The following is a 66288-nucleotide window of genomic DNA, read 5'->3' as shown; positions in this document are numbered from 1 at the left end:
AATCCTCCTCTTTTTTTTTTTCTGAGGAAGACTGGCCCTGAGCTAACATCCGTGCCCATCTTCCTCTACCTTATACAGGACTCTGCCACAGCATGGCTAGACAAGCAGTGCGTCGGTGCGCGTCCGGGATGCGAACCAGCGAACCTCGGGCCCCCTCAGTGGAGCACGTGCACTTAACTGCTTGCACCACCAGACCAGCCCCCTATTTATTTTCTTAATGATGATTTTTTGATGAGAAGTTTTTAAGTTTGAAGACCAATTTATCAGATTTTTCTTTTATGGTTATTCCTTTCTATGTCCTGTCCAACCCTCTGCCTACCCTGAAGTTGAAGGATTCTCCTTTGTTTTCTTCTAAAAGCTTTATGTTTTAGCCTTTATGTTTAGGTTTATGAAATTAATTTATTTTTGTAGTTTATTTTTTTCCTAAATAATGGGAAAGATGGCTACTTTTGAAAGCACTTCTTCCCTTAGGCTTTATTCCCAACAACTGCAAACTCAAATTGCAAAAAAAAAACACTTAATTTTCCCTTCTCAACTTTGTTTTAGAGACACCCTGATGTACTCTATAAGAATTTTGATCAGTTGAACGTAATTTAGTGATCTGATAGAAAATATTTTGTGCTGAATTTGTAGATTAATATTTTTATGTCCCTTGTTTACTTGTATTTAAACATCAATATTCTTTAGCTTCCTATCTTTATCCAGTGGTCCATTATGCATATGTTAAAATATATAACCAAAAATATAGACTATTTAAAACTATAAACTAGTCAAAACCTCCACAGTGGCATCAGTGTTCAGCAACCACAGTGATCTCTCCTTCCTCTGACTTCATAGCACTCATTGCCTTTTCCATTTATTTGGAATTCTATATTGTTCTTATATTGTTATTGGATTAATATATTTGATATCTTAAATTCTCTTTAGAAGAAGCAGAGTATAAATGGTAAATACATTTTTAGGACATTCATTATTGAACTTTTCATGTGTATATGGACTTCTTCCCCAGAGATTCTGATTTAGGAACTATTATTCAAAGCTCCACAGGTAAATTTGATAAGCCACGTTTAGATATCATTGAGGAGGGGAGGGAGGGTGAATTTAGGCAAGCAATGTAATTGTTATATAAGGAACCATGATTCAAATCTTGCAGACTTGATTCATTCAATCAACAACAAATATGAAGCAACTACTATGCCCCAAGTATTGTTACAGATGCTGGGAACACAGCCAGAAACGGGAGAGACGAGATTTCTGCTCACCATGGAGTTTGTACTCCAGTGTGTGATGGTTAATTTTATGTGTCAACCTGAAGGGTGTTTTGGATGAGATTAACATATAAATCAGTGAATTCTGAGTAAGTAGATTACCTTTATAATGTGGGTGGGAGCAAGGGGGAATTCTCCAACAGATTGCTTTCAGACTGGAACTGCACATTGGCTCTTCTGGGTCTCTGCCTGGTGGACTTTGGACTGGACCTATGACATCAGTTCTCCTGGGTCTCCAGCCTACTGGCCCACACTGCAGATTTTGTACTCACCAGGCTTCATAATCATATGAGCCAACTGCTTAAAATAAATTTCTTTATATAAATAAATAAAATATCTTATCTATAAAAATATATTTATATAAATGAACACACATACACACACATATATTCTATTAGTTCTATTTTTCTGGAGAACCCAGACTAATACATAGTAGTAGAGACAGGCAGAGAAGAAAAGCAACATATTTTTAGGTGGTGATATGAAGTATGAAGACAACAAAACAGGGTAATATAATAAAGGATGGGGATTGAAGGGAACAGTTGGAGACACCTTAAATCAGTGGTTCTCAAAGTGTGGCCCCTGGGTCAGCTGCATCACCTAGGAACCAGACAGAAATTCAAATTCTCAGGCACCACCCCAGACCAGTAAATGAGAAATTATGGGGATGGGGCAAACTGTTTTAACAGGCCCTCTAGGTGTTTCTGATGCAAGCAAAAGTTTAAAAACTACTGCCTTAGATAATAATCAGCAAAAGCCTCTCTGAGAAACTGATATTTGGCCTGAAGCCTGAATGACAAGAAAGAAGCAATCTTGTAAAGAGCCAAGAAAAGATTTCCCAGACAGAAGGAACAGCAATTACAAAGGCAGAAATAAGCAGAAGACCAGTGTTTGGAGCATAGTAATCAGGAGTTTTGACTCAAGAGGAAGAAGAGATTGAAAAATTTGGCAGGGACTAAAAATAGTACCTTCTCCATAAGGTGGTTTTGAGGATCCATTGAGAAAATTCCTGTTAAAGTGCTTAGGACACTGTGATACATGTAAGTGCCTAAGAAGTGTTAACTATCATTGCCCTAATGTAACAAATGAGTAATAGAAGCTCAGAGAGGTTAACTGAGCTCCTCAGATGTATATCTAGCAAGTGGTAAAGTTGAGATTAGAACCAAAGTTTATCTAAAGCCCACCCACTTTCCACCATACCACACTTCTCACAAAAAGATAAATAAAATAGCCACAAACATGGGATTTTTTTTTAAAGTATCCACTTATTTATAGATGTAGGATCATCTATAAATATTTCGATTGGATTGAACATTGCAACATATCACTCAAGTTGATGATTCCATTGTACATTTTGAGGATGACACCGTACCAGATGGTCATTTTTATATGTTCCAGTATGAAAAATGGATTGTCTTCTAAGAAAATACAATATACTATTATGTGGAAAAATAAATATGTTTACATAGACATAAAACATTAACAGGGCTTTTCTTTGGTAAGGAAATTATGGATAATTTGCACAATAACAGTACTAAAGCCTTACATTGAGAACTCATTATATGCCAGGCATTTTCTCACTTAGTATTTTTGTTTTATTACTTATATATTCTCTATTTGACTAAATTTTCCAAGTTTTCTACAAGGAACTTTTTTTTTTTTTTAGTGAGAAAAAGTTACTGACTTTTGGGTAAGGTTAGAGGGACAAACACATGAATCAACCTTTGCTTCCTTTGGAAATCCCACTAAAATGACCATAAAGAGATGTCATTAAAAGGCCCAAACACACAAGAATACAGAGAATAAGAGAGTATGATCAGCATAAAAATATTTGAAGATAGAAAGCATATGGAAAAGTGGTAAAAGACTTATCAGACCTAAGAAAACAAATTCCCAAACTAGCAGTAGGTAAATGCCAAGCACTAAGCTGATTACGATGCAAAATCTCCAAAATGCCAAGGAATTTGAAGTACCAGATATCTCTGGAAGTGAGAGTGGGTGAAGGTAGAGCTAAAACAAAGAACACTGGTTGAAAGTCCATTTAAGATGCAGTAAACCTCTCTTACTCTGTATGACTGCTTCTCTAGAACCCCAGCAAAATATCTGAGATTTATCATCTAGAAAAGGGAAAACAGAGGTCTCTATACTGCAGTCCATCCAGCACAGTTAAGAGCCTGACTACTGTACCTGGTTTTGCTCTTTCATAGTTCCCTGTACTTTTCCTTGAGAGCACTTACCACCATCACACATAATAGTTAAGCAATTATTTAAGTGTTGCTCCACTACACTGTTAGCCCCATGAGGGCAAAAATGTGTTTATTTCGCCACTATATTTCCAGTGCCTACCACAGTCAATGGAATAAAATGAGTAAGCAGTGGATATCTGTTGAGTGAGTGAACAAATACATATTAACCTAGAAATTATGACCTCCATTTTTAAGTTGGGATTATTGCATTTTTAATCACTATTGAACAATTATCCCCACAGTCTTCAAGAGAAAACTGATCCAACATAGGTCATTTAAAATTTTTGGCATTTTGGGCCGCCCCATGGCTTGGCGGTTACGTGCACGCGCTCGGCTGCTGGCGGCCCGGGTTCGGATCCCGGGTGCGCACCGACGCACCACTTCTCCGGCCATGCTGAGGCCGCGTCCCACATGCAGCAACTAGAAGGATGTGCAGCTATGGCATACAACTATCTACTGGGGCTTTGGGGGAAAAATAAATAAATAAAAAATTAAAAAATAAAAAATAAATAAAAATAAAACTTTTGGCATTTTATAAATAGTTTTTGTTTTGTTTTGTTTGAGGAAGATTGGCCCTAAAGTAACATCTGTTGCCAGATGACTACTTTTTTTTTTTCTCTTACTTCCTCTTTTTTTTTTTCTCCCCAAAGCCCCCAGTACATAGTTGTATATCCTAGTTGTAGGTCCTTCTAGTTCTTCTATGTGGGACACCGCCTCAGCATGGCTTGATGAGCGGTGAGTAGGTCAGCACCCAGGATCCAAACCCGCAAACCCTGGGCTGCCAAAGCAGAACGCGCAAACTTAACTGCTGCACCACCGGGCTGGCCCCTATAAATAGTTTAAAAGAGGAGATATTGAAACCAACGTTCCTTCAAAGTTGTACTCCTTCTCTATCTCTAATATTTTCACTTTTTCAGTAATCCATATTTGGTCCATGACAGACGAAGTGAGTCCAAAGGACATTTTACTGTGAAATCTAGAGCTACATCATTAACAAGGTTTCATTGATCAGAAGATTGTCCAAAGGCCACTTTGAACAAAGGCCCACATTTTTCACTTTTGGCCATTATGGAATAACAGGGACCAAATCTACAGCTAGGAAACTCAACAAGAATATGAAACAACTATTTTTCAGATACTGGACAACAGGTAGCATAGGATTATGATACTTAAAAGAAGGAAAACAAATGAGGTGAACCCAATGATCCCCTCAGCTTTCTGGCTGGAGGCACATTACATACCATGGTACCAGAGCGGGACCTCAAGCAGAGCATATGGTCTCACTGAGTTGAGGAGACAGCGATCAGAGTTTAGTGAGGCTAAGGCAGCTATAAGTTGTGGTGCAGAGTTCTAGAGGGGAGGGAGCTAGGAAAAAAAGCTCCAGAAATCCACTTGGGGTCCTAAGCTGCACATGTGAAGAGAGCAACTCCATAAAACCCAGGCAAAGACAGATCAGGGTGCTGTAAGATGAATGAATCACACAGCTCAAGGAGGTAAGGAGACATTCATATTTCAAATAGCCAGAGTAGAGTTCTTCTTGATCATCTAGGGAAGGAGTCAACAAACATTTTCTGTAAATGACCAGATAATGAATATTTTAGGCTTTGCAGACCGTACAGTCTTTATCTCAACTATTTTCAACTCTGCTGTTGTAGCATGAAAACAGCCATAGACGATAAATAAACAAATGATTGTGGCTGTGTTCCATTAAAACTTTGTTTATGAAAACAGTTCATGGGCTGGATTGGGCCTGCAGACTATAGTTTTCTGACCCCTTAACTGAGGCATTTAAGGGACCACAAAAGAGTCATACCTCATTAGTGGGGCTAAACTATCCTTAGAGTAAAGGCTACTTTCAACCTGTTCTAACAAAGCTTTAGAAAACAGGTCACAAAATGATCAAGCTGATCCATAAATAACAACTTCCTGCAAAAACAAAGCCCAACACTTTTTAAAGAAAAAAAACCAAAATTCAGATATTCACTATCATGATGTCCACCATTAGATAAAAAATTACTAGACATGCCAAGAAGCAGGAGAAAGTGACACATAAGCAGAAGAAAACTCAATTAATAGAAACAGACCCTAAAATGACAGAGATGATGGAATTAGCAGACATGACTTTAAATACACCAACAAGGAAAAATGGTTATGTCAGAGTGGTGAAATTATTATGTATGAGTTTTTCTTATTTTTCTAAACATATGTATAAATCAAATTTTTAAATGTTAGTATATTATGTATCTCTAAGTAATGTAATATTGTTTAGCATATTTTTAAATGTTATATAAATATATAATATTCTTTTCTCATTTAACATTATGTTTGTTTGATTATTCCAAGTAGATATGTGTAGTTCTAGTTTGTTTATTTTCCCTTCTGCATAACTTTCCATTATAAAAACATGAATATCTATTTTTATGATGATGGACTTTTAAGTTATTTCCAAGAATAGAGAATTGATAAACACCAAATTTAGGTTACTGATTACCTATTAGGGGAGGGAGAAAGGAAGGAGGATGCGACTAGGATAGCTATATAGAGCTAAACAGTGTGGTAGTGCTTCATTTCTCAAGCTGAGAGGTGTGGATGTTCACCATATTGTTCTTTATATTTTGTTTATCTTAAATATTGCAAATACATTTTAAAAGTAAATCATTACAGAAATAATAGTACAGATTTAGATTCCAATAGTACAGATAGGAATATTAGTGTTATTTCCAAGGCTCTTTATGATCGCTCCATCTTCTAATTTCAAAATACATTTGTAAAACAATTTGAGATTAAAAGGGTGAAAGAGCTGTTCAGCACATATGTGATTTCTCTCCATATGTGTCTTCTGAGGTAGTGTCCAGTTTCCCAACAAACTAAATTTGCTGTTCCGCCTCAGACAGATTCCTTCTCCTTATCATAAAATTTGCTATTTGTTAAGCCCACATTTATAATTTTATTTATTTATTTATTTTTTTCCCCCAAAGCCCCAGTAGATAGTTGTATGTCATAGCTGCACATCCTTCTAGCTGCTGTATGTGGGACACGGCCTCAGCATGGCTGGACAAGCGGTGCGTCGGTGTGCGCCCGGGATTCGAACCTGGACCGCCAGCAGCGGAGTGCGAGCACCTAACAGCCAAGCCACAGGCCGGCCCTGTTAAGCTCACATTTAGTTATAGTAGTTATTATTCTGTCTCTTCAGTGTTTATCCTTTGCCTCAATATTAAACACTGAAATTGTGTAATTGAGTAATATTTGTTTTACTCCTTTCCTCATATTATTTTTATCCTTCTCATAAAACTGTAATTATCTTCATACAGTCATGCACCCCGTGACGACATTTCGGTCAATGACGGACTGCATATATGATGGTGGTTGCCTAAGATTAGTACCATATAGCCTAGGTGTGTAGGTGCTATACCATCTAGGTTTATGTAACTACACTCTGATGTTTGCACAACGACAAATCACCTAGTGACGCATTTCTCAGAACATATCTCCATCGTTAGCAATGCATGACTCTGTATGCTTCAAGAGAAATACATTTCATGGAGCAACCCCTTATGTGCAAGGTTCTTTGTATACTACTATTTCCTGTACAGACTTCTCCGATTGTTTATAGAAGAACCATTACTACCTTCTTTCTAACATAATAGCTCTTGACCTGTAACCTCAAATAACACAAAGTTATTATATAAATTAGTCACTCATCAGGTTGGGAGTGGTGGTGCTGGAATTGGAGAGAGGCAGGAGTGGAGGAGGGAGGATTACCAAGGGGCACCAGAAAATTTTGGGAGGTGATGGATATACTTATTATCATGATGGGGGTGATGATTCCGTGGGTGTACACATATGTCAAAACTCACTAAATTTTACACTTTAAAAAAACCAATAAACACATTAGTCACTTATGAGTCATGAATATATTTCCTACAAATTATACTATAGAAAAAATGCAGAAGGAGAGCGAGCTACATTTAAAAAAAATAAGAAATAAAAAGTGATACTTAACATTTTCTCCTACAAAAAAATATCATTAAAAAAAATCTTAGATCTTGTATTTTCACCATAGGACATTATCTATGATGGCTTCTTTCCAGTAATGGTTAAGAGAACAGGCTTCAGAGTTAAGCCTCCAGGATCTGAATCCCTGCTCTGCCATTCACCAGCTGTGTAATCTTGTACAAGTTATTTACCCTCTTTGAGCCTCAGTCTCCTCGTCTATAAAATGGAGATAATAATAGTATTTATTTCTTGGGCTGAGAAGGGGATAACATGTAAAACTCTTAGCACCAGCCTAACAAAGCTCATAAACACAATGCTTAGCTCAATACCTATTAATTACTTATTATTTTGACAAATACTTCAGTGTCTTGGTGGAAATCACCTTGGTCTAGTGTTCAAAAGAAAATAGTTAATGAGGAAATAATTAAAACGTGAAATAATTGTTTGGGGGTCTGCTGTTTCTCACAAATCATGCTAGTTTATAATGATATCATAAGACTGTCACATTTGAATGATAACTTAGTTGATTTTTATTCCCAGCATTTAATATCATCCTGAAACTCTTATTAACTTATTATCTCTTACATTAACTAAATTTTTACGTTAGCTGACATTTGTTTGCTTGATGAAAAGAAAGCTTAGACATGGTCTGAAGTCTTCAAGTGCTTGGGATATGGCTACCTTTCCCCTTCCCACCTAAGTCTGAAGCAAAAAGGAAAGACGCTTACATGAAAAGAAAATATTTTAGTCTCAAATAACACCTTATGAATCTTTAGTTTCAACATATTGTATGGGATTATGTAATTAGATCATTAAAAAGTTCTTTTCTCTTTTCAAACTAGCAGAGACATAGACCTTTACTTCCTTTCATCTTTATGTTTGCTTTACAGCATCATTTTTCTCCCATATTTCCTGGTTCAAGACTTGTCATCTTTGATTCTTGTCCCCTCCCTGCAACTTATCAATTTCACTTCTTTATGTCTGTTCATTCTGTTCCTTCCTGTCTGTTCTCAATACTGCTACCTATTACCTTTCCTTCCCATACTGCCAGTTCCACTGTCTTCATTTTATATATTTCCAGGGAAAGACATCTCTGAGAAATCTCCAGTGACTCCCTACTGCTTGTCAAGTCCAAACACCTTAGCCTGGTTATTTCTTACCAAGGATTTCTAGGACTCCACACATCTCCCATTACCCTCTTCAAGCTGCCTACGGTCCAGCCAATCTGCACTGCTCTACTTACTATTTCCAGTTTCCGCCCTCTCATTTCCTCCACTCTAAGTTACTCTCTTTGTTTGACATGTTTATTTCCTTTTTTTAAAACAGTTTTATTTATTTATTCATTATTATTATTTTTTGTGTGTGAGGAAGATCAGCCCTGAGCTAACATCCATGCTAATCCTCCTCTTTTTCCTGAGGAAGACCGGCTCCGAGCTAACATCTATTGCCAATCCTCCTCCTTCCCCCCGCCCCGCCAAAGCCCCAGTAGATAGTTGTATGTCATAGCTGCACATCCTTCTAGTTGCTGCATGTGGGACGTGGCCTCAGCATGGCTAGACAAGCGGTGCATTGGTGCGTGCCCGGGATCTGAACCCGGGCTGCCAGTAGCTGAGCGCAAGCACTTAACCACTAAGCCACGGGGCTGGCCCCGACATGTTTATTTCCTTTTTGTCAGCCTCCCCATTTCTCGGATGAAGAAACTGACACTCAGCTTAAGTGACTATGACAGCACCTGTGGTGGAATATGAATCCAAGTTTCTCTAACTCAGACTCTTTACTCCTAAATACTTCATGTGCATCTCTTAAAAACAAGGATATTCTCTCATACAACCACAGTACAATGATCAAACTCTGGAAATTTAACACTGATGTAGTACCATTATATATTACACCTGCCATATTCAAATTTCATCAATTGTCCTTTATAGTGATTTTCCCCAATCCAGAATCCCAACCAGGATCAAGCCTTGCCTTTAATTCTCATATTTCCTCAATCTTCTTTAACCTAGAATAGTTCCTTAGCCTTGCTTTGTTTTCAAGACATTGATAGTTTTTTTTGTTGTTGTTGTTGTTTTATGAGGAAGATCAATCCTCCTCTTTTGCTGAGGAAGACTGGCCTGGACTGGCCTGGGCTAACATCTGTGCCCATCTTCCTCTACTTTATATGGGATGCCGCCACAGCATGGCATGACAAGCGTCAGTGAGCGCCTGGGATCCGAACCGGCGAACCCCGGGCTGCATAGCGGAGCGCACGCACTTAACTGCTTGTGCCACCAGGCCGGCCCCAAGACATTGGTAGTTTTTAAAGAGTACAGGCTAGTTGTAAAATTCCTCTCATTGTGGGTTTTTCTGAGTGTTACCTCATGATTAGATTCAGGTTATGGATTTTTAGCAGGAACACTACGTAAGTGAAGTTGTGTATTTCTTACTTCACATCATGAGGCACACAATGACAACTGTCTCATTACTGGCAATATTTGACCTTGATCACTTGGATAAGCTGGTGTCTGGCCCACTCAAAAGTTACCATTTTTTCCCTTTGTGATCAATTAGCAATCTTTGGGGACATATTCTGAGACTGTATAAATAACCTTTTCCCATCAAACTTTCACTCAGTGGTTTTAACAGTCATTGATGTTTAATGACACAATTATCACGATGATAGTGTTACCCTGGCCCCTGACCCCATTAAGACATTAACCACAACTCCGCTCAGAACAAGTCTAATGTATTGTCTTTGGCTTGCAGGAGACCACAAAGAAAGGCAGAAGATGGCTGAACAAAACCAGTCAAAATCAGTTGAAGGCAACATGGCAGTCTGACTTGACCTGACATAGACCCTGCAGCTCATTATACACTCGTAATACACTCCCATATTATAGAACACACCCACCGACGCCATGACAGTTTGCAATTGCAAGACATAACCAAACAAGGAAAGAAAAGAGGTGGCACCCTTGCTCCCCAGAAAAGCCTGCCTATTTCCCCAAATAACTATGAATATTCTCCCCTTCATTACCTAGACCCCTTATAACAGCTGCTTAATCACCCCAGGAGCTGAGAATTTGATCTGTGAACATAGTTCCCACTTCTCCATTCGGTGGCCATTGACTAAAGCTTGTGCTGTTGAACGCTCAGCTTGTTTCATTTCACATCCATGACACCAAACAGAAAAGAACCTCCAAGGAAGAAAAGGGCTGATTGTGGGTTTGAGGCCCACTGGCCCTGGGCTCTTCCTCAGGTCCCCTTTGATTATGGGTTCAAGTCCCACTGGAGGCAAGCAAAATTGGTAACAGAATTTGACTTTGATCACTTGGATAAGGTGGTGTCTGACCCACTGTAAAGTTACCATTTTTCCCTTTGTGATCAATAAGCAATCTGAGGGGACATTTTCTAAGACTGTGTAAATAAGCTTTCCCCATCAAACTTTCACTCAGTGGTTTTAACATTCATTGATGTTTAATGACACAATTGTTGCTATATTAGGTCACTATGATAGTTGCAAAATGGTGATTTTTCTAACTGTTGTTCCTTCTACATTTATATAAATACATGGCATTCTGCTGGAAGAAACAACTTTCCCTTCTTCCCTTATTTTACTTTTTAATCAGAAAAAAAAAAAGCTGAAAAAAAAAAATCGGCTATCATTCTAAGTGGAGTGTGGTTGGTTCCCATTCCCTTTCAGGGTGCTGAGCTTAGCTTCTCCGTGACCCGGACCTTCACTCCTCTGCCTACAGAGCTCTCAGCCTCGTGGGTGATAGGCACACGCCATAGACGGTGGACTATCACCACACAAATTCAAAGCCCACGTACTAATTTGTTGTGCAGTTGGTAGTTCCAGATACTCTAAAACGACACCCCAGTCTTGACAGCTTGGGAGGAAAATGCTTTTGTCTCCATCTTTACCCTATCTTTATGCTTCATCTGTGGATCACAAAAACATTTACTCCAATGTTTCCCAAACTAAATGTGCTTAAGAATCATCTGAAAGCTGGAGAGGGTGTTGTTTCAAGTCTGCATTGCTGAGGTCCCTGCCCCAAGGTTCCGATTTAGTAGATCTAGGTTAGGGCCCAAGAATCAGCGCTCCAGGTGGTCTGTGGATCAAACTCGGAGAAGCATCATCCTCCAAACTAATGGAGGCAAATCTCCCTTCCTCGAGGAAAAGTAGGCGCCACTGGCAACTGCTAAGGTGCCCGCTCGGGAAAGCCTGGGTAAAACAAAAGAGGGCGTTCATCCTTCCTCGCCCCACTGGCCTTCAGAAACATACATCCGGTAGACGCCACTCCGGAGCGGGGACACAGGTGCCGGGGGAAGACGGCGGCGCAGAGACAGCCGCACGATCCTCGCTTGGGGCAAGGCCGGCTGGGCGGCCCTCGCGCGCAAGGAGGGGGACCGGGTGGGGGACGGCTCCGCCCCTGGCCGCGCCGACCCTTGGCCGGGGAGCCCCACCCCTCCTCCTCCTCTACCCGCACCCCGCCGCCCTCCGGCCGGGTGCTTAGTCACGGTGAGGCTGCCCTCGCCGCGGGCCGGCGCCCCCTCCCTCCCGGGGACCCGCCCCCGGGCCTCCCCCGCTCGGCGCGCACTTCCGCGTGCATGGCCGGGCTGCCGCGGGCCCTGAGCGCGAGCGCGGGGACGAGCTGGCGGCGGGCGGCGAGCGCCTTCCCCGGCTTTCCGTTGCCTCAGCGCCGGCCCGCCCGCGCCCTCCTCCGCGCCATGGCGTGCAGGCAGGAGCCGCAGCCGCAGCGCCCGCCGCCCGCCGCCGGCGCCGGCGCCTCCTACGACTACCTGGTGATCGGGGGCGGCTCGGGCGGGCTGGCCAGCGCGCGCCGCGCGGCCGAGCTGGGCGCCAGGGCCGCCGTGGTGGAGAGCCACAAGCTGGGCGGCACTTGCGTGAGTACCGGGGCCCTCCCAGCGCTGCTCCTCGCGCCTCGCTCTCTGCGGCGCTGCGCCCCGCGGCTCCGCTTTCTCTCCGCCTCGCCGGGAACAGCCTGTGCGCTTTCCTAGTGCGATCCATCCATCCGTCCGGGCCCGGAGGCTGCGCTTTCCACCCTCCCGCCCGCATCGGAGGTCAGGATCTCAGCAGGTTTAGATGAGACAAGTGTAAAGGGACTTCCCTGCGGCCCCCTTCGTCTGTTCCAGCCCAGGTGCAATATTAACGATAGCCGTAGATGGTTGAATCTAACATAACTTTCCTGCACCTTCACTCCTCGGGGTGGAAGAGTGTTGTGTTCCATGCTTGATCTCATTCCCAGGTCCATGAAACATAAAACTGCATCTGGAAAAATTGCAGCTGGCCTGTGTATGTGAGGAGTGGGGAGTGGAGATGGGGTAATGCAGATCGTAGTCCTCTCCCTTCAATTTCAAGAGCAGAATGATTTACAGCAGTGGTTCTTGCCCTTGGCTGCACTTTAGAATCCCCTGAGCAGCTGAAAAATGCTGCCGCCTGGGTGCAGCCTCGGCTTTGGGAGTTTTAGAAGCTCCACAGGTGATTCTGGATTGCAGTTAGCTGAGAACCACAACTACAGGTTACTTCGATGTAGGATTTACTATTAAATAAATTTTCAGACCTTTTGCTTTTGTTTTGTCTTGTTTTGGGGGTATTTTTAAACTACCAAAAAAAAAAAAAAAGATAGAGTTGTAAATCCTCCGATGAGAAATTGTTTATCATTTAAAAAATAAGTGTTGTTCCCAGGTTATTGATGTGGCCTTTTCTGTCACAAGGTTTGGGTAAGGGGCTTGCTGTTAATATTAAAATGTTATAGCCAAGAGAAACCTGGGATTGGGGATGGGTTCTCTAAATTCCTTCGGAGACTGATGTTTAAATTATGTTAATTTTGGAACTCTTTAAGGGCAGGGTTAGGTTCATATGTTTGTGCACCTCTTATCACCTTAACAAAATAGCTTGCTCAATAACCGTTTGTAAAATGAAGGAAACTGAACGAGAAACTCGAAATTGACAGCTATGAAAGGGCTGACTCCATTGTCCAGTGCTCATTTTTCAAGTTCAGCATGCAAGTGGGAATGAGGAAAGGAAAGATCCCTGTTAATTATCAACTTGCACCTTGACGCCTTAGTCCAGACAGACTCTTAGGAGAAGTTGGTCTCTGCAGAAAGCAGATCGAGGGGTGCCACTAAGAGACCCCCTGGACAGCTGGTGAGAGCCCTTGATAACTGCTCATCTTTGTACCTCTCTACTTTTCTGTTTTCCTCCTTCCCCATTTGTGTCATAATCAGCACGTGGCATCCGTCGTCATTGCCTGGTTCCACTGGTATTAATTAAGAAGAGGCTGACCCAGTTTTTAGGTTCCTGTTACGAATGTGAATACACTAAGAGAGAAACTACTTCTGAAGCAAGCAAAGGATGGCTCAAGAAAGCCATTTACTGCCCTTATAGAGTGCCTGGCCTCGCTTATCTCCTGCTGCTGCAACTTCTCTTTTCCTGTAAGCATTGATATCTTGGGGAAATCTCCTATTTAACATTTTTATGACATTCCATTTGGGCTCTTCTCACACTGGTTTTTGGTTTTGAATCACAAGGAGGGGTGTTAGGTATGTGTTGAATGTCAGAGAAGACATAACCAATTGATAAGACATGAACTGAGATTTGTTCAAGGATTCCAGTTATAGGGCTAGCCACAGTTGCGATAATAAACTGATTACGTTCAGCGATTTCCAAGCAAGTGTAGGGAAAATCGAGGCTTTCTGAAGCACATCATTTCATTTGTTCACATCTTAATTTCTTGTATTCTAAGTGCTAAGTGTTTGGATTGGGGCTTACTGAGAAAAAAGGGTAGATACAAACATTGTGAGACAAAGGTCCTGTCCCTGAAGGAATTACAGTATAGCAGGGGAGCAAAATATAGACAACCCCAAAGTGAGGTGGTCTGTGTTCATTGCTGCAGGTAATAACAAATTACAGTAGTTGAGAGGAGGATTGGAATTATCGCTTTTGCCTGACACTATGGGATGGTTTCGTGAAGGAGATCGTATCTTTCTGAACAGATCAGTGTCATTTTTTGCCAGGGTAGGGTCAGGGGCAAAGGCGTAGAGGCAGGGTATATTGTGTCACCGAATTTGACTGGAGCAGACAGTGTCTCTCATAGAAGTAAGAGATGGGAAGCTTATGGGTAGGTTGTAAAAAAGGTAGAGTTTCTGGAAGCACAAGGAATTGTGGAAGGGTTTTGAGCAGGAGAGTGACAGTAAAAGTGGTTTTGTAGTAGTGGTTCTATTGAGAGATGTCCCTTGGGGAATTCAAAGGGAAGTTTCTTTAGTATTGACTCTCCAACCAGTTTTTTCCTTAATAACATATATTGATTCTAAAAGCTTGGTCAATCTTTTAAGTTGCCATGGATGAATTCACACAGGAGGTTCAAAGTAGTCTTATTGTAGCGGTGATTATTTCCAGGTAATGGGATTATGTTTTGTTTTTGTTTTATTTTTGTTTGCTAATTTAGTAATTCATATGCCAGGTATATAGGTATTTTTTAGACGTTGGGATCACAGCAGCAAAGCGGATAAAAATCCCTGTCCTTATGGAGCTGACATTGTAGTCATTATCTGTAGTTTCTAAATTTTCCATGTAGTATTTCTTTAACAAAAAAAAAAAAAAAAAGTTTTTTTTTTTTTTTGAGGAAGACTGGCCCTGAGCTAATATCTGTTGCCAATCTTCCTCCTTTTTCCCTTTTTTCTCCCCAAAGCCCCAGGAGATAGTTGTATGTCACAGTTGTACATCCTTCTAGTTGCTCTATGTGGGACACTGCCTCCGCATAGCTTGATGAGTGGTGCATAGGTCTGCGCCCAGGATCCAAACTGGCAAACCCCCGGCCGCCAAAGTGGAGCACGTGAACTCAACCGCTACCTGATCAGGCTGGCCCCACAAGTTTTTGTTTTTAGTTTTTTTGTTTTAAGCCTTCCTCCATGAAAGTTTGGACTCATGGAGCGATGGAGCTGGAAGTGATTTTGGAGATCCACTGATCCAGTCTGATTATGGTTTTTTTAAAAATGGAGGCACTCACATAAGCTTGCTGACTTAATTTTTTTTAGAGTAATGGCCATTAAAAAAGTTCTTCTATCACTATCATTTTAATCAAAAATAATATATATATATTTTTTTGCTAAGAAAGATTCGTCCTGAGCTAACATCTGTGCCAGTCTTCCTCTATTTTGTATGTGGGTCGCTGCCACAGCATGGCTGCCAATGAGTGGTGTAGGTCCACACCTGGGCTCTGAACCCAGGCCACCGAAGTGGAGCATGGTGAACTTAACCACCAGGCCACGGGGTCGGCACCTAATCAAGAATAATATCTTAATAAAAAGTAGGAAGCTTATAATTTCAAGAAAGGACAGTCCTTTAAATGGAATACTTTAGCTTTATGAAATACTACATGGGTCCCATTGTTTTCATTACATTATGGATTGGACTCACACAGGTCCTTAGGGGAATTTAGGAAGTGTTGTTCTAGTCCAGGACCCTCACTCTCTGAGGAGCAAATTGTCAGCTAAAATGTGGTTGAAAACAAACTAAGCATAGTATAACCTGTGGAATTTGCGGCCCAGCCATCAGAAACCACGGCTTTAGTCTAATCGTGTGGAGTAGTTTATGACTTGATGAATGTTTGTTGTTCTCAACTACAAGGGAGGAACCTTCTTACTCCTACTTCTTAGGAACCAGGCATCACTTACTCTAGAAACACTTGGTTAAGGGTCTGCCGTGTGGGTCTCCACCCCAGAGCTGATTTAATGGGTCTGGAGAGAAGCCCCAGCAGATATGTTTTTAAAGAGCTCCATTCTCATTCTGGTGTACATGAGCCAGACACAGTGCCGGGGTCTTTGTGGGAAGCCAGAACTGTGTGAAGACTTTCACCCCATGAAAGCATTAAAATGAATCTGGTGAACCCTGCATAATTATGGGAGTCAGATGACAATGAGTTTGGTCCTAGAGTCATTCATTTCCTGGTCTCATAATTTCATGCTTCTGAAGTAACCAGTCTAGAATGCCTTCCCAGGGCGTCTATATGGTGTGACTGCTTGCCTTAATTTCCTGACTCCTCCTTAGTCTTGCTTTTTCAGGAGGCTTTTTGTTTCCCTTCCGTGATACAAATGAGTAAGCCCCTTTTAAGACATGTATTTTCAAGATGAGTGACATGTGTTGGTATACTTGAGAGTTCACTTTTCTTTGATAGAATTTATTACTTTAAGCTGTTAAGAGGGTCAGGTATGAGATGACTTTGCCCCATATTGTGTTCAGTAGGGGAGGAAAAACTTTTCCTCTACCCTCTTAAGTGCAGTAGCTGGCGCCTGCAAATTAAACTGACTATAGACAGATTAACAGGAGAAAAGTTTCATTTTGTATGCACATGGGAACATCACAGGAAAGAAGTGAAAAAAAACCCAAAGAAGCAGTAAGGCCTCAGAGCTTAATACCAACTTAACAAAGGGTGATAAATTGTGGAGAAGTGACTAGACCAAGGAAAGGGGGTTGGGCTTCTAGGGGTGGTAAATTGTGGGAAGATAAATATATGTGGCAAACTAATGGAAGATAAGGGTTACTTTAATAAGCTTTTTTGGTGCAGATTCATCTCAGTGCTATATTTCCGTCTCCAGTGATAAGGGTTGTTCTCTTCCTGTGAGAAGGAGAGGGGTGAGGGACACCTTCACAAAGGGAAATTTATGCCCTGCTTTCAGGTAGGAAGGGGGAGATCAGGGAGTGCCTCCTGTGTCTGCTGTTTCTTAATTGTCTTCAGCTTAAAATAATCCTTATGCCAAAGTAGCATGTTCTGGGGTGGCATATTCTGATCCCCTTCAGTTCAAAGGGAAAGAAGCGATGGGTCAGAATTGTTACTAAGCTTGTAATGGATAAACTAGGTCAAGAGGCATGTGTAGCTCTAGTAGTATGGTTCCACTCTTAATTTAGTCTTTATTTTTCTGGATCAGGCAAAAAACTGTAGTAGTAGGATGTTAGGTTAGACATTAAAAATAGGAAACTGAAAGAAATCATCTGTTTTTCCTTGGAATTCAATTAAAGATAAGTAATCTCTTGTTGCCTACTGTGATTAAGTCATTTCTGAGGGCAGAAAAATACATGAGATAATCTTTGAAGGTTTTGAAGTCTCCAAAAAGCTAAATATAATGCAAAGAGAAATGCAAAGATGGCCCAAAGCCAAGGTGAGTTAGAGCCTTCTGGGAGCCTTTTCTCTGTGGTTCAGTTCTCTGCCTACGCAGACCTGGGAAGAGTCAGCTTGAGGAAAAGTTCTTTCTGACTTACTCTCCCTTTGCCCCAGGGCCTGTGGGACACTTGTTCGCATTCTTGCTGAGTGTACTGGTTCTGTGATAAAGAGTAACCTGGTTCTCGTGGTATAGGCATGCATTTCTCACCAACAAGCATTGAGTAATAAACGTTGATCACCAGGAAAAAAAGTCTTTTTTTTTTTATTTAAGGCGTAATTGACATATAACATTGTATTAGTTTCAGGTGTACGACATAATGATTCAATACTTGTATATATTGGGAAATGTTCACCACCATAAATCTGGTTAATATCTGTCACCAGACTTAGTTACAGAATTTTTTGCTTGTGATGGAAACTTTTAAGATCTACTCTGTTAGCGACTTTCAAATATGCAATGCAGTATTATTAATTACAGTGACCATGATGTATGTTACATCCCCAGGACGTATTTATTTTATAACTGGAAGTTTGTACCTAACAAAAGCCTTCTTGATGGTTAATGTCACTGTGAACTGTGCTGTACGGCTACAGTTGGAGAGGCCAGCAGGAGGGGGGGTTTCTAAAAGAGGCCTGAGAAGCAGGCTGCTCAGTAGATGTTGTTGGTATTCATCTAGGCTGAAAACAATTACTTAGCAAAATGTAAATCATAATCTAACTTGGAGGTGAGAGCATGTACTTTGATATTACGATGTCTATATCTCCATAGGGCTGAACATGCCTTTTCTTTATGGGGAGAATATTTAACGTGAGATCTACCTTCCTAACAAATTTTTAAGCCTGCAGGATGGTATTGTTGACTAGAGGTGCAGTGTTCTACAGCAGATCTCTAGAACTTACTCATCTGCTTAGCTGAACTTTTGTGCCCGTTGATTAGTAACTACTCATTTTCCTTCCCCCCAGTCCCTGGCAACCACCATTCCACTCTTTGACTCTGTGAATTTGACTATTTTAGATACCTCGCGGAATCATGCAATATTTGTCTTTCTATGACTGGCTTATTTCACTTAGTATAATGGCCTGAGGTTGAACGTGGATTTTTAAATGTACATTTACTAAAAGGAGAACACAGTTCAAAGGAATCCTGCTGTTAGTTCCTTCAGTATTCACAGGTATCCCTCAAAACCAGAAAATTATCCTAATTTGTTTCATAGGTTTAGCATTTCATAAAATGGCGCACACCTATATTCATAGGTACCAAATAAGGGCGTGATCATAAAGGGTGGGGTTGGTTGAAGTACGCAAATACTATTGTTGAAATTTGTCTTTTGATTTACCTTGTGGGTTGTTTAATCTTTTGCATCAGTCTTAGTATAATATTGCTTCACCATCTGCCTCAGAGCCCACTAAATCTGCAGGGCTGGCAAAAGAAAGTCTGCTTCTGAATCCCTCAGAGTTCCTATTTCTTGTAAAAGGTACTTTGAACAATTAGCAACAGAGAATGTTTTCTCGCAGAGTGGAACTGACCAAATTTTATGGAAATACTAGTAACGTTTGGCGTTTGTAAGTGTCATAATTGTCATGGATTCCAGTGTCATAATTAGTGACCATTTATTCACTGGGCGTTGCAACGTTAGAGATTAAATATGATGTGGGATCCCAGATGCTCTTCTTTGGGGGGCGGGGGGCGGGAGATATGGGACCAGATACCACTGCAGTGGGTGTCAGGTAGTAGAGAGAGACATCTCAGAGGAATTTTGACTCTCATAGCTATGTCTAGTCACCCTGGATGTCCCAAAGTAACAATTCTTTTAAATTTGACGGGCGAACCCTGGGACTGGGAGGTTCATGTTAATCAAATGTTCTGCTTAGCTAAGTATTCAACCAAAACAATTTTGGTTCCAACCATTAATCATTAATGCCTCTTATGTCAGTTCATTTTCACGCATTAGATTCTGCTTTACACGGAATATTTTTCTTTCTTTCTAAAACTAGATGCCTTCCTGGACTAACCTTTATCTGAAATGTGAAGATAAAGACGTGGATATTGAACATTTGATATGTGCCAGGGTGTGACACTGTGATTTATAATTAGAAATCTATGTTTGTTCTTTGTCCCCATTCCTGGCACAGAGCTCCTAAAACCCTTGGAATTTCCTAAGTGATAAGAATGGTAAAGGTGTCTTGATATTCATAGCAAGCCTCTTTCAACCACATCTGAGTTTATGTTAATGAGGTGACTTTTGGAAAGAACATGAGGATGGGGCCTGATTGGCAGGGAGACCAACCCTGTGATTTGAGGGTTGGGATTTCAGTCCCAGCACTCTGACCTCTGGGAAAGGGAGAAGGGAGAGGAGCTGGGGGTTGAATCAGTCGTCAGTGGACAAAGGCTTAATCAATTATGCCTATGTGATGAAGCCTCCATAAAAACCCAAAAGGCCTGGGTTGGGAGAGGTTCCGGGTTGAACACGTGGAGGTGCTGGGAGAGTGGTGCACCCAGAGAGCACGGAAGCTCCACGTCCTTTCCCCAGACCTCACTCTATGCATCTCTCCCCTCCGGCTGTTCCTGAGTTATATCCTTTTATAATCAACTGGTAATCTAGTAAATAAAATGTTTCTCTGAGTTCTGTGAGCCACTCTGGCAAGTTAATTGAACCCAGAAAAGAGGTCGTTGGAACCTCTGATCTAGAGCTGGTTGGTCAGAAGCACAGGTGACAACTGGACTTGTGATTGGCCTCTGAAGTAGGGGGATAGGGCTGTCTTGAAGGACTGAGCCCTTAACCTGTGGGATCTGATGCCATCTCCAGGTAGACAGTGTCAGAATTGAGTTAATTGTTTGGTGGTATGGAAAAAAAAACACATTGGAATTGGGGTCAGAATCACACAGGGACAGGGCCAAGTGGTGTTCAGACAGCATCTTATTTAGTCACTCTTGGTGTGAAGCTGATGAAACTCGACAAAGATGGGGATCTTTGTTCTGGTCACCTATCTATTCCAAGCCCCTAGAACAGCCTTGAGCTAAGTAGGTACTCAATATCTAGTTGCTGAAAGAATGAGCTGATGAATCGATAGTGTTTTGCTTAGTAAATGCTGACTGGTCCATTTTCTAAGTGCTCCTTCCTCATACCAGCCTTGAACTAGATTTTAGGATGCAAAGAAGGAAACTGTAGGCAGCTCTGTGGTGGAGGACAGAAGGGAGAAACCAGACGAAGGAAGTTTACTATTACTTAAGCATAGGCGACATTCTTGACAGGTGCAGTTGTAAATCAACCAAGTTCTCGCTTTATCACCGGCGTGGGCAATGTGACGTTTCTACCTGTCCAGGCAGAATTGAAGGTAAGAGGGCCAGCCCTAGGAAAAACGGTGAAGCTCCTGGATTTTGCCACGTGTATCATTAGACTCTTCACATGTTCTGTCCCTGTTGGAGGGCCCCCTGTCCTCACTGTGAGCCTGTGCTGGCAGGCTGACTGAACAGGAGTCTGAACACCAGATTTTGGAACAGGGAGTTCTCAGAGATAGACTGTCAGTTTGCAAAGAGAGGCAGAGCTTCAGGAGTCTCTCTCGCGCTGGATGTGCTCGCAAGTGCAAGAAACGTGTCTCTTTTCCTACGGTTTCTCGTTGGTTAGTGCCCACCTGGAGAATGGGGGCTGTGCAAGGGAATTTGCCAGGTGGAAAGTTGTATGTTTCAGGTCTGGTCAGCGACGTGCGCCTCTGGGAAGTCAGAACCCTGAGAACCCATCGTCTTGGTGCCCCAGTCTGGGAGGCACGTGTTCTTTGCCATCAGTTGATCTGTTTCTGAAAGGGAGCCAGCCGCCGAGGGAATTGATCTCCTCTCTTTTCCATCTGCCTTTTGTGCACAGGGGGAGCCGGCAGCCTGCAGAAATAGTTCAGAGGGGTCAGTGTCATCATCAGATCTATAAATGAGAAAATAGGTGCTTTATATACATTATCGCTTATCTTCTCAAAAGCTCTCTAATGTAAGTATTATTCTCATTTTATGGAGTAAGAAACTGAGCTCAGAGAGATTTAGAATAGCCAGTAAGTGGGAGGGTTGGGATTCAAACTCATCTCTGTCTGACTGTGCTTGTGCTCTCTCCAACAAACTAACGCTCATGTCAGCTAGAGAAAGGGGAAGAGCATTGAGCATGACTGTACATAGCTCTCCGTCCCTGGCTTCCCCAGCTTTGTAGGTAACGAATTGTTCTTTTCTTTTCCAAGTTGGAGGCATCTGATAATCAGTTGTGTTGTGCTGAAGGGTAACTAGGTTTCTAAAACCAGCGGAAACCCCTGGAGGCATTTACTTACTCGGAGCTGCCGAAGTAGGACCAGTAGTGTCTCAGGGCCATGGGCTTCCTCTCAACCAGGACCCAAAGTGTGCTGTGCTAGAAGACGGATTCTCTGGCCCAAAAAGGTCACAATTTTCCACCACCTTCTTCCTCTAATTTCTGGCCCAAGGCTCCGCAGTTTTAGGAATGTAGTGTGATTCTGCTGCTGCCTTTTGAGTCAGGGTCTTGGATAGGCTGAGAATCTCTCTGGTTAGGGCTGTAGGTTCCGTGAGAGCAGGGACTATATCCATTTAGTGCTCTGCTTTGCATAATGCCTGGCACAAGTGAGTGAGTGCTTAGCCAATACTTCTGAATGAATGAATGCTTGCAAGTTAAAAAATTTTAGAAGCCAAAAAGGCAGAAACTTGTAAAAAATAAACGAAAGTTAGTCATACACTTGGACATTAGTGAGAGTCAGGCTATCTTGGTCCTTAGAAGCAGCACATTCCAAACTTTTTTTTTAATTGCCTTGAATAACTTTGAAATAGCTTCAAATGTACATGAGGAGTAAATTGATGATGTATGAGAATGGTTCAGAACATTTAGTGCCTTATGACCATTTGAATTGCTTTGAAAGGTTCCTGGGAAGCCGGAAAAGGTTGGCTGGCAGACAGGCGGAGTCTGTTTATTTAATATATTGAAAACATCTCTGCTTTTGAAGAAACTGGTTTTGGAGTCTGTCCTAATTGAAGCCTCTCAGTGAACTTAAGCTGCAAACTGCAGGGTCCGAAGGTGTGGATTGGAGGGACTGGGAAGCACTTTGCCTGCCAAATGAACTGGAAAAGGCAAGTGTGATGATAAAATCAACCCCACCAAGGGGCTGCGATCACTCTTCCCACAGGGATTCAGCTGCCTTCCTCTGTTCCACCACAGAGAAAACACCTGTCCTCCTCCTTCCTTAGAATTGGCTCATTCCATCTATCCCCATAACTGTCAAATATCAAGGGTTGAGAAATAACATATCCTCTGCTCAGTTCGATGGGAGGCAGTCTGGGTAAAAGGCCATAAATTATTCCAATTGCTAATATAAAGTACTTTCTGAATAGTGTGCTTGTCATGCTGCTGGAGGTGTTGATTCCTTTATTTTATTAGGCTTGAATTCTGCACCCTTCTCTTGATCCTATGAGTTCCTGCTTCTGTTGCCTGATGAATCCTTATTGTAGCATAATCTCATAAAAAAATCCAACTCCACAACTAGACAGTATATGACCCATCTCTTTCTAGGAAAAAAAATCTCAAATTACTGATAACTTGAGATTATGTAGAAACATAACTCACTCCTTTTTAATTCTTGAGTGCAGAATAGTAGCAAATAATAAGATTATAACGAATTTGTAGCAGGTTTGTTGTTAGCCAATAGCATTTGGAACAACTGGAGGAATAGAAGGTTACTATTCAGTAAGACCTTCTTTTTCAAACATTTGCCATCTTAATGAGTTTTGGGCAAGTTCCTTTTAATCTAGCGTTTCATAGCAAGTCCCTTGGCCAAGTGCATATGTGGTTCAGGTTTCACCATAGGACACCCAGAAAATACTCTGCTGCAAGAAGTAGGCTTGTATTCTTTGGGCATATTTACACATAAAGGAAAAATAATTGTATTATAGTAGTTCCCCCTTATCCGCAGGCCATACGTTCCAAGACCCCCAGTGGACACCTGATACCATGGATGGTACCGAACCCTATATATACTGTGTTTTTTCCTATGCATACATACCTATGATAAAGTTTAATTTATAAATTAGGCACAGTAAGAGATTAACAACAATAAATAATAATAAAATAGAACAATTGTAACAATATACTATAATAAAAGTTACGTGAATGTGGTCTCTCTCTCTTGGGATATCTTACTGTACTGTCCTCACGCATCTTCTTGTGATGAAGTGAGATGATACAATGCCTACGTGATGAGATGAAGTGAGGTGAATGACCTAGGCATTGTGATGTAGTGTTATTTTCAGACGGCGATTGACCGTGGGTAACTGAAACCATGGATAAGGGGGGGCTCTTGTATAGAAAATATTGAAAATAGGAAAGATCAAAGAATCACCTATCTAAATACCACTACCCAGATCAAATCATTTTGGTTTATTTCTTTGTCTAAATGAATTATATAAGTAATGAATTACAGTATTCCTATTATAAAAAGAGTATAGGATAAAATACGAAAGTTTTCTCCCTCCCCAGAGATGACTGCTGTTGACAATTTGGAGTATTTGATTCAGCTGTTTAAATGCATGTATATATTTACAAATATATAAATGCAAATTGAAACGTGGAATACATATTGTTCTGCAGCTTTCTTTTTGTCACTTAACATTATATCTTACAACTCTTTCAGTAACAGCACATAGAAATCTACTTTATCCTTTTAAATGGCTGCAGAGTATTCCATAGGCTCAATGTACAATAATTTCCCTACGGTCATACTTCCCTACTGATGAACAGTTACCTTGTTTCCAGTTACTCACTGTGACAGTGCTGTAGGGAGCGTCCTTCTACGTGTGTCTTTGGGCACTTGAGCGTAATATGTGACTATTTCTGTAGGATACAGTCCTAAACGTAGAATTGCTGGGCCAAATGGTATGTGCTTTCTAACACTGGTATGGTCCATCTTTTGTATTTTTACCAGTAGATTTAATTATTTAGATTATCTTTTATCTTTAATCTTTTAAAATGTAGTTTTCTATTGAATCTTGCTTTTTTCACTTTTATTACATAAATGTTTTTCTATATGATAACTAACAGTAGAGAAATGATTATACCTAAATAACATCATCTTTGTGCATTTAGCTTTTCTATATCTTAGGTTACACCTTTACGCTAAATGCTTAGTCGTGTTTATGAGATCTAACATACGTTTAGGTTTTCTTAAGTTTCTTTGCTAATGGTTGATTAACATCCTAAGTTCCGTGCCATCTACCTTATATTTTTGGTGAGTATTCACCAGTATCTAAATATTCACTCTGTGCCAATAAGCGTGAGTGAACAGTGAACATACTGACATTTTTTTAAGGATATATAGTTGAGACCTTGTTTATTTAAGTCTGATAACTTTATTATAGTGGCCAAAACATCAGCAACACCACCCAGTCAGCCTTCATAAGGGTAACGATATCTGGAATACACATTAGGTGACAGGTCTCCAGCGCTGAGGGGTCTGTAATTTGCCATTCAAAAGAGTAAGATCAATCTAGTTTTCCTTCTGCAACCAGCTCGTCTGCTAGGGTACACTGACTGGTTACCCATTCAGCCAAGTCCAAATTTCTTCACTCTCAAGGCAGTTTTAATCAATCTTACTCTTTTTTTTTTTTTTTTTGGTGAGGAAAATTGTCCCTGAGCTAACATCTGTTGCCAGTCTTCCTCTTTTTGCTTAGGAACATTGTCCCTGAGCTAACATCTGTGGCATGGCTTGATGAGTGATGTAGATACATGCCCAGGATCCGAACCCACAAACCCTGGGCTGCCGAAGCGGTATGCATGAACTTAACCACTACACCACTGGGCCGGCCTCTCAAACTTACTCTTGACTCAGCTTTTTTGTTTTTTTTAAGTTATAAATTTTAGGATATGATCAAAAGGAAATAAACAGCTGTAAACAAAAATTTGTGTGTAAGCATATACATCACAGCTTGTATACAAGGACCGTTGGGAGGAATTTCTCTCTAGTCTCGTGGGTATGAATAGCTATTTTCTTAAACAACTGGTTAGTTTTTACATGAAATCTTACAACTATTTGTGTTTTCCTTTGTGTATTGGCTGCTAAAAGGCTAAGAGTCGAATTTGTGGTCTATGTTTAGCAAGTATATAAGCATGGAGATATATATATATAAAATAGCATGAATGAACCTTAACAGCTTGATTCATCATCCTCATTTGGTCCTGAAGAAGAATGTAGATTTCCATTAGAGGTTTCTCAAAGGGGAAGGGGACATTCTGGCTGTTTTACCCAGCATGCTGCATAGTAAGTTCCCCAGAAATCCTCTAGGACAGCTGCTCAGATGGTTCAGTTGCTCTTAATTCAGCTGGTGGGTCTTCTCACCTCCGTGCTGCTATTTCTCTCCTGCTTGCTCCCTCTGGGCTCTGCGTGCTCAGGCTTCTGGCATCTTTTGACCTGTACCATCTCTGCAGTGCACAGCCCTCTGGAAATGGAATTGTTCTCTCTCTCTCTCTCTGACTGCTTTTTTTAAAGAAAGTGCTGATGAGTAAAATCTCTGCCTCATCATATAAGAAAAATAATGTTCATATCTCTTCTAACTCTGTAATAGAAAAAAGGAAGTACAGAGCTGTAGATGGTGAGTTAGAACTCAAGGAGGTCTCCTGGGTTGGTGCTTAGGGTTCATTTCTTATAGGTTTGTTTGATGGTTTGAGTTTAATATTTTTAAAATATGTCCTTTTTTGTTTTTTCTCCTAGGTGAATGTCGGATGTGTACCCAAAAAGGTAGAGTTTTTATTTCTTATTCCTTCCACACTTCTTTTACATATTTGGCAAATCATGATCAGAAGAAAGATGTTTCCAAATGTGTTGGTTAAAAATCTTTCTGCAAAAAATAACTGAGAAACCAACTAAAAGTGGCTTAGACAATAGGGTAGTTTTTGTTTGTATTTTTAAATATCACTTATTAAGAAGGCTGGAGAAAAAAAAAAAGCCTGGAGATAGGCAGTTTCTGAGATTTGCTTAGCACTTAAGGGTATCTGAAAGGCCCCTGGCTTCCCTCCATCTTCCCGTTCTGATATCCTAGGTGTGTAGTCAACAGTAACGCCCTCTCCCCCTGTGGCCACAAGTTGGCTCCTGGAGCTCCGTGTAGGATGTCCTCACCCACCACTCTCTCTGCAGATTGCTTTAGGTTCTCCTGCCAGGACTGAGCTACTCCTGCAGGGGAGACTGGGTGAGTGAGTGGCATTTTCAGCTAGGAAGAAGGGGAAGGAGGGGCTGCTGGAGAGAGAACCACAGAAATATTAGCTCCTGGATGCTAATTGCATCATGCATGCAAAAGACATTCATCCTGGATGTTTGCCATGTGGTAAGTTCTCATAGTGACAAAGTTCCTCTTTGGGGGAACTTTTACCTCCACAGTGGGGAGGTAAACCAGAAATGGAACATGGTGTCTGATCCCAAACTTCTGATGGTCTCGAAGGAGTAAAGATCGACAAAATATCTATAGTCATAGCATAAAAGAAAAGTGGAAAACTTTTCCGTCTGCATCTGGGTGGAAAACTATCCATCTGGTTTTTTGATAACTTTTTCTCAATAGAGAGATGTAGCCAGGAAATAAAAAAGTTTATACCCAACTCTCAGCCCAAGTGCTGATATGACCAGGATCAGGTGGATGATGGTGGCAGATGGATGCTCCTCCCACACATGGCTCTGGTTGACTGCCTGCAATCCTGGGGTGACTTTGCAGAGGGTAGGATGTTTGCCTCAAGCCCTCGGGTCCTTCACCTGCTCCAGTGCATCTCTGAAGCAGTTTTTCCCAGGGAGACTAGAACTATTTTTCTCCTGGAACGATGTGTCAAGATTGTCATGGGTTTTTTGTTTGTTTTATTTTGTTGGTGGTAGTTTTGTTTTTAAACACAGAAATCTATTTCCCTATAAATTATTCACGTTAAAATCATGTATCATGTGACTTTGGGTGTCTCATGGCCATTCTTAGATTGTATTTCTCAATTTGCCTGAATAAACATTTCTGAGTACAGTATTTGGACACCTTGTGGTAAGCAGTCTCTGGATAAATTTCTGTGTACTTGGGTCCTGGTCCCCGTCTCTGCTGTTCTATAAATTCAAGTTTATATTAGTTCATTCAGGAGTGATCAGACAGACTAGTGAATTGATTACCTGACTTCACAAGGAATTGTTTTATAAGACAATACATTGACTTATTAGTTTAGAGTGAGTGAGATTATATCTGCCTAGTAATTAGGACTGGTCATCTGCACAGGATTGCTTTTTCTCAATAGGGAGACCTATCTGGCAATTCAAATTATTGAATGGAATCAAATAAGTATTTCCATTCAATTCTGCAGCCTCATGGAGTCGCTTGACCACTGTCGTGATTTTTGGTCCTAATATCTGTGGTGCAGCTCATATTAAATGAACTCATCTCTTACCTGTGACAAAAAGGAAGCAGTGGCAGCTCTTGTTTCCAAAAGCCTCTGGCTTATCCTGTATTTGCAAATGATTTTACTCCTCATTTGAATGTACTTTCAAAACATGTTATAATCCCAAATTTACAACCTTTCGTTACTGAGATTACATTTTAAATTGGCAGCGTGTTGGTATCACGTCTAAGTAAATATTCTAATCTTATCAGTGACACACACCTGAGTTTAATTCCAGAAAGGTTTTCTGTAACGTGTTCCCTAGTGTAGGTAGGTTCTTTTCTGTCTTAGGAAAATTTCTTTTTTTCTATGGGATATTTTCCTCAGTTATTTTCCTTCCTTTTAGTCCTAGAGTTTGGAATCTGTTCTACTTAGAGTCATGCAATTATGGATTTATGGATTATGTAAATTAGTTATAAAGTGGTTTTATGTAATTTAAACCAGTTATGGTAGTAAATCCAGTGTTGATTGGTGCTACTTCATTATTTTAAAATACCTTCTGGTCTAATACTGCATTGTGGCCTGAGCTTGTAATGTTTTGTTCCCCTATATTGTTTCACTGATTCCTTCTATTCTGATCACATGTGCTAGACATCTACCTTATATGTTTATAGGGCTTTACTGATTTTAGAGTGCTTTTGCATTCTTGAAGTTGGTAATTGCTTCTAGTTTTGTAGAAGAACAGACTGAAGCCTAGAGTAACTCCCCACTCCAGAAGGGTAGAGTGAAGCAGCGTTAGAGAAGGAACCAGATGGATGGGCCTGCTGCCACCCTCAGTAGGTCTGAGCCTAAAATCCCAATGCAGTTCATATAGAGGCACCCTCTCCAGAGTGTCTTTGGTGCTATAGCATTGTTCATGATACGAATTAGAAGTAAATAAATATGGTACCTCATAATGAGATGAGGTATAGTGATGTTGCTTAAAAGAACATAATTTTTTTGTGGTATTGATAAATCTTTCATATGCGCTGTTTAAGATAAAGAATCTAGCAGATAAAATCATTCATTCTATGATAAAAAAAAAAAAAAAACAGAATCCTAGACCAGAGAACCCAGACCCAGACTCTGGGTTCTCCCTTTAGACCAGAACCCAGAATCTGCCTAAAGGGAGAAGGGTACAAAGGAGGAATCTAAGGCTTATTAAATATGGAGTCTCAGGTTTGTCTGACAAAGAAAAATGGCAGTTTGTCTGTCATCTAGAGTTCTGGATGCCAGTTTGAATTCAGTTATCATGATGATCAGTGGGCATAAAAGGCCTTTACAGATTATAGGCTACATTCCACAAGAGCTGCATCGAAACTTTGAGTTCCAGATGTCTAATTACATATGTCCTTAGAAGGACATGTTTGTAGTTACTGAATACATAATAGGAATCCATTCTCTTAAGTTTTTAGTCCTCAGCTTTATCTAATAGTTTCCTTCTGAATCGCTTTACTGTAAAGTTACAGATGCAATTCCATTTCCTGGAACTGATCACAAAAGGCATGGCTTCAAGAAATCTGAGACTTAAAAAGAGAATATAAGCTTAATGGAAGGACTATGAGGCTTATAATATCCTGCTTTTATAGAGTTTATAAACTAGGGAATTTAACAGTAGAAGTAATTTTCCCCAACATTTCAAAAGCCTCCCTATAAAATCTATCTGGTCATATTTCTGAACTTTCTCTTTTAAAATGTTTAGTTTTGTTTTTAATTTAAAGTTCAGTATTTTTATCTGCTATTATGTAGTTAACTTTCATTCATGATTTCTCTTTTCCCTTAGGACTCATGTTTTGGGTACCTTTTTTTCTTCCAGGTAATGTGGAACACAGCTGTCCACTCTGAATTCATGCATGATCACGTTGATTATGGCTTTCAAACTTGTGAGAGTAAATTTAATTGGCGGTAAGTGTTCGTGCTCAGGGGGTTTGATTTTCAGATATAAATATTTTTTTTTCATAATTAAATGAGCCATAAATCTTTTTGGGGGGATGTTATTGTGGTAAAATATATACAGCATATGGGGCCAGGTGGCGTGGTGGTTAAGTTTGCGTGCTCTGCTTTGGCGGCCCGGGGTTCACAGGTTCGGATCCCGAGTGTGGACCAATGCACCACTCATCAAGTCATGCTGTGGCGGCATCCCATATACAAAATAAAGGAAGATGGGCACAGATATTAGCTCAGAGCCAATCTTCCTCAGCAAAAAGAGGAGGATTGGCAATGGATGTTAGCTCAGAGCCAGTCTTCCTCACACACACACAAAAGATATATATATATACAACATAAACTTTTAAATGTGATGGGTATGCTTATGGCCTTGATTGTGGTGATGGTTCCACAGGTGTATACTTATCGCTAAACTCAGCAAGTTGTTTACATTAACTATGTACAGCATTTTGCATGTCAATCATACCTCAATAAGGTGGTTTTAAAAATGTATATATATTTTATACACACACACGCACATATATATATATATAGAAACAACATAAAATGTTCATTTTAGCCATTTTTAAGTTGTCAATTCAGTGGCATTAAGTATATTCATAGTGTTGTGCAACTATCACCACTGTTCGTTTCCAGAACTTTTCCACCATCCCAAACAGAAACAATGTACCAATTAAACAATAACTCCTCATCTCCCTTTCCCCCAGCCCCTGGTATCTCTGCTCTACTTTCTGTCTCTATGAGTTTGCCTATTCTAGGTACTTTATACAATATTTGTCCTTTTATGCTTGGCTTATTTCACTTACCATAATGTTTTCAAAGTTTATCTGTGCTGTGGTATGTGTCAGAATTTCATTCCTTTTTAAGGCTGAATGATACTCCTTTATGTATTACATTTTGCTTATCCATTTATCCGTCAGTGGACTTTGGGTTGTTTCCATCTTTTGTCTGTTGTGAGTAATGATATTGTGAAGATTGGTCTACAGTTCCTTGCTTTCAGTTCTTTTGCGTCTATACCTAGAAGTGGAATTGCTAGGTCATATGGCAATTTTATGTTTACCTTTTTAAGGAACTGCCATACACTTTTTGAAGCCATCAAATGTTGAAAAAATTTTAGCAAATTCCTTCATTCATTCAACAAATATTGAGTGGCCACCACAAACTAGGTGCTGTGCCAAAGCAACTCTTCTTGTCTTCTATGCAGCAATAAACTCACAAGCTGTAGATGCCAACTGAATGTTGTCCACAGAGTAGGATGAGGGTTCTCTACGTACGAGAAAGCAGATGGACACAGGGGAAGGGGCGACTGTCTTCAGAGACATTCATTCGTGGGCTTCCTATTGACAGTCTGTGATTCTCTGCTCAGGGGTGTTCAGGGACAGATGCCCTAGTTGCTAACTGAAAGAGGAGAACCCTGCTTCTCAGTACTGACTCCAGTTTCGTTGCAGCGTTATAAAGGAAAAGCGGGATGCCTACGTGAGCCGCCTGAACACCATCTATCAAAATAATCTAACCAAGGTGAGTATGCTAGGTGTTGAACTTTGAGAAGGAGCTGTTCTCTGCTGGAGTATGCTGCCAAGTCTGGCCAGACTAAAACATTGCCTTTGCAGTATCTTTTATTGTTTCTTTTATTTCTTTTGCAATCAGTGATCTTGAGGTTGACCTGTCAGAGCAGAAGCCTCTGACTCAGTAGGCCAGTCTCTTTTCTACAGAGAGTGGACAGCATGTGCCAAAGTTGGTAAACCAGGTCTCACCTGATGGCTGTACGTTGAGTAGGTCTGGGCTTCCACTTGGTTCCAGAAACCAAATACATAGGAGACTAATTTACACACGAGTATGCCAGTTTATTAATTAAAATCAGGCACATTATTTGAATGGAAACCTGCCATTGTTCATTTGCTCAGAGCACCCTCATCCTTGGTGGCTAGACCTACTCAGGAGACCAAATTATGGTTTAAAAGGTTGTTTTGTGAATGAAGTCTGATGAAGAAAATTGAGCAAAGGTGTGTTTCCCTTCAGCAAATATATGTTGTCCTTCGCTATTCTGAGGCTTTTTCTGCCTTAGTGCTTAGATGTCATACCTCTTCCACCCGGGACAGTGCTAGAGACAATGACAAGTTGTGCACCATCCAAGTCTCCTTTTTCTTGACAGCGTATATCCCATCACCCTTCATTTGCCTTTTTGGTCTTACTTTGTGGTTTCTGAGATTTCAACATAGCTTAGGTTATGTTTAGATCAGTAGATTCTGGATGATATTTGGCCCACCATAATCTCATTAGCAGTGTATTTATAAGCCAATTTTTAGGATGAGTTACTTCTACAGATGGCTTAACCTCATATATTTTTATATTGATTCTTATGCATTCAGTTTATTTCTTGAAGGGTGATATTTTCTGACCTTAATTCCCAATTCAAGGGAAAAATATTTGGGGGCCTTCAGTCCCCTATACGCTGATGACAAGAGATTTTAAGGCTGCTAAACATGAGTATAGAGATACCACTTGCTATGATAAAACACCCACATCAAAAATATTTTAAATGGAGCTAGTAAAATACTTTTGCAAAAGATAGGAAAATTATTCAGGAAGCAGCATTTTTTAATGCTGACAAATCTTGATGTGTAGTAGAACTTACTATGACCTTATAGGAAAGCAATTACTTACAGTTGATCCAGAAATTCTGAATAGGAAAGGAAACTTTCCATCAAATATCCTAGAAAATGAAAATAAAAATTTCATCAGTTCTTCCCCCAAGCTATTATGTATATTATTGCCACTCGACTTATACCTCTTTTTGTCTGGCACCCCATAGGAAATCATGTCCTGCAGGAAGGTTGTTCTGGTGGCTTATGGCTTTTGGCATTGATCGTGATTCAGCCTGATTAAGCAGGGCACCTGCAGAACAAGCCTGGTGGGGTGATTGGAAAGGAGGAGATAACTCAGTTCAGAACCAAGCACGTTCCAAAATGTTAAAACATTCTGTTCTGTGATTGTGCTTCTGATTCCATTATCCTGGTAAGTTGCCCACGTTTGCAGGCCAATACATGTAGCATGGCTGGCAGAAGCTGGCCGGCAATCCCCACATCGAGGCCCTGGCACAGAGGATGCCAGTAGGAGCAAGTCAGAGTCTGAGTTCTCAACATCTCGAGTGTAGAATTTCGTTGTCATGTGATTTTGTGGTATTTTTCCCATTTTGTTTAAGAAAACAGAAGCATTGCATTTCCCTCCCTTGGCCAGAGTCTTTCTCTTTTACCTCAACTCTCTTGACCTTTATCCTCTTTGCTTTCTCAGCCTTCTGTTCCTCCTCCAGGCACGTCATTCTTCGCTGTGTTTTCATTGCAAGTGAGGAAGACTTTCTCCCTCAACTCTTGGGGGCAAAGATGTAATCTTTTTCCTTTTGGGGTTGACTGGCGTATATATTTTTCGTCTTTGGGTTTTGGCCCAAGAGAACACCTTCGTTTTTTCTTACTGTACACTTCCAGCATCAATGGTAACCCCCTTTCCAAAGTGTCAATTAACAGTCAGAAGTTCTGCAGAAACTTGAACCTTGGAGAGTTGTCTTGGCATTAGCAAACCCAAGATTGAAATCCTCAGTGGAGAAATGGAAATATCTGATAAGTTGTGTTGGCATGCAAATGTGGGCAACTTACAAGGATAATGGAATCAGGTAAGCCCAATCACAGAACAGAATGTTTTAACATTTTGGAACACGCTTGGTTCTGAATTAAGTTATCAGGTGTTTTTGTTTTATCTTAAGAACAGGCTAATGTCGTGGTTCCTTCTCTAGTCCCATATAGAAATCATCCATGGCCGTGCAGCATTCACGTCTGATCCCAAGCCCACAATAGAGGTCAATGGGAAGAAATACACCGCTCCCCACATCCTGATTGCCACAGGTGGCATGCCCTCACGTCCTCAGGAGAGCGAGATCCCCGGTGAGTCTTCCAAAAGCACATACTCGTTAATAACAGAAGGAGTTTACTGTTGTTTTCAACCTTATGAGCCATGCCAAGGGATCTGCCTATACCAGTTCTTTCCTTGGACAAGGCCATGAGAGAAAGTCTCTGCAGAACCTAAATGTAATTGGCTTAAGTGGTGCCTAGTGATGGGACAAAGAAAGATATTTCATCCAGCTCCAAGCTCATACATACTGTAGGTAACACAGAGAAAAATCGACAGCCTCATCCTTTCCTTCTCAGCATGGTTAGAGATTATTTCCAGAGGTTATTATTTACAAGACACATGATATATTTACTCTTTTGTTTAAGGGAGAGAAATCTTATAAGGATATAACTTAATTACCTGATTAAGTCCTCTTTATATGCATATTTTTCTCTCTCATGTATGGAATTGTAAAGTTAAAGCAGTAAGGAACTCAGAGGTAGTCATATCTGCCTTTGCATTTTATACACACAGGGATGAATCATGAACATAATGCCTTACTCTCTCTTATTGTCTATGTCTTTCTCCCCAACTAGATTATAAAGTCTTTGTGAATGGTGGTTATAGTTTGTACATCTTTTGTATTCTCTATGGATTGGCTTCATAAGACTCATGACCAACCTGAGTTTATATGGGAAATTTTGAGTGTGTATGCGTTTATGCATTTTTTCTCTCTGGGAGAGAAGGATCCATAAATTTTCACCAGCTTTTAAAGGAGGTTGATGTCTCCCAAAAGGTAAAGAGCACCTACAGTAAGAGATATGAGGATACTGTTCTCAAGTAACTTAAAATTTAGTTCAAAAGATTAGATGTAAGCATCTTGGTGTAGAACAGTCTCCAAATTGATTGTTAAATGAAAAAAAGCAAGGTGTGGAACACTGCATATAGTATGCTACAATTTTTCTTTTTAAAAAGTCAGGGAGCCTATATGTGTACACTAGAATCTCTCTAGAAGGATGGTCAAAGCCCAGTGGAGCTGACTTCCTCCAATGAGAGGATAGGATGGGAAAGAGACCTCCTTTTCAGTAGATGCTCTGTTGTGCTTTTTGAATTTTTTAATGTATACATTTACTAATTGAAAACAAAACAAAAACAAATGCAAAGGAATAAAATAAAAGGTAAATATCACAAGGTGATTGCCAGACAGTGAGAGTTAGGATGCTCAGAGGTGGGACAGATTACGATGGGCTGTCATAAAATGAAAAGACTCCCCAGGAAAGAGGCTCACAGCTTGAATATTATGCGCTGAGGAGGAAGAAGACTGCAAGACCCAGTAGATAATAAAGATGTCTGTGAAGGACATTCACCCAATTCAACCAATTTTTCTAGCATTGAAATTCCAGAAGCGAATACGTCAGGCTGAGACTGGAGGAGGGTTAGGGCCAAATGGTGGAGACATAGAAATTCAAATTAAGACAGTTTCTAAAATTTACGACAACTAGGGCAAATAATCGTTAGCTTATAAATAGAGTAGTGACAAGATCTAAGTGATAATTTTGGAAACTAATCTGACAGTGGCTTAAGGAGGAGGGAGACTCTAGAACAGTCAGAGCGCTGTTGCAATAGAATGTATAGGCGGTGATGATGTCGTTCTGCACTACAGTGTTAGCATCTGAAATGTGATGGAAACGCTCAGTTCTGCAGGCAGTTACTGAGCCGCTGCTGTAGGCCAGGCACTAGAGAAGAGAACAGGCATAAAAGACTCAGAGAAGGGAGAATCAGTAACTGTATTTCATTGATTCCAAGGCACATTTAAAAAGTATATACAACACCTCTGAAATCAGGATATGTCCTTTAATCATGGTGCCTTGGATTTGGCAGAGTACAATATTTTTAGTAACTGATGAGATATGGGGGGTGTTGAGAGAAGGAATCAGATTGACAACTCAAGACTTTGTCTGGATTATTGCTGGAAGGTGGTCCCTTTAATGGAAGGGGTAAATTTGCGAGAGGGATATGGTTTGGAACACAAAGTTAAGGCTCAACTCTTAATATGTTGAGTTTGAAGCAAAGTAGAATTGTCTAGCAGGACAGTTCGAAATATGGAACTGGAACTTGGGGAGAAGGTCAAAACTGGAACGATCTATTTGTAAATCCTCCACAATGAGGGGAGAGTTGGTTAAAACCTTTGAAGAAAAAAGCAGAGAGAAGAGGGCCAAAGCTGAGCCAAGGGGTTCCCGCCTACATTTGGGAGCAGGAGAGTGAAGCAGAGCCAGCGAAGAGTCTATTTGTGAGAGCTGAGAAGATCTTAGTTCCTCAGAGAAATTTAATATTTATTTAGTCATCACTGCTCTTATTTCTACAGAGAAAATAAAAACGTTGACTTAGAAAAGATTTGGTTGGCAGCTTCCCAAGTGGAGACCTTAACAAAACTTGTCAAAGCAGAGTGTGAGGGCTGAGAAAGTGTTTGGTTCTTGCATAAAATGTTGTGATTATTGCACAAGACAAAGCTCAGGCTGTGTGATCTGTATTGCATTTTCCTGCGTAGGGGCCAGCCTAGGAATAACCAGTGATGGATTCTTTCAGCTGGAGGACTTGCCTCGGTAAGCTGGTTTCCTTCCTGACCTCCATGTTCGTTCTTCCTCAGTCTCTCCTGCTAACGTTTCTTCTTCTTCCCCCTCCCAACCGTTAAATGGAGGCGTTTCCTGAGTTCTGTTCTTCTCTCTCTTCTCTGCTTATGGCCTTGGGTGTCTCATCCACTAGTACCCCTCAGTAAACGACTCAGATCTTCCATGCTTTTGGTCAGAGGCGATTGCAGAGTTTTTAGAACCAGAATCAAGTACAGGGTGATTTTGAAGAATAAACAGTCAAGTTCTAAAACGATCTTCTTTCTTCAACTTGATAGAGCATCGGTTGATCATGTGTCTCAAGTAACTGATTCTGGTTTTGAAAGCAGCTAGTGCAGGGGGATCTCCATAAATGAAGGCTCTGTCAGTCTCACAAAAATAGATTTTCTGAAATTGTCTTTTCTATGTTTTTGTCCAAATAATCTTAGTAAACTTCTGTCATTGATTTAGATACATAGAGAGAAAAGATATAATCAGGAAGATTGTTTCTGTAATTTTAAGAAGCTGCCAATTGCAGACTTTCTAGGTTAGAAGGATTCTTCCTTCACTCATGATAAAAGACGACCCCGGGAACTGGAGGAGGGACCCTGTTGGCCCAGGAACTGGCCTTTCTTTCCTTGTGAATAGCACTCATTCTGGAGTCATATTACTCAACTGTGCTGCTCCCTCAGCGGGTGCTGCCAATCCAATTTAAGGTCTTAATCCTGTGCTTTTGTAAAGGCTTTCACGGAGGATGACTAATAATCCACGCTCATACCTTTACCTTAAATCACCTGGAGCCGCAGACAGTTAATAAGGGACAAGAGGGCTTCTTTGCAGTCCCATAGCTGCGGTAAAATGTCCCATTGAGATATTCTGACCAGGCAATCTTCAGACTTCGAGAAAAGCAAACCGTTTTAAGATTTGCTATCTGCAGGGCGTGGAAACGTGTTAGAGAACAGCCTTTCCTCCCTTGTGATCCACCCTGTACTGTTTGGTTTTAGGGTTGAATAATATGACGTTTGTGACAATGTGTCCAGAAATGTGGTCATGACTAATCATGTTTAGATGATATAATTCAATCTAGACTCACCCTCAAAGAAGCTTCATTGTAAATATCTGTCCATTGACTATTTTAAAATCATTTATTAAACCTGCTAGCAGTACAGGTTTAATAAATGAATTTATGCATGTTGTAAACAAAAGTCTCTGGGAACATAAGAAAATGAATTAGCGATTATGTGAATTTTGTTTTCTTTTTCTCTTAAGACTCCTTTATCATTGTTATGTTGGTAAATAAGTAAACAGAGAAAAAACAAATTCTGTAGGCAAAGTACCATGTTCTGTGGGTTGTGTGATTCAGTTTTTGCCCTCACTGGTTGGATGGAGGCTGAAATGTGGCCCCTGTGGAATGCTCTGGTACAGGTAGCTCTGAGGGCCATAATGAGGTAAAGAGAAGTACTTTGAGGATTTGGCGGGATATGAGATCATTTCCAGCGGATAATTCAGTGGTGAGAGGTGGAAGAAAGGTGCCTCGGGAGCTGAGAGGGGAAACACCGCACTCCTTGCAGTTCTCTGAAGAAGCCAACTTGTTTCATACCTATTTCTTGTATGTCCCTTCTGCTTGGAGTGTATCCCCCAACCTCTGAAAGAGCTGCTCGTCTTTCTGGAATTGGAGCCATTTCAGAATCAGGAGTTTTCTTAGCCCTCTACCCTGCAAGAACTCACTGTTGACTGCCATGCTTCAACAGACCCAGGGCATGTTTCCCCTCAGGAATTCCTCAAGGGCAGGGACTGCTACTCATCCTGTTTAGTGCACTGCTTATCAAAAGTAATAATAATAAGTGTTTGGGGAAGAAAGAGAAGATGCGTAGAAAGAAGAAAAGAAAGAAGGAAGACCCAAAGAAAGGAAAAGGATCTTTCCTGTGTACTAGGAAAGAGGGAGATAGAGACGGAAGAAGAGCTATTTCATAGTTTCCAAACTATGTAGACATTTCTCTTTTCATACCCTGGGGTGTAGGATAAGAGGGTCCTTACCTATAACTTGCAGCCATGTGGATTCATACTTTATCCTCCATCTAGACCACAGCCCTCTGAAGGTAGGAACTCAACACGGGTACCTTACTTGTAGAAGGTACTAAAGAATGGTTTCCTTTATTCTTTCCTGATTGCTTACTTCTTACTCAAGCATTGGAACAATGGTAGAGGACCGTATTTGAAGCTTTAGAGAACTCCAGCCTTGAATGGGATAACTCGGGCTGAGGGGCACTTATTCTCTAGGCTGCAGCGTGGAAGTAGACATTATTGCGCTGGGGCCAGGATCACCTTCTCCACCATTGATTCAGACCTGCATCCAGCATTTATCTAGTGTTTAAGGTGTTTTCTTAGGGGGCCAGCCTGGTGGCGTAGCAGTTAAGCTTGCACGCTCTACTGTGGTGGCCCGGAGTCTGCAGGTTCAGATCCCGGGTGCAGACCAACACACCACTTGTCAGGCCATGCTGTGGCAGCGTCCCATATAAAGTAAAGGAAGATGGGCATGGATATTAGCCCAGGACCAATCTTCCTCAGCAAAAAGAGGATGATTGGCTACAGATGTTAGCTCAGGGCTAATCTTCCTCACCAAAAAAAAAAAAAAAAGATACTTTCTTAGACCAAAATTTATGCAAGGAGCCTAGTTTTCATTCAGACCTATCCTACAAATGGCTTGCTTAAATTGGCCTTTAATCATATTGCAAAGACGGATAGAATTGAATAATGGTCAAGGAGAAATACTGAGCAGAGAAGAAAAATGGTGGTGAGAATTGCAGTGCCGATTTCAGTTTTAGGTGTAAAAATCATTGCATAAGGGATCATCTCTAGTTTCAAAGGTTTTTTATTTTCTCTCTGAAGAAATGAAGCTGAAGAACTTTTAAAACAACTAAAAATGTACTTCCCTTCCACAAAGGGATATTTCCTACTTAAAATTGCCCTGTGGTATCTGGATGGGGTCTTGGAACAGAAAAAGGAAAGGAATGGAAGAACGGGTGAAATCTGAATGCAGTCTGGAGTTTGGTCAATAGAGTGTACCAGTGTCAACTCCTTAGTTTTGATAGTTGTACCATGGTTATGTAAGATGACTTGAGGAAGAATGGGGCAGGAGGTATACCAGAAATCTCTGTACTATCTTCTCAAGTTTTCTGTAAATTTAAAATTATTCCAGAATAAGTTTATTTAAAGAGATTAACCCTCTGCTCTCCTTGTAGCCGCAGTGTCATTGTTGGCGCGGGTTACATCGCTGTGGAGATAGCTGGGATCCTTTCAGCTCTGGGTTCTGAGACATCACTAATGATACGGCACGATAAGGTGAATTCTGTTGTTTTCCCTTCCCTTTCCTTGCTGTTAATTTTTTTAAAAATCTACAGTGAGAATTTTCTCTTTCATTGTCATTAGAGACTAGGGTGCAAACCGTGTGGAGGTTGGTTGGGTTTGTTCCGCGTGGAGCTGCACAGAAGCTGTTTGAATGAGGCCTGGTGTCCTCCCCAGCTACCAGCTGCTACTTGATGATGATTTTGATTTGATCAAACTGGCTGGTGTTTTCATCATGAAGTGATAGACAATATCAGATACCTTAATAAGGAGATATGCAGGCTTAAATATAAATATTAGTTAAATTGAACGGACTACCAGGTTAATTTCTTATTCTGGAAATCAATTTCATATGCTCAGGTAGAGCGGGATTATTAACACTCAGTCAAAAAAATTTACCAAATTCTTTGCATTAAAAGGAAACTTATCAAAGATACTTGCATACCTATGTTCATGGCAGCATTATTCACAATAGCCAAGAGGTGGAAGCAACCCAAGCGTCCATTGACAAATGAATGGATAAACAAAAGGTAGTATATTTATACAATGGAATATTATTCAGTCTTAAAAAGGAAGGCCATTCTGACACATGCTACAACATAGCTGAACCTTGAAGATGTTAGTCTAAATGAAATAAGCCAGTCACAAAAAGACAAGTATTGCCTGATTCCACTTATATGAGGTATCTAGAGTAGTTCAACTCATAGAAATAGAAAGTCGAATGGTGGTCACCAGGGGTTAGGGGAAGGAGAAAATGGGGAGTTGTTGTTTAATTGGTACAGAGTTTCAGTTTTGCAAGAAGAAAAAGTTCTGGTGCTTGGTAGCACAACAATGTGAATATACTTAACACCACAGAACTGTACACCTAGAAATGGTTAAGTTGGTAAATTCAGTGTTACATGTTTTTTACCACAATAAAAAATAATAAAAAGGAAGCTTATAGATCATCTAATTAAACTTCATTTTGTAGGTGAAGAAGATAAGGCCAAGAGAGGTTTTGTGACTGCTAATTAATATCAAAACTGAGAGTCAGCTAAGGTCTCAGAAAGCCCAGGCCAATATTCTTTTTGCTAAAATGCTGCCTCCATGTTTGTCATTGCTTGATAAAGTTTTGCTTGATTAATCATGACTGAGCGCCATTGTGTTGTGGCACAGTGTTGGAGCTGTCAGAGACATGGTGTGGGGCAAAAACAAGAATGTTGGCCTAAGGATCTGGCTTTCCCTAACAAGTGTGTGACTTTGGCAAGTCATTTAATGCCTTTGGTATAGGACTTCCCTGATCCCTGACCACTCAAATGCTATGATTCAAATTCTTGATTATTTGAGTAAATGGAGGGAGATGAGGGAAACTGATAATCCTAGTCAGTGCATACTCCAAGGAACTTTCTGTTTGGCTTTGAGACTTGTCACATAATTAACCCCCAGGAGATTTATGTCCTGAATAATGTTTTTCATAGGTAAATGTTATTTTCCATTGCTAGAATATATTCAGTGAATTGGAAGGAAGGAGAATGGCAGGGAGATAATTTAAGTAAAGTAATTTAATATATAAATAAGCAAATAAACTGCCACAGTTTATCAGTAGAGTAGATAATTCTTGCTTTTGGAAAATTGGCGGGGCCGGCCCGGTGGCGCAAGCGGTTAAGTGCGTGCACTCCACTGCAGCGGCCCCGGGTTCACCAGTTCGGATCCCAGGCATGCACCTACACACCGCTTGTCAGGCCATGCTGTGGCAGCGTCCCGTATAAAGTAGAGGAAGATGGGCATGGATGTTAGCCCAGGGCCAGTCTTCCTCAGCAAAAAAAAAAGAGGAGGATTGGCAGATGTTAGCACAGGGCTGATCTTCCTCACAAAAAATAAAATAAAATTGGCTTGTTTGCAGAAAGCCACATGTACTTGGGCTTCCTGCCCTGCCCCTCTGCATCAGGCTCGTTCTCCCTCTTCTCCCTGTCCCCGTGTAACTCTTTTCTAGAACTATTCACGGAATAGTTCTAGAATAACTCATCACCTCCCTCTTTTATCCTGCTTGGAGACTGTGGCGTGTGTGTTATCACAAAGCCCCGTGGCTTAGCGGTTAAGTGCGCGCGCTCTGCTGCTGGCGGCCCGGGTTCGGATCCCAGGCGCGCACCGACACACCGCTTCTCCGGCCATGCTGAGGCCATGTCCCACATACAGCAACTAGAAGGATGTGCAACTATGACATACAGCTATCTACTGGGACTTTGGGGAGAAAAAGGGAAAAAAAAGACAAAAAACAAAGAAATCTCTAGAGAAAGAAAGAAGAGGCCTATGAGTAAAGAAAAGTTGCTATACAGTCAGCTATTATTTTAAAGAAGTCTCCTTAGGGTGGTAAATGGAATCTGTCATATAAACATTGAAATCCAACTGAAAATAATATTAATGGGAATTCTGAAAAAAGAACAACAATTCTGGCAGCAAAATCATAGATTAATTATGTCAATTCTATTTCTTATTTCAGCGATGTTAGGCTATAGAATTCATGTGACTTCTAATTAACTCAAGGCTATATAAGATTCTCCTTTTCCTTGAACTTCATAAAGGCAAGCAATAGGATAGATATTTCAGCATCGTAAATGAAATTAACAAATGATAATGCTACTTATCTCTGGGCATATTAGATAATAACATTGCTTATTCATATAAGTGCCAAGTGCTTTTTAAATCTTACAGTTCTACTTAAATTAATACTATTCTGTTAATTCTATCCTATGACACTATGTTCTGCAGGTTACTTATATATCTCAGATTGTTTCCTCGTTACCAGTTTTACTTGTCTTTAATTGGGTCTTCTTTTTTTTTTTTTTTTTAATAATTTTATTTATTTATTTTTCCCCCAAAGCCCCAGTAGATAGTTGTACGTCACAGTTGCACATCCTTCTAGTTGCTGTATGTGGGACACGGCCTCAGCATGGCAGGAGAAGCAGTGTGTCGGTGTGCGCCCGGGATCCGAACCCGGGCCGCCAGCAGCAGAGCGCGCGCACTTAACCACTAAGCCACGGGGCCGGCCCTAATTGGGTCTTCTTTTGTTTGAAAGAGGCGTGATCACTCTCATTAGATGCATTGCCTTCTTTAATTAGTTTATCTGACCATTAAATCTGCTGCATTATCAATTCCGTGATCTCCCCTGTGCCTGATACCATCTTTGATGCTGCATTCCTTAAGTAGAATTAGGATAGACTTTCACCGATAACGTGGTGTAGGGAAAACGTGATTTTCCATTCCCTTTCCAATAATCTGCTTTTCTCCTGAGCATCCTCTTCCTCTTCCATCACTCTTAGCACCAGATCACCACAACCATCATCATCTCTGTCATCATCACCACCAAGTCCTCCCCAGATGTGTTTTCTGACATGGATCTGCTCTTGTGATTTGTGAGACTTGAGCATCACTCCAAGTGTATGCTGAGCCCTCATAAAGCAATCTCGTCAGACGTGGTCCCTGTCTTCCAGAAGGAGTTTAACCCTCTCTAGCCTTATTCGCCATTTCTTTTCTTCAAATTTCTTTCATTCAAACTGGCCTGCTTGCTGTTCTCCTTTGTAACCTGGTCCCAACTCCTTGTATCTTTATGGACTCCTCTACTTAAGGTGCTTTCCCTTCCCAAGTCATCGAGATCAGTGCAAGTGCCGCACTCTCCACGAAACCTCCCCTGGTCTCTTCTCTGTAATTTCTGTCTCTTCCAAACCTCCTTATCTGCACATCCTTTAAGTTAATTATCAGTCTGCCTTTTATTCTAGTATTTTCTGTCTTCCACATAGTAGAGCTTAATAAATATTTGTTGATGGGATGAATGGATAAGCAAATTTATGTTTGATCTCAGATTCATTTGCAAGAGTTACAGGTCTTTCTCCTCCACTGGAAAGGGAATAGAGATGTCAGCATGCATATTTATATCCTCCTAGCACCTTTTAGAGTAAATCCCACAAAACAGACACTGACTGCCTGTCTGTTAATTTAAAATAAAAGTAGTATTCTTTTTTTTTTTTTTTGTGAGGAGATCAGCCCTGTGCTAACATCTGCCAACCCTCCTCTTTTTTTTTTTTTTTGCTGAGGAAGACTGGCCCTGGGCTAACATCCATGCCCATCTTCCTCCACTTTATATGGGACGCCGCCACAGCATGGCCTGACAAGCGGTGCATTGGTGCGTGCCCGGGATCCGAACCGGCGAACCCCAGGCCGCTGCAGTGGAGTGCACACACTTAACCTCTTGCGCCACTGGGCTGGCCCCTAAAAGTAGTATTCTGACAAAGACTAAGTGAATGATTGCTGTGAAAAAGGTGAAGTATAAGAATGTTGTTATAGCAGCGATGTTAAAGAATATGTAATTACCTTTTAAGATATAACTGACCAATTGCCCTGAACTTCCCACCTCAACCTGGTATTCTAAACTCAATTAAGAAAAAATAAAGTGTCCCCATAGATATGGGGGGGAGATTAGTGAACCTTAGTCCTGAGACTATGAAGAGGTCGTATCTCTTGACTCTCCAGTTAGTGACGCTGTAAACTGATCTGAGACATGTGGCAAGAGAATGGCTTTCTACATCTTGTTCTCTATGCCTTCCCAGGATATATAGGCCTGTAAGGGGTAATGGAGCAGAAGTTGTCTGCTCTGGTAGGCACACAGTGGTCTTGGTGCCTTTAAATGGCCTCCACCATTTATTATGGTGGTAGGATGATGGAATGGGGAGAAGCCAGTGCATAATGTCGTGGAGAGAACTTGATCTGAAGAGTCAGACCCATCTCAATTTGAATCCTGGCTCTAGTACTTTCTTTTTTTTTTTTTTTTTTTAAAGATTTTTTATTTATTTATTTTTCCCCCCAAAGCCCCCAGTAGATAGTTGTGTGTCATAGCTGCACATCCTTCTAGTTGCTGTATGTGGGACGCGGCCTCAGCATGGCCGGAGAAGCAGCACGTCGGTGCGAGCCCGGGATCCGAACCCGGGTCGCCAGCAGTGGAGCGCGCTCGCTTAACCACCAAGCCACGGGGCCGGCCCTCTAGTACTTTCTAAAAGTCACTCCACTTCTTGGAGTCTCAGCTTCCTCATCTGAAAAAAAATAGGAATAATGTCTCCTACCCCATAAGATCATTAGAAGGATTTGAGAGTAAGTAGATAGATGGATAGACAGATATTCTCTAGAACAACACCTAGCATTCCAGAAAAAAAAGGCATAGTATTCTCAACTTTATTGGGAACTTTAGTTGGAATGGATCCCACATTTACCAAATTTATTTATTTATTTATTTTTTGATGAATAGTAAATTGATTTATTGGTTAAATTAGCAATTATGGAGCTGCCTGACAACAGTATAAAATAGATAATTCACCAGAAACTGGCTTCTAGATTTCAATTTTAATTACTTTGAAACAACGTAATTTAGTACTAAATGTTTAAACACCCATTTTAATTTCTAAACTGTGAAATCAGCATCATTTATATCTAATCAGCTATACAAAACTCATCCATTTCTCTTTTGAAAAAACATAGTAGAGATCACAAAGAATAACGGGGTGACTACTAATTAAAGGTCATGTTTACTAATCTAGCACCATAATTCCAGTCTTAGGACCTCCCAAGCGGCTGGAAGGAAGAAGGGCAGAGGTGAGGATGCTGGAGAAGCAAGGGTAGTTCTTAATTGTGGCCCCAGTTGTGCTCTAAGGCAACGCGGGGTCCAGCAAAGAAGAAACGCGCTGAGGCTGGAGATGAAAACAAAAGCTTTTGGTTGAGATGGTAAAGGAGGCCCTCAAGAGCAGCAGAATCAGTACATCCAGAAGGCAGTGCTGGAGTCGGCCTCATGAACTAGGGGGTTTCTTCTTGGCATCCAAGTCCTTTTTAAAATCTTCAAGTTTTTTAGCCAGGTTTGGTATGTCATAGTTCTGAGCCAGACACATTCCAACCATGTTGCCAAAAGCAAATCCAAGCAGGAACTGGAGCGTGATGTCGGCCGGGTGGGCGCGAAGGGTGGCTGCGTCCCGCGCGCGGGTCACAGCCTGCCTCCCCGGCGCCAAGGGCGGAACCCGCCTTCGGCCCCCGGGTCACGCCCCACATTTACCAAATTTAGAACCCTAAAGTAGTTCGAGATCTTAAACAAATACTAAGACTAGTATAAAATTACAAAGAAGAAATCTCCAAGGCCACGCTGTTCACTCTTCTACCTATGTAAGGAGATTTTGCTAGAGAATCTTCCCTAAAGTCATATCAGAGGGAAAGCTGACCCTGGAATACTGAAAGGAGAAAGAGAATTTCTGGTCCCCAGACTTCTGAGAAGAGAAGCAAGCTTGGGAGGAGAGGAGTGGGGTGAAGACAGTAGAGGCCTGAGGGTTGCCTATCGATTTAACTCTAAAACAAGAGTGGAAGTCAGATGTAATACAGACATTGGTGGTAACGTAGGAAAATAGATTTATTAAAACTCCACTCACAATGTGTCCATGAATGAAGAAGGAGATGAGAGGGAGGATGATACTAGAATTTCTCTCCCAAGTTGGTAGCATATCTTTAATCAAGTTTTATTCCTTTCCGTCTGTGTGCTGTCGCTGTTTATATACAGGTACTTAGAAATTTTGACTCAATGATCAGTTCAAACTGCACCGAAGAGCTGGAGAATGCTGGCATAGAGGTGCTGAAGTACTCACAGGTATGACCGAGCCCAGGACACGCTTACAGCCTTTAGTTGTCTGTCTGTCGTGAATCATACTTTTTGCTTCTGGCTTTACCCCATTATATTTATAAACACAAACTCTATGTTTACCCCAGTCAATTTACTCCTTTCTAGAGTACTACCAATTCCTTTCTTATCCTAAGAAGATGTTTTTCACATTAGTGTTTTAATGAAGTGAAGGTATAAAAGGTTAGAAATCTGGTAGTTGAGTTTAGTTAGAACTAAAACTTTAATTTTTGTTCTCAAATGCCTTATTGAACACGCTTATTTTTCAGGTTTATATTTATCTTTCAGGAAATATAATGGAATGTGTTTTTAAAGCATACCCTTTTGGGTTTTGCAAATGGAAAGAATTACAAAATACTTTACTTCTCAGGGGATCACCTAAATTTCAGTTTTCCTGGAGCATTAGCCTTGTAAAAATGATTTTTCCCCCCACAGTTTCGCCCTTTCGGCATAGGCCAAATCAAGTAAAATAATAAATGTGAATATGCTTTATGAAGGTAAAAGTGCTAGACTGGTGGTGGGGGTCAATATCAGACTCACCTTGGGACCTTCACTAAACTACGTATGTGCTCAACTCTTCTGACGTGATTCCTACCCTCCCTCTCCCATTCTGATTAAGAGTGTCCGGGGAGGAGCAACAACTGTGCAGTTTGAAAGAGTTTGTTAATGGTGATGCTACAGCCCATTTCCTGCCTGCATTCCAGTTGCACATCACTGTGCTTATATTTATGACTTAAAATTTTATCACAGTTTTTGAGAAGTACACTTTATTATACTTGGTTTTTAAGCTGAGCGTCAGGGTGGTGACATGAGCTGACATTTCTGGCCATTGGCTGGGTGATTTGAGGCAGCCTAGGAAACAACCTTGGCTCCAGGGAGTTCTGGTGGCCTTGGGGCAAAAGTAAATCTGTCAGAGTGGAACATTCATGTGTAGGATTCAGGGGGGATTTTTTAAACGTTAAAAATTCTGTTTTCCTCTTTATTTGCTTTCCTGCCTCTCACCCCATCCCTCAGTTAACACATTTTATTTGCCAATAGGTCACAGAAGTTAGAAAGACTTCCTCAGGCCTGGTGCTCTCCGTGGCTACTAAAGTTCCTGGTGGGGAGCACACCTCGAGCTCCATTCCAGGTGTTGACTGCCTGCTCTGGGCCATTGGGCGGGACCCGAATTCCAGGGACCTGAATTTAAACGCACTGGTAAGCTGATCTAGTCTGCCTAAAACGTTCTTGAAGCTGTTAGTGGTCCTGTGGTTCCCCACACCCCCCGACACCCAAAACTTGGGTGGGTACCGTTGGATTCTTTTCTGTTTATTCGATGTGTTACTCAACCAGGTCTGTTTTGCCTGTTGCATAGAAAGCCAATCACCTAAACAACGAGTTTGCAAAGAGAAAGGGTTTTAATCACAAGGCAGCCAAGCAAGGAGGCAGGAGAAAAAGTCTCAAATCTGCCTCCCCCAAAAATGGGCATTAGGGATATTTATGGGGCAGGGGGCAAAGTGGTCTGAAGTGTGAGGATGGGTGATGGGAGGTAAGAAGTGAGGGAACTGATGACCTGTGCAGGCGTAGTCAAGCTTCATGGCCCTTCATAGGAGGCATGTTCACAAAATGGTGGTGTTAGCATGATCCGAGGGTGGGGCTTTCAGCCCTTTAACATCAAGAGGGTCACTTCTCAGGTGTTTGCACAGGCCTGGTTGATGGGTTGGTGGTCTCAACTGGCCTAAACTGGCCAAGAGGGGTCCTAATTCCTGAAAAACAGTTCAAACATCCATTACCATGGTGACCCAGGCACCAGGGAGATGTTATCTATAGGAACCTAGTGGGAGTCAGATAGTATATTATGTAAGCAGCACAGTTAACAATGAGTGGGCAAACTAAAAGTTATAATTAATAATTGCAAAAAAACACTTCAGTTACGCCACCTAATCATTAATGGCTAACTGTTCCCTGATTTCACGTGACCAGTTTGTCATCAGATCCCATTGCTTCTTCCTTTGAAATTAAAAAAAATTTCTTTTCCCTTTCTAGTGTCATCACTCTAGATCAGGTCCCTGCCACCTCTAATCTAGATTGTCCAGGAGTTTCCTGACTAGCCTCGCCTCCTTATAGATTTCCTTGTTGCCATGATACCTGTGTCTTTAAAGCCCTATAATTATTCCTTACTGCCTGCAGCTCTAATCCCGATTGGTGGGTGTGTAACTCGTTCTGGACAGTGTGGCACTCAGGGATGGGAACACATGTGATGCTCATCTACCAGTGCTATAATTAGCATTCTTATTTGTCCTTTTAAATTTCGAAGAAAAGTCTGGGATGGCAGCTTGGGCATGGGTCCCAGAGTTTGACCCAATTTTGAACTTTAGTTCTATTACTTGTCAGCTGCATGGCCTTAAGCAGCTTAATTACTCTTAAGTTTCAATTGCTTCATAAATATGGGAATAAAAATAGTACTTGCCTCATTGGATTATAGAGAAGAGTGAATGAAAAAATCCCAAGTAATTCGCTTAGATGCTGGTTTATAGTATAAACTCCACAAATGTTAACCAGCTGCTGTTGATGATAATGGTGATTTTTCTGATTTGCTATACTACTTTACAAGTAATAATAGAATATTTTATGTTTGAGATTTATATATTTGATGGAGCTTCTTAAGCAGTGTGTAACATTTTGATTTATGTTCTAATATTAATATCTGTTATAATGTGGATTCCTGTTTCATTTGTATAAAAGATGTTTTTCAGCATTTAAAAAAAAATATCCATGGGGCCGGCCCTGTGGCATAGTGGTTCAGTTTGGCACACTCCACTTCAGCAACCCAGGTTCACAGGTTCAGATCCCAGGCTCGGACCTACACCACTCGTCAGCCATGCTGTGGCATCGACTCACATACAAAATAGAGGAAGCTTGGCACAGATGTTAGCTCAGGGTGAATCTTCCTCGGAAAAAAAAATATATAAATATATATCCAGGGAGATTTTATTTGTTTTTAATCTTACCGTTCAGTGAAATTTAGTAAAACTAGTTGTCTATTTTCATATTAAAACTAGTTATCCAGCTTTTCAGCTTTCAAGAGATATTTTGCCACTGTACAGATACAGGGATTGGTAGGTCCAGTTTTCAACTATATTCGCTGAATTTTTACAAAATGAGGCAAAATTTTTCAGTCTCATTCAATGTTAGGATATATTTATATAATGCAGATTGAATGATTACCTTGTATAGGTCTTGTCAGCATGTTACTAACCTAATTTAATCTTGCCAACAACTCTTTGAGGGGTAAAGATTAGGAAACCAGGGACACAGAGATAATAGATAATTCACCAGGCTGTAAACTCCGTGGGGTAAGGAGGATATCTGTATTACCTACCATTGTATTCTCAGTGACTAACTTAATACCTCATTTGTACTAGAAGCTCAAATACTTGTTGACAAATAGGTAATTATACAAGGTCTCGTAATTAGCAAGTGGCGAGGCTGGTATTTGAACCCACGTCTATCTGGTTCCAAAGGGTGTACTGGTAACCACTGTGTTACCTACTTCCTACTTCTGCTGTCTGTCTACTTGTCACATGAGAGTATATACACTTGGAATCTGCAAAGCCACAAGCTAAGCATGACACACCCTCTTGGAGCAAAAATTTGATTTGATATATAGGAAAAAAAGTTGGTTAAAGGAAACGAGTATTTTTTTAGAGTAGAATGCAAAATTGACTTGGATTTTTTAAGATAAAATGGTAAGCTTCAAAGAAATCTGCTTTTGATGACTGCTTTAGGCTGTGCCCCTCTAAGGGATGTTAGCCTGCTTCAGGAGGAGTGTTTCAGTGGGAAAAGTTGAAAAGCATTGTCTTAGGTGGACTCCACAGGGATAGCAAGTAGCACAGTGACATCGAGTGATTCCTTTTCCTGTTTACCTGGCCACTTGAATTGTACATTGCAAAGTCAAATCCTGTTAAAACATCTCAAAATTGGATAAAATATTTACCTTTTAAATTAAGCAAAAGATATAAAAACTTGCCAACTTGCTAAGTTGTTTTTCGTCTTTCGGTTGAGTCTTGTGGTTTCTTAGAGATTCAGGCTGACGAGGTGCCTGAAATGAGGTAGAAGAGATTTGATCTGCCGTTTTTTGTAGATAGGCCAAATATTTACATGATATCCTGTCACAATTTTAGGGGATCCAAACTGATGACAGAGGTCATATCATAGTAGATGAATTCCAGAATACTAATGTAAAAGGTGTCTACGCAGTTGGGGACGTGTGTGGAAAAGCTCTCCTTACTCCAGGTAATGTTTCTTGTGTTCTTATGTGTTGTATACAACTGTTCACCTCTTCACAGTCAAATCAGCTTAAGCGAAGTTAAAGGGATGAGTGTAAAAATGGTAAAAATGTATTAAAACAGATGTTGGTTGGGTACCTGACATTTTCTGAATAAAATTCATTTTTCCTTAAAAGACTTAAAAAAATGCTTAGTGAAGACTGAAATTTTTACGTGGATGATACGGTCACCCTCTGAAGAACACTATAAGTTAGAATCCGAGTTGTGTGTGGTGGCAGTGGAAGGAAGTGGCTTTGGAAAGAAGTAATGTAGAGTGACATTTTTATGTGACTATTTAATCTTTTTTTTTTTTTTTTTTAAGATTTTATTTATTTATTTTTTTCCCCCCCAAAGCCCCAGTAGATAGTTGTATGTCACAGCTGCACAGCCTTCTAGTTGCCGTATGTGGGACGCGGCCTCAGCATGGCCGGAGAAGCGGTGCGTCGGTGCGCGCCCGGGATCCGAACCCGGGCCGCCAGCAGGGGAGCGCATGCACTTAACCGCTAAGCCACGGGGCCGGCCCAGTGACTATTTAATCTTGATACAACCAAGATTGATTCCTGTCTTGCACACTGCGCCCCACCTCGACGCCCCCCCGCCTCCCCCACCTCAGGCCTGCTTCCTGAGTTAACTGGCACTGGCACCGTTTCAAGCTCTTTGTCCCACTTCCCTCTATTAACGACATCACTCTGTACCCGTCTGGGACCTCACCAATCTTTCCAAAATGGCCCGGGTCTTACCTCAGAATGGAAACTTACCCCAGTCACATACCCAAAGCCTTTTAGCTTCTTTAGGAAGTTCTCTTAACAAAAGCAAAATAACAAGCCAAGTTTCAAAAACTTTATAACATAATCTAACAATTAAAATTATATCAAAGTGAGGAAAATTTCTTATGTATCCTACTGATACCCTATTTTGGAAAAAAAAAAACCCTGTCAATTTGAAACCAGTAAAATTAATAGCTGGTGCTTTTACTGAACTCAGGCATTTTTTCTAAAAGACTGTTAGGAATAAAAATAGGCAAGGGGAGTAAACTTTAAAAATATAATAAGAGGGGCCAGTCTGGTGGCATAGTGGTTAAGTACGCGTGCTCCACTGTGGTGGCCCAGGGTTTGGATCCTAGGCGTGCATGATGCACCACTTGTCAAGCCATGCTGTGGCAGCATCCCATATGAAGTGGAGGAAGACGGGCATGGATGGATAGCCCAGGGCCAGTCTTCCTCAGCAAAAAGAGGAGGATTGGTGACAGATGTTAGCTCAGGGCTAATCTTCCTCCCCCCCACCAAAAAAAAAATATATATATATAAAATAAGAAATAAAAATAATTAAAAAGATAGACTTAAGGGCCAGCCCCGTGGTATAACAGTTAAGTGCGTGCGCTCTGCTGCTGGCAGCCCAGGTTTGGATCCCAGGCGCACACCGATGCACCGCTTGTCAGGCCGTGCTGTGGTGGCGTCCCACATAAAGTGGAGCAAGATGGGCACAGATGTTAGCTCAGGGCCAATCTTCCTCAGCAAAAACAAAAAAAAAGAGAGAAAGATTGGCATGCATGTTAGCTCAGGGCTGATTTTCCTCACAAAAAAAAAATAGACAAAAAAAATCTTAGCGTGAACTGAATGTGGTTATAAAGTAGAACTTAACATGCTCAAAACCAATATAATTTTCTCTGTAAATATTGTGTCAAAAAGCTGATATCCTCATTAAGTAGATAACTACTGCCAGATGGTTGGAAACTTGTAAATGTGTCCTTTTTTTTGTCATAGTAGAATGTACAAAATTCACATAAGCCGATAGTTTTGAATTGTTAGCTAAGGCAATGATACGTCTTCATTATATTGAACTAGATATTACAATGGGCATTGGAGTAAAACTTTGTCACAACTAGTATGTTAAGCTGGATGGATAAATGGTTAGTAGAACAATTCTCCTGTGTTAAAATGAGCAGTAAGCTAAACACTGATTTTAAAATATCTTTGTAGTTGCAATAGCTGCTGGCCGAAAACTTGCCCATAGACTTTTTGAATGCAAAGAAGATTCCAAATTAGACTATGACAACATCCCCACAGTGGTCTTCAGCCACCCACCTATTGGGACAGTGGGACTCACGGAAGGTAGGTATTTAAAAATGAAGGTCATTTATGGTTTCCTTCCCTCCCCTCAACTTTAGGTGTCTGTTGGCTGACTAAATCCATCTCAGCCCCCAGGTTACACTTCTTTTTGGTTGGCCTCTTATCACAGTTCCAACTTCCTCACCGACTGCTTATTCTTGGAGAGTGTAATTCCTTTTCCCACACCATCCTGTCTATCTCCTTGACTTTTTGTAGCTTTTTTATTTGAACTAATTTCAAATTTAAAGAAAAGTTGTAAAAATAGTACAAAAGACTTGTATACCCTTAACATTTTTGCTTTATTATTTTCTCTCTACACACACACACACACACACACACACACACTCTGCGGTATCTATTTCCTAAGAACAAGACTGTTTTCTAGAGAAACACAATGCAGTTTTCAAATGAGAACATTTAAATCAATACAAGATTATCTAAACTTTAGACCTCATTCAAATTTTGAATTATCTCAAATAATGTCATTTTTAACATTTTTTTCGCCAAGTCAAGGATTCAGTCCAGGGTAATGCATTGCATTTAGTTTTCATACCTCTTTGGTCTCCTTTAACGAGAGAGAAAATTCCTCAGGCTTTCTCTTGTTTCATGACACCGGCATTCATCTTGTAGAATGTCCCTCATTGTGATTTTGTTTGACCGGCATTCATCTTGTAGAATGTCCCTCACTGTGATTTTGTTTGCTATTTCCTCATGCTTTGGTTCAGGTTCTGTATTTCTGGCCATCTCTGTCTTTGATAGCTCAGTGGAATTGTTGAGGTTTTTGATAGATGCTTTTTTTTCTGTGCATTATAGATGAGGCCATTTATAAATATGGAAAAGAAAATGTGAAGATCTATTCAACCACCTTTACCCCAATGTATCATGCAGTTACCAAAAGGAAAACAAAATGTGTAATGAAAATGGTTTGTGCCAACAAAGAGGAAAAGGTATGGGAAAAATCCAGTAAACAAGAGAGTGTCTTTAAGGATGGCAGAGAGGGAGGGATTCTGGTGAGGTGAGGAGAGAGGAGACCAAGTAGGTAAGCCTTCTCTGATTCAACCGGGGCAGTCCCACTTTTATCTGTCTATATATAGTGCAGTGCTCCATAATATTTCATTTACAAAGAAGGTTCCACTGCTTTTAAAACATAAGAGGGAAAGGTTGAAAACCACAAAAAGCTCACTGTCGTTGACCAATAGCCCAGAATATATAGGCAACTCAGAAATATTGGTAAGTGTAAGAATTTAATGTAAGAGAAATTTAGATTTAACATAACCAATCAGTGAGGAAAAGGAAGTTTATTCAGTAAAACTTTCTGAGATAATCAATTACCTATTTTTGGTTAACATGTTGAGAAACTACCAAGCTGTTTTCCAAAGTGGCTGCACCATTTTGTGTTCCCCTCAGCAATGTATGAGGGTTCCGGTTCCTCCACATCCTCACCAATGCTTGTTATAGTCTTTTTTTTTTTTTTTTTTGCTGAGGAAGGTTTGCCCTGAGCTAACATCTGTTGCCAATCTTCCTCTATTTTATATGTGAGCTGCCGCCACAGCATGGGTACTGATAGATGGCCTACATCACTGATAGAGTGGTGTAGGTCCACACCTGGGAACCAGACCTGAGCCGCTGAAGCAGAGCATGCAGAACTCAACCACTAGGCCACTGGGGCTGGCCCATTGTCTTTTTTATTACGGCCATCCTAGTGGATACAAAGTGGTATCTCATTGTGATTTTGGTTTGAATTTGAACAGGTTTTTTTAAAAAATAATTTTTGAAATAGATTTTGTTTTGGTATTTGGTCAGCCCGTTGAACCGTTTCTAAAAATTAAATTAGATATTAAAGGTGGAAATTAGCAATATACCGTGGGAACATGGCTCTGTGTGTGACAGTGGCTTAAATGAAGAGGGAGATGTAGTTTCCGACTTGTCCTATCAAGAAGGGCATAGTCTGTATCTGATTCTGTGGCCGTGTACACCAAAAGCCACAGGACATGGTCCTTGGCTTACAGAAATCAGTGTCACTGACGATTGACAGAAGCAGAGAATCAGCAAAGAGAAGAAAGTAAGTAGATGGACAGCAAAACAAAGGTTGCTGTCTCTTGGCCCTGAATGTTCCTCAGTAGCCTAAGATTTCCAGATATTGAATCTGTAAGGTTCCTGCTTATCTCTTCATATCAGTTATTTCTTCATACCAGTTATCATTCATTCATTTGATAAACATTACCTGACAGTACACTAAAGACTAAGAACTGGATATGGAAAGGAATAATATAAAGTTCCTGCCATCACCAGAGGCTCTTTGTAAATTCAATTTAGATCACCGTATCTAAAAATCTGGCTGCGTTTAATGTATATGCAGTATGTAATTTGGGATTATTTTGTTTTAAATTGAGGTGTACTTTTTTTTTTTTTCCAGTGAGGAAGATCAGCCCTGAGCTAACATCCATGCCAATCCTCTTTTTTTTGTTGTTGTTTTTTTTGCTGAGGAAGACTGGCACTGAGCTAACATCTGTGCTGATCTTCCTCCACTTTATGTGGGACGCCGCCACAGCACAGCCTGACAAGCAGTGCGTCGGTGTGCGCCCGGGATCCGAACCCGGGCCGCCAGCTTCGAAGCGCATGCACTTAACCACTACACCATGAGGCCGGCCCCTGGATGTAATTTTTTTTTAATTGTAAAAAACACATTATGTAAAATTTAGCATCTTAACCATTTTTAAGTGTACTGTTCAGTAGTATTAAGTATATTCTTGATTTGTTTTTGTTTATGTTTTTGTTTTGCTTTGTTTTTGAGGAAGATTGGTCCTGAGCTAACATCTGTTGCCCATCTTCCTCCTTTTTTCCTTTTTTCTCCCCAAAGCCCCAGTAGATAGTTGTATGTCATAGTTGTACATCCTTCTAGTTGCAACTATGTGGGACGCTGCCTCAGCATGGCTTGATGAGCGGTGCGTAGGTCCGAGCCCAAGATCCGAACCAGCAAACCCTGGGCCACCAAAGTGGAGCACGCAAACTTAACTGCTATGTCACCGGGCAGGCCCCTTGATTTGTTTTTAAACAAAATATTTTTGTAGCTAAGTTTTCTGTTCTCTAACTTTGTTTTTCAATGGACTATTTACCCTAAAAGTCTTTGCTGAAGGTGAACATTAACTAATAGTTTAAAAATATATCAAGAAACCTCACTGGAAAATGTGATTTGACACAAATGCCTCCTTTACAGTCTTTCACACAGTCATCCAGCATGTTATGGACTGAGTGCCTCCTAAGGACCATCTTTGTGCTCGGCCGTACAGATAGAGTGGGGAGCAAAAGCAGGCAAGGTCCCTTCCTTCTAGAGGGTAAAGTCTGCTGGGAAGGATGGACTGTAATTGTCCAGTCCCCAAATAAGTACAAATTGCAGTGTGATAGAACCATGAGGGAGAAATATTGGCACTGAGAGATTCACATGATAGACAGTTTAACTTGGTCGGAAAGGCAGGTATAGCTATCTAAGGAATGAATGGGCTTTAACTCTTAAAAGAGGGGAGGAAAGATTGTCCAGACAGAGGGAACAACTTGTGCAAAGGAAAGAATGTGATAAATACTTAGGACAGAAGGAAAGCTGGCGAGGCTAGAGTGAGGAGAGTCTGAGGGGTTGCTGTGTGAGATGGGCTGGAGAGGGACATCGAGGCAGGACTATACCGGGCCATGTAGGCTGTGTTATGCCATATTAGGATAGAGGTGTAAGTTTTTTAGAGGTTTTAAAATATCGGGTATCTCTTATGGCTAATAAAAAATTTGTTAGTGCACCTAATAAAAAAATTTTACTTTAAGAAATTTTTCTGTTTTTTTTCCCAGGTGGTTGGGATCCATATGCAGGGCATTGGGTGTGATGAAATGCTGCAGGGTTTTGCTGTGGCAGTGAAAATGGGAGCAACAAAAGCCGACTTTGATAATACGGTTGCTATTCACCCTACCTCTGCAGAAGAATTGGTCACGCTTCGTTGAGAACCCAGAGACTCGTATGGCTGGCAGCTGGACCAGTAGATCTTCTGAGATGAACCAAATAGTCACATTTACTTACGTTCCCATTTTATGTATTGCTTTATTGTAATTAGGACCTTCTGATAGTGGACATGTTCAGTAAATAGTAGAACTTATTTATGGAATTGGAAATTTGTTTTGTTATCCAATGTTGATGTTCATTTGATCACATCTCACAATAGTTACTATTTTTAAGTTTTTATTAACATCTCTGTGCTAGCTGGTTTTTCGTTTTATTCTTTTTTGTTTTTGTTTCAGCCTCATCCCAAGTATAAAACTATATGAAATATAGTTAAATTAATGTACTTGAATAAATACAGCTTGTTAATTTTTATAGAGGAAGATGACAGCAGCTCTTCACATTTAAATAATGCAAGTGCACAGAATCTTTTTTTTTTTTTGAATCCAGTACTGTGCTCTGCATATTGTCAAGCTGCTTCAAGGATGTGACCTTTCTCTGAAAGCATATAACATGACAGGCCTGCCTCCCTTATTTTATTCTTTCTTTTAAGTGATTAAAAATTGTGTGTGTTACTTTTATGAGATGAGGTACGTCAAACTCGGGAAAGATTTGAGGAGGCTGGTTATATAAGTGAGGAACATTTTAGAAGTGATTCCTGCTTTCAGGAGAGGCACTCAAACACTTCAGAAGTCCCTTCCTCTGCTAAGAGTTCATAGTTCAATGAATGATTTCAATTTTTGTGTGTTCTTGTCATTTTATTTTTTCTGAAAATTTCTGAAATACTTCCAAAAATTTGAAAATAAAATCACAGCCTTTTCTTCTTATAAAATTTGTTGTTATGAATTTATGGGTAACAGTTTATTTTCTAAGAATATTTCACGTTGGGGGATCAGATGCCAACACTGAGCTGCCTTAAGTAGGTATAAGGCCTTATGGGGAAGAAAAGAGATTTCTCTTTTATAAATAAAGACAAGAGGTATAAAAGAAACATTTAACAAATTTAATGAAGAACAGTCTAGAAATCACTTAAGTTTTTAGTATTTTATTTCCATTAGCTTTTACCAGCTAGGTAAGTGAGTTAAACTTTTCCATGGCTTTCATTGGTGACGTAGTGCTACTGAATTCTTTCATTAAGCTTTTACTGAATGTCTTTCTGGTTGGCCGTGGCCAGGTTGCTGCACTGACTTTTTAAGTAGGTCCAATGTCAACGAAAGAAAAACACATGTTAGTAACTAGGTCATGTAACTGTTACAGCAAGAAAATAGGGCCTGAAAACCTGGACGTGGACCAACATAACCACTCCCCCTTCTTCTCTGCCAGCCTAAAAGGTAGTGGGCCAAGGTTGTGAGCTCCACTGACCTGGTGGGTTTCTCACTCTGCATAGGGCCCAAACTTGGAGTGTGACTCTGTAAGGAAAAGGGGAGGCCCCAGTAGTCACATGTACTCTGATACCATGTATTTTTTGTCTCATATCCTTTGAGATACCCACCTGTCTCTGGTTCTATAGTAACCCAATGTGGAAGTAACCTTTCCAAGTGGCAATCTTCATTTTCATCAGTCCTCAAGTCAGTCCAGCCTGTGAGGTGGTCTGGCCAACCAGCCTCCACTCCACAGAGCACTGGGGAAGGTAAAGATATACAAGGCAGCACCTTGTACAAAATCTGGCACATTGTAGCTGCTCAGTAGACATTTATTGAAGGAAAGATGTGGTACTTGCTTTCAAGTAACCATATTGTCTAGAATAAGAAAATTCTACACAACTGCAATTCAAAGCAATGTGTTAAGCAAAGGGTGACTATTTGATTTATTGACTAAAATGGGACACTTTGGGGAATGAAAGAGGGCACTGTTAATTGGGACAATAGACACAAATTTGACTTGCAGGAACATGGGAGAGTGCCACCCTAGTTGGGCATTATTAGGTGGAAGTATACAAGTTCAGAGGAGGCAGAAAGGGCCATTTTGCTGGGAAGACTGAAAAAGGCTTTGAGAAAGAAAGGTTATGTAGGATTTGGAATTTGAGGATTGTGGAGTTGAAGGTCAGGACATGGGGAAGGTACAGTGAGGCAAGTTGGGCAAAGTGTACATGAGAAATGATAGCGTTCAATTTGGCTGGAGCGTAAGAATGCAAATAACATTTTGTGTGAATGTGGAATGTTCTTCCCCACTTGTTTACCTGATGATCTGGTTGTGTATTGCTGCATAACAAACTACCTGAAAACTTAGTGACTTAAAACAGCAACCATTTTATTATATCTCATGATTTTGTGGGTCAGGAATTGGAGCAAGACTCTGCTTGCAAGGATGACTCTTCTCTTGGTGTTGACAAAGATCATTTGGTGGTATTCAACTGTGTCTTGACATGAGTACAGCCATGTTTGGCCGTTCCATGAACCTACAGCCACCAGCACACGAAGAAATATAAAACTGCTTTCTATGTGGTGGGAACTGGCCCTTCTCCCATAGAGATAGTTGCAAATGGTAACATTACAAGGCTCTTTGGGCATTGTAGCTCGGGACGGACTGGCCATCTGTGCCGGGCTGGGACAATAGCCGGGGGGGGCTCAATGCACCTACGCCACTGATAACCATTTGTGCTAAATGCTTGCTCTGCAAACTCTAACTGCTTGCTCTGGAGATTACTGATGCTATACAAACTGCTGGAAACTGAGGCCTGGTGAGAGTCTCACTTGGGGAGGGGACGTCTTGCCCAGGACCTCTGATGATTGGACTCCTGCCTAGCCATGTCAATTGAAAGGACTCTCCCCGGCGCAGGGAAGTGGATGTTGTGAGTAACGGATCTGATGTGTTCTCTTTTTGGTCAACCTGGTGTTTCTCTTTCCAGTTGATTTGTCTTACTTCCTTTCAGTCGATTTTGTGTTTCCCTTTCCAGTTGATCTGATATTTTTCCCTCTTATTATATGACCTATTCGGATCTGCTTCTATCTCGGTCGATCTGGTTTTCCCTTTCCGATCGATTCGGGTCATTTCCCTCTTGTTATTTGACCTATTCGAATCTGTTTGCGGACTATCGCCTTTACTCTCCTCTATATAATAAAATATACCTTCAGTCCATTTGTGTGGAGTGGAAAGTTTCTTTTACATCTCCGATTGAATCCACCGAACCTCAAAACAAGCTGGTAGATGGGCTGGTCTGGAGGGTCTAAAACAGAGTTATTTACATGTCTGGCACTTAGGCAAAGATGACTGGAAGGCTGGCCCCAGCTGGGATTGTCAACCCGAGTGCCTGGATGTGGCCTCTCCAGCAGGGTAATGGACTTACACGGAAGCTCCCAGATACTGTTCCAAGATTCCCAGGCAGATGCTGCAAGCTTTATGACTTAACCTCAGAAGTTCTAGAATGTCACTTCTGCCACATGTTATTGGTTAAGCAAGTCACTAAGGCCAGCTCAGATTTAAGAGGAAGTGAATTGGACTTCATCTCTCAGTGGGAGGAGTGGTAAAGAATTTGTGGCCATCTTTAGTCACCCGCACCTGACAATCTACTCATTTTACAAGGTTTGACTAAAACTATCTTTATAAAGACTTCTTTAATAGTTTTATGTATTTTGTGTTCTCATAATACCTTCTCACATAGTAGGTCTACACTGCATGTTCACCTCGTGTATGTCATTTTACACTTAATGTCAATCATTCCTATATTCTCTATGTTGTGTTTCACAGTATCATTCCTGGTATGTTGTGCAGCAACTTCAGCTGCAAGAGGGCAAATGTGTGTTACTGTGATTTTTTGACCCTAAGATCTATAGTAGAAAAGAGCCAACATTTTAATCCTTTGCTGTTATGAAAAATGAGTAGGCAGGATTTTCATGTCTTCCACAAAGATTCCCTTTCTGTGAATCTGACCTGATTATAGATGAAGAGCTGTTAGATGTGATACAGAAGACTGTTTCTATTGTGCCCTACTCTGAGAGATGCTCATTTATTGCCATTGCCTTTGATACAATAATTTAGTGTGTTATTCTTCAATAAAGATCAGAGTCAGCATTTTAAAGGTAAGAATGATTATGTATAGTCATTTCTATTTTTTATGTAGTATATTTTAAGTGCTGTTTAATGTGTTAGAGGGCAGTGTTAAAAGGTAAAAAGTGTTGGATGGTAGGGCTGGGGTTATATGTAGATTTTACATAAATTTTTATGGAAATAATTCCCCTTTTAAGTCCTTTCTCTGTAAGGTGTAGTAGCAGACATTTGTCCTTTTTGGCTGTTCAGCATCCAGACTCTGTAAGTTTGAGGAATCCCAACCTTATGAGCCTTGGTAAGAGATAAAGCCCATCTCCCTACATAGAACCCAAAAATGCCAGATGCATGCTTTCCCAGGCTCCCTTGCGGCTAGAGAGAAGGCACATGACATAGGCTTGGCCAATCAGATGCACCCACCCGTGGCTACCCAGAAACCAGTGATGCAAAGAAACAGGGATGGGAGAATCCATTCTAGTGGCTATGGCAACAATGTCAATGGTCAGCCTGGCAACAGTACCAGCGCCTGCCATGTCAGTTTCTAGCTGTGGTGACTAGAACGCTGTGGCAGCAATGGTGACCTCACTGGCTGATTTCTGAGTCACGGTTTTGGCCACCGTGGCTCTGGCTGCCTAACCTCTGAGCCTGGATCACCAGCCCTCCCAAGGTTCTGTGAGCTACGCTACATAGGATATATCCATTCTACTTAAATTAGTCCAGGTCAGTTTCCAATGTTTAACTAAGAACTGAGAGTGATACAGTTTTATTTTCCTAAAGCATAACTTTGAATTACAAAAAAGCTTATCCGTCCATTATAGCACTTGTTGCATTAAGTGTTTGTCCATGTATCTGTTCCTTTGTTCTTTTCAAAGACAGGGAGCATGCTCTACACGTCTTTGTGCTGTACATTCTCACTGTTTACCTCAGTGCCCCACACTGGTGAATTGAATGACTAGGAGTAGTGGAAGATGACACTGGAAAATGAGATTGTTGTTTGGAGAGGATCTTGATAAGTGGATTTGAGAAGATTGGTGATGAGGAAACATTGAAGATTGTTAAAGGAGGAAATGCCATCTAAGCGGGACTGGAAGATTGAAGTGGAAATAGCAAAAAGTGGAGAGTAGGATGGGAGATCAGACATGAGGCTGAGAGGGAATAAAGGGCCTGGACTAGGGTGGTGGCAGCGGGAATGGGAAGGGACAAGTGCAAGAAAATTTTCAAAGAAGGAATCAACAGAATTTGTGATCTGATTGAATTTAGGGCTTGAGGGAAAGGGAGGAGTCAAAACTAGCCCTGAAGTTTCCAGCATGATGGACTGGAAGAAAGATAACACCATTAATAGAAAGACCGTTAATAAAATACCCAGATGGGTGGAGAAACTGGCGTAAAGGAGGCAAATGCTAAGTTTTGGACATGGTGAGTTTGTGGTCCCAGTAGGGATCTGGGGATAAAAAAGCTGGAGTTTAGGAGAAAAGTCAGGACTAGGAAGACAGATTTGTGAATCTCGAGGTCATATTCAAAGTCACGAGCGTGTATCTATATGACCTTTAGAGCAAGAAGGAGTGAGAAGAGGCCAGAGCGTCAATAATGCCCACATTTTTTTTTTTTTTTAAAGATTTTATTTATTTATTTTTCCCTCCAAAGCCCCAGTAGATAGTTGTATGTCATAGCTGCACATCCTTCTAGTTGCTGTATGTGGGACGCGGCCTCAGCATGGCCGGAGAAGCGGTGCATCGGTGTGCGCCCGGGATCCGAACCCGGGCCGCCAGCAGCAGAGTGCACGCACTTAACCGCTAAGCCACGGGGCCAGCCCAATGCCCACATTTAAAATGTGGATAAAGCGTGGATGGATAAAGGGTGAAGACCTTGGAGGAAAGAGGCTAAGTAGGAGTAAAGTCATGGAGAAAGAGCTTGAAGGGGAAGGGAATGGTAGACAGAAGGCCACTGAGCCTAAAGACTTAGGAAAGTGGCAGGAATTCACAGGAGTGTCAATGTTCTTCAGCTGAGGACCATAGGAACCATTGTCGTTGAACAAGTTGGGTTTATTACTTGCCATGAGGGGTAACATACAGGGTTATAGGGTGTTTCATGAGTTCTTTCTAACAAACAACCTATTGGAGGATATGGGATTTCATTGGATAACTTTGGGGAGGGTCTCAGGAAGCAGAGGTTGGCTCTAGATTGGTGTTGTCAGAAATCAGAGGGCAATTCTGTGATTGACTATCACAATAAATGTTTATTTGTGGGAAGGCAGCTTCCAGCCTGCCACCCCACCCCCACCCCAATTACTAGTAATTGGTAAAGAAGCAGCAATAACTCCTTCAGCAAGAGAGGGAGGTGTTTGGCGTTTGGTGTTACACAGTGACGTTGTCTAAAGTGGGTGTTCTATGAGGTGTTATGTCCAGCAGGAGAACGTTATGATTTAGCTGTGAGCATCAGATGCATTCTCAGACATCAGGGGCTGTTCTTTTCTTTCTCAGGAGGTTATTGGTGACTTTTGAGATTCCAATTTTAGTAGATTTGTAGAGAGAAAAAGCAAAATAAAAGTGGCTAAGAGGAGATTCCATCGTCAGGAAGAAGCAGCAGCAATTTCAAACTATTCGTTCACTCATTCAAAAGAATTCATTGTCTGCCTATTAAGACCCAGCTCTGAAGATAAGAGGATTGCTAGGGAGGGCATGGCAAAGCTATTTGAAGATGAAAAAAAATCTGTGCATATTTTTACCTGAGAGAATGGAGCCAGTAAGTAAGGGGGGAGGGGGATTGATGCTGGCACAAGAGGTGACAATTGAAAGAATATGTTCTTTCAGAGCAAACACTCAACATTTTTAAATTCTTTTAAATTCTTTTAAAAATGTCTCTTGTTTTTCATTTTGTGGCAAAAAGATCTGTTTGCTTCAAGATTGGGGATAATGATGTGTTTATCCCCATTAACGCCATGCCAACCTCCAAGACAGATCCATGGTTCCTCAGATATACAATCCCAAACTTGAAAACTGGCCCCGACCTACCTTTCCAGCCTATCTCCCTTCTCAGACTCCACATTCCAGCCAGCCTGGAAGGATGACTCTTCCATCCCAGCCAACACTTTGTCTAGTAAAGACAGTGTCTTTGCCATTTCCAGCACCATCTCCTCTTGTCACCTCTTCTGGGTCTCTGCCTGTGGTGTCCTGCACATCCTATAAGCTTGACCTCCCTTTCATAGAGCTGAACTCCTCTCCCTCAGCCAAAGCATGTTCTCTGTTCTTGTTCCAAAGCGTTTTGATTATATCTCCTAGAGCACTTTCACAGTCTGACTTGCACTGTAGATCTTTGTTAAACTCCTTGAAGACAGAAAGGAGATCTTATTCACTCTAGTATTTGTTTATTCCTCCTCACACTCAGACATAATGGATGATAAATGTTTACTTGTAGACTCACAATACACTGGGAACAAGTGAATCAAATTATCCCTAAACAAGGACCAGCCAGTGGCATAGCGGTTAAGTTTGCACGCTCCGCTTTGGTGGCCCGGGGTTCACAGGTTCGGATCCCGGGCACGGCCGTGTTGAGGCAGTGTGCCATATAAAGTAGAGGAAGATGGGCATGGATGTTAGCCCAGGGCCAATATTCCCCAGCAAAAAGAGGAGGATTGGCATCAAATGTTAGCTCAGGGCTAATCTTCCTCACCAAAAAAAATTTATCCCAAAACATTAAACTTCTCTCTGTTTATAAAGTTAACACTTTTTGACAGGTCTATCTCTATCTATCATCCATCTGTCTGTCTGTCTATCTGTCTATCTAGAGATATTTCCAATATATTGGTATCCAGTGTAATATGTATACATATATATAGAGATGGAGATCTATATAGATACAGATATAGATATCTCTCTATATAGATATAGATATTCTAAAAACTAATGAGAAATAATTTAAAGTAGGCAAAGGAAATGGTCAGACCATTCACATAAATGAAAACTGAATGGCCAGTATATTTATAAGAAATTTGTCAACTTCACTAGCAATCAGGCAAATAAAAATGGATACAAAGAGATACTCATTAGATTTTTAAAACAATATTTGATGATATGTTCTTCTACATACTTGGGGCAGACACAGTGGTTGTCTACTCAGAAATTACCCCCCTTCTCCTTCTTTCTGTTGGCAAAGCCTCAATTTTGTTCTAGATTTCACTCTGCTTATCCACGTGCTCAAGGAAGGCTACCCCCTTCCCACCCACAGAACGGTGGCTCATGATTGTCTGAAGATGTCACCGTGGTTTCTTTCCTTTTAACAGTGATTGATAGTTTTAGGCGAAGGCTTATGACTTCATCCTGGCCAATAACTAACTCTGAGGAAGTCTGTGTGTGTAGGGGGAGGGGATCAGAAATCTGATAGAGGTTTTCTTTATTCATTAGAAGTGATGTAGGGGACAGGCAACAACATCAAAAATAAACAAATGGGACTACATCAAACTTTAAAACTTCTGCGCCTCAAAGGAAACAGCAGAGTGAAAGGCAACCTACAGAATGGGAGAAAATAATTGCACATCATATATCTGATAAGGAGCTAATGTCCAGAATATGTAAGAAACTTCAAAAAATCAATAACAACAACAAAAAAACAAATAGCCTGATTTAAAAATGGGGAAAAGGACTTGAATAGACATTTCTCTAAAGAAGATACACAAATGGCCAATAACCACATGAAAAGATGCTCAACAACACTGATCATCAGGGAAATGCAAATCAAAACCACAATGAGCTATCACCTCACATCTGTCAGGATGGCTACTATCAGAAGAACAGAAAATAACAGGTGTTGGTGAGGATGCAGAGAAATTGGAACCCTTGTGCTCTGTTGGTGGGAACGTAAATTGGTATAACCATTATGGAAAAACAGTATGGAGATTCCTCAAAAAATTAAAAATAGAACTACCATATCATCTAGCAATCACACTTCTGCGTATATATCCAAAAGAATTTAAAGCAAGATCTCAAAGAGATATTTCCATACCCATGTTCATCATAGCATTGTTTACAATTGTCAAGACGTAGAAGCAACCCAAATGTCCATCAACAGATGAATGGATAAAGAAAATATGGTATATACATGCAATTGAATATTATATAGCCTTAAAAAACGAAGGGAATCCTGTCACACGCTATAACATGGATGAAACTCAAGGACATTATGCTAAGCCAGTCACAAAAGGACAAACACTGAATTATTCCACTCATATGACATATCTAAAGTAGTCAAAATCATAGAAACAGGAAGTGGTGGTTATCAAGGAGTGGGAGAAGCAGGAAGGGAGAATTAGTGTTTAGTGGGTATAGAGTTTTAGTGTTGCAAGATGAAAAAGTTCTATATATCTGTTGCACAAC

At 40.8% G+C, this 66288-nt stretch overlaps 1 protein-coding gene and 1 pseudogene across 1 annotated transcript; one reads left to right on the top strand and one right to left on the bottom strand.

Annotated features, from left to right (window-relative positions):
* Positions 1-12060: 12060 nt before the first annotated feature.
* On the top strand, positions 12061-57767 carry GSR (glutathione-disulfide reductase). Its single transcript, XM_004428823.2, has 13 exons — positions 12061-12400; positions 26416-26442; positions 29896-29984; positions 31475-31544; positions 33814-33961; positions 36457-36511; positions 39757-39856; positions 46425-46511; positions 47580-47738; positions 50705-50816; positions 52828-52959; positions 53770-53903; positions 56791-57767. The coding sequence occupies exons 1-13, from the start codon at positions 12104-12106 to the stop codon at positions 56938-56940; spliced, it is 1560 nt and encodes a 519-aa protein (XP_004428880.2). The 5' UTR covers positions 12061-12103; the 3' UTR covers positions 56941-57767.
* On the bottom strand, positions 45211-46307 carry LOC106801602 (short transmembrane mitochondrial protein 1 pseudogene; annotated as a pseudogene).
* Positions 57768-66288: the final 8521 nt, after the last annotated feature.

Source organism: Ceratotherium simum, chromosome 28 (assembly GCF_057802395.1).
Source record: "Ceratotherium simum simum isolate JZ-2026a chromosome 28, ASM5780239v1, whole genome shotgun sequence".
Taxonomy (NCBI): Eukaryota; Metazoa; Chordata; class Mammalia; order Perissodactyla; family Rhinocerotidae; genus Ceratotherium; species Ceratotherium simum.
The sequence above is the reverse complement of the archived record's forward strand: the minus strand, read 5'-3'. Positions and strand labels throughout refer to the sequence as shown.

Coding starts and splice junctions, on each gene's coding strand:
- GSR (XM_004428823.2), top strand. CDS start 12,104: ATGGCCGGGCTGCCGCGGGCCCTGAGCGCGAGCGCGGGGACGAGCTGG. Junction 29,985..31,474: donor GAGAGTAAATTTAATTGGCG/GTAAGTGTTCGT, acceptor GTTTCGTTGCAG/CGTTATAAAGGAAAAGCGGG. Junction 53,904..56,790: donor GTGCCAACAAAGAGGAAAAG/GTATGGGAAAAA, acceptor TTTTTTTCCCAG/GTGGTTGGGATCCATATGCA.